Below are 72,089 nucleotides of genomic sequence, written 5' to 3'. Positions count from 1 at the left end.
CTGATAAAGAAACAAAGAAATAAAAATTAGGAAAAAAACAAATGGAAAAGGTACTTAATTATAGATTTATAATTTTAACAGTCATAATTTTATTCCAATAAACTTAAAGCATAGAAGAAATTTGTAGTTATGTAGAAAAATAGAAAATACATTGTCTCCAGAGAGAATGGAAATGCTAAAAATTGAAAATATAATCAAATCTCTCATCATAAAAACACTAAATTTGGAATTTATATGAAATTTTACCAAAATTTATGAAACTGAAAAATCCCTAATTTAATCTATTTCAGAGAATAGAAAAAGATAAATGTTACCCAATTCATCTTAATAAATCTGTCAAGACGAAAGCAAGAAAAGAAATTTAGAAACCAACCTAATTTATGAACCTAAATGCAAGCATCCTAAACAAACAAACGAAAAGCTAGCAAATCAAATTTAGCAGTATATAAAACATAAAAGTACATATTAACAAAGAAGAGTTAATTTAAGGAGTGCAAAAATGTTTCAAACTCAGAAATTGAGTGATATAAGTTTATTAGTCCATTTGTGTTGCTATAACAGAAATTTATAAAGAACAGAGGTTTATTTTGCTTATGATTCTGGGACAGCTGCATCTGGCATGGGCCTCAAGCTGCTTCTACTCATGGTGGAAAATGGCAGGCAGCTGGCAGGTACAAGCGGATCACATGGCGAGAGGAAGCAAGAGAGAAAGAGGAGGTGCCAGGGTCTTTTAAACAACCAGCTCTTGTGGGAACTAACAGAGCGAGAACTCACTGATTAATCTCCCTCTCCCAGGGAGAGCATTAATCCATTCCAGAGGGATCCACCCCATGATTCAATCAGTTTCCAACACTGCCACATTGGGGATCCATGAGTTCTGGGAGGACAATACATCCAAACTCCATCAATAAGCTACCGCATTAACAAGTGAAAGGAATAACACCATATGCTCATCTCAACCAATAGAGAAAAATCATTACATTAGGTAAATTTTTATTTAATATAAAAATTCTTAGCAACTGAGACAAAAGATTGCTTAAACCAGTAGATGATGTCTACCAAAAATATACAGCAAATTTCATACTTACAGCATTCTATTAGAGTCATTTTCTTTTGGTAGAGAAAATTAAGACAATGATATTGGTGATTATTGTGACATAAATATGTAATAGCTGCGAAGTTTCAGGAAGTGAGTAGGGAAGAGTAATGAAATAAGTTATGCCTAATGGATTATCAAAACAGACTTAGAGGCAACAATAATTGAAGCAATTTGGTATTGCTAAAGTAGACAGGTGGATGGAATGAAGATAGAACCCAGAAACAGAACTAAACATGAAATAAAGATAGTATATCAAGTCAGTAAAGGAGAGATGGATGATTTAATGAGTAGTGTACAGCACCTGGCTAAACATTTGGGAAAAAATAAAGTGACATCAATAAGTCCAAATAAATTTCAGATAGATCAAAAACTTTAAAGTAACAAAAGCGTAAGAGTTACAGGAGAGGACACAGATAAACTAAGTATACTGAAGTGGGCACACTTTCTAAAGTGAAGATAAACACTGGAAGCCACAAAGAAATAGACATAAATTCGAGTATATACAAACCAACAGAGAAAGACTGAACAACCCAGTAGAAAAATCAATGTAAAACATCGCTGTGATATCAAAAGTTAACTATCAAATTAGCAAAACTGCAAAAGTTTGAGAATACAAATTCCTGGCAAGGGATCAGACCACCATTTTTTGTAGGAATACAAATTTGTGTGACTTTTTATAGGACAACTTAGCAATAACTATAAAAAATTTAAATATATATATTTTTTATCCAGCATTCCACTTCTAGGAATTTGCAGATAAGCCTCAAAAGTACACCAAAATATATATACAAAGACCCTCGTGAAAGCATTATTTTTAAGTAGATCAAAAAAATATTAAGTATCTGGCAAATGAGGGACCAGTTTAAAAACCAGTATGGTGTGATACATACTCTGGTGGAATACTGCTTGCATGTGGTCTCCTAAAAAAACAAGATGGATATGAACGAACTGATACAGAAACACCCCCAAGGATGTCGAGCAAAAAACACAAAGTGCAGAAGACTGTGGTTTATATGAGTCCTCTGAGTAAAAAGGAAAAGATGAATGGATTATGTCTATTGTATTATGTGTGTTTTATATATAAATTTTGATGGTATATGCATGGAAAATGTTTCTGAACAGATTCATGGAGATGGCCCACTGAGAAGAGTGAGAATTTATTTTCATTTTACGCCCCCCTGTTTTTAAGTTGAATGTTCTAACCACATGATAAAATACTTTTTCTTTTCATATCCGATGGGGGTTACTTAGATACTAGGTTTATGAACCATTCATATTCCCCCTATTTTAATAACTGTTTTTAAAATGGTCCATAGCCCTTACAGCTATGCTTTTTTGTTAGGTATCCTACTGTCTCTTGAACTACCTCCTTGTAACATGTGAACCCCAAGAATATTACCAAATGAGGGTTAGAAGCCCTTATCAATTTAGCCTCATCAGGGGCTGTGGAGTGATATACGTCAGGGACATTGTGCCCTGTCTAGTGGTATTTTCCCCCAGGCATCAAAAGACACCCATAACAAATACAGATATTGACTGAATAATTTGATAATATACTGGTAATATTGATATTTTTGTTGAAATATTGACTGTATTTCTAGCAGATGTTTCTTTTTACTTCTGCCAATACTGACTGTTGAGAATGATGTTAAGCTCATTGAGGGCAGTGATAGTGCTTTTTTTGTTTGTTGTCCTTAGACTCCAGCACAGTGGAGTCTAATTTGTAATTACTACAAATTAGATGCTCAGTGAGTATTGGTGGAAGAAATTGAATTAGAAACTGAAAGACCTTCTCTTACTTCCTTCCATTGGCAGCATGTTGGTATTAGAAGATAAAGTGTCATATTTATTGACTTAACAAATATTGATTAAGCATGATTTACACACAGCTGTTTTTCAGAGTAACAGATCTCAGACTTTTTCATTTCAAAGACGAGTAACATTTCACCAAAAAAAAAATAAAAAAACAAATTGGAAGAGACAAATATAGGCTACCCAATATTTTATTTTGTGATGTGAAGTCATTTAGAAATATCTACTGCAGTCTATGATCACCATAATCAAGGGCCATTTAACAATAAAAAAAATAGGAAGGCAATAATCTCAGAATAAAAGCAAGTCCTTTAAATAAATATGGTAGGCTCCCCCAACTTTTTTCTCATTTTTGCCTCAGATTGGTGAAGATTTTGTCAAAGAAGAATGTCATCCCAGGGCTATGTGACCTTGGCCAGTTACTCAGTCTCTCAAAGGTGCAGGTTGTTTGTCTGCAAAACACTCAAGCAACATTCAATAAATGGTAGCTGTTATTATTTTTGTGGGTGATAGTATTGTTCTCTGAGAACTGCCACTATAGAAACTAAGAAGAAGCGTAAGACCTTGCTTCTGCCCTCTGAGAGCTCCACATCTAACTGAGAAGAGTGGCAGGTGACAAGAAAGTGGCCCACAAGCAATGTGGCCAGTTGAGGCCAGAAGATGTTGTCAGAGGAGGGAGGCACAGCAGCCGAGGGCAGGAGGAGGGTGGGTGACCAGAAGACCCGCAGGTCTGAATCGGCCAGGACGGAATCCCGCCTTTGTCAGGGGCTTACCGTGCCCTGGCCTGTAGCAGGTGCTTGACAACCATCTGGTCTCATCCTCATTTGAAAGCTGTGTGGCTGTTCTATTGTCATGCCCATTGTACCAGTGAAGAAACTGAGGCATAGGGAGGTTAAGCAACATGCCCAAGGTCACCGAGCTGGTCAGTGATAGAGATGGGATTCTGATCCATTTCTCTCTGACTCAAAAGTGGGGCTGCGGTGTGGACCCAGACATCCACCCGAGCTCTTGATAGCTGCCACACTCCCCCTGCAGAGCGTGCGGGCTTTAGCCAGTAGGCGAGGAAAAGCCACTGAGGAGTTAGCAGCACGGTTACCTACCCAAGGAGTGGCATTGGAAGACTGGTATGGGACACATTGAAATAGGGAGGGCTTAAAAGCAGGAAGAACGTCTTGAGGGAAGCCAGAGGGGTCATTTTGGCTGAAGTGTTGGTGCTTAAAGTGACAAGAGGCCCCACATGCCTGGGATCGTTCCTCATACATTGTGGCTCACACCTGGTCGTTAGTGGACACTCTGTAACCATGTGGCTCAACCCTGGGACACATTCCACTCAATGCCACACTCTAAAAAATGCCAGTGCCTGGGCCACACCCCAGACAAATTAAATCACAACCTCCGGGGTGAAGCCCCAGCAGGAGCAGGTCCAGGTTTTGTGAGAACTTCTTAATGAAAAACAGAACAAAACAAAATCACCAACAGCAATTTTTTAAAAAACCCCATGCTTAGTACTTCCTTAAAACGAGGAAAGAAATCATACGAATCAGAGATTCAAGTCCCTTGCTGCTGAGATCTCTTTGAGTGTCCTGATTGCAACCTGGCTCCATCCTCCCCATCTAGAACACTCTATAACTCCCAATACCTCCCAGCACCCAATGGGCACCATGCAACTGAGGGCCTGAAGACTGAGTCTCCTTATCTTCAAGGTAAATCTGCCTCTGGTCTGGGCATTCATATTCTTTTAATCCCCCGATCTGGTTCTGATGAGCAGCCTGATAGGGGACCACTGACGTCTATTATAGCATTAATGTCCTCCACAGGGCAGAATCTCTTCCTAAGTGGTCAGTCAGCCTTCTCTGGTTTTAACATCTCCCATCACCCATGCACACACTCTAGTCATGTTCACTAGGAACATGAACACCATCTTGCTTCAGTCAATCATCAAATATTTACTGAAGCACCTGCCGTGTGCTTGACCCTGAGCTGGGTGCTGCAGGGTGCAGACTCAGTGGCTGCCCCCAGATGAGCTCAGCATGGAAGAAAAGTTAACTAGGAGCAGTTGCTGCTCTTCAGGCACGTCACTGCTCTGTGCTAGGTTTTGCCTTTCCTGGGTTGCACTTTCTTAGGCATGTAGGAGGGATTTGACAAATCCCTACTAAAATAAGTTGCATGAGAACTGTCTTCAACAAGAATTTGGCAGAGTGGATTCCAAGTGATTTTGTACATAAATTATAACATGGAAAGGATCTTGGCATCATGAGTCATTAGGAAAATGCAATCTCAAATGAGATACTTTTATATAGTTATTAGAATGACTAATATTTTTAAAACATGCAATAGCAAATGTTGGCAAGGAAGTGGAGCAACTATAACTTAACATACACTGATGATGACAATGCAAACTGGTGCATTTACTTTGGAAAATATTTGGGCAGTTTCTTATAAAGTTAAACATATGACTCAGGACCAAACCATCCCACTCCTAGGTATCTACCCGAGAAAAAAGGAAGCATGTGCCCACACAAAGACTTGTACATGAACGTGCATAGAAGCATTATTCATAACAGCTACAAAGTGGAAACAACTCAAATGTTCACCCGCTGGAGAATAAACTGTGTTACATCCTTACATGGAATACCACTTAGCAATAAAAAGGGACAAACTGCTGATACTCGGGACAACATGGATGGATCTCAAAAGCATTATGCTACATAAAAGAAGCTACTAACAACAACAAAATACTTACTAAATTATTTCATTTGTATGGCATTCTAGAAAAAGCAGAATAATAGGGACAAAAGTCAGTCAGAAGTTGCCTGGTCTGAGAGCAGGGAAGGGGGATGTTAACAAGAAAGGGCAAGAAGACATTTTTAGGGACAGTAGAACTCTTCAACGTCTTGATTGTGGGGTGGTTACATGGCTGTATACATTTGTCAAAACTCATAGAACCATACACTTTAAAAGGAATTTTCCTGAATGTAAATTACACCTTAATATGCCCGACTTAAAAAAAAAATACTAGAATAAATAAATAATAAATGCCAAATTAGGACAGAGGGTGCATTCTTAGAATAAGAACAGGTGCTGGGTTAGATGCTGAGACTAAAAGGAAACAATAATCAAAGAGCTTTTCAGCACCATCATGGAGTTGGCCCAGGCCCTTATTGCCATACGCTGTGTGCGTGAACGGTCTCAGGTGCTGCTACGAGCTGGGTTTCTGTGCATCTGTGGAGCATCCCCTGGGCCTACCTTGTTCCCAGTGGCCCCACTGTAGGTAGCTGCTTGGGTCCCCTGCTGCTTGCTGTCCTCCTCTGTGGGAAGCACGTCTTCAGGGATGGCAACTAGGCTTCTCTGGGTCTCCATAGTTATCCCCAGCCAAGGGGAGAATGCACTGTGTGGGGTTGCACCCACCCCTCGTGTTAAAACAAAAGTCTGATAAAAGGGCAGGTGTGCCAGAGCCCTCTGCGATTAGCTGTAATTCTAGCACATTGCAACATGCCTGTTCTTCTGAATGAGCACAGAGCACAAGGCCTTTAGCACGGTGCTAATTGCCATTAGATGAAAACAAGCAGTCCCAGTGTGTGGGCACAAGGCAGGACAAAACAGACGCCAACGCCATTCAGAGCTGGACCCTGTGCCAGTGGCTGAGAACGAGTTTGTCTAAATGTCACTCTCCTGTGGATAGGCGACAGGGAAGTCATTCTAGCTGGGTAACTGGGCAACCATCCACCCCTCTTCCATCCTGCAACACTCTGGGCACTTGCATTCAGTGCTTAGACAGGGAAATCATGTGCCACATCCTAAAGCATCTCCCCCAAAGCTCTGCAGTCAGTGCAGAGGATCTTGGAATGATTGCTCTCAAGCAAAGCCACTGGACTCAAGTTTAACTCAGACAACCGCACTTAAAAAATACAAGTCTAGGAAGAAGAGTATGATTTTAGTCCTTTATTGTGGGAAAAAAAGATTTATCCATATCCTACTTAATATTTCTTCTTGTCCTCCCAAACATCACCATAGACATATGGAGATGAAAATATCAAATAAATCGAATCTTCTGAAAGCTCCCAAGTATAATAATGGGAGTCAATAATACTGCTAATATCGTTGCCCATTTTTATCAACAGATACACTCAGGTGGTGATGAGGGGACTCATAAATTGAAAAAATGAATACCCTTCCTTGTGGGCCTTCATTACTTCTGCTTTAGTTAAAAATAAAACTCTGGAAAAAAAAAATAAGAGCAAAGTTTACTTAATGCAAGTTTGGCTATATTCTTAAAGTTGAGCACAAACAGCAGTGCTGAGTCTTTCAGGACCTACTGGGGTAACCCAGGTTTGCTCCTGTGGGTCTAGCTCAGCTGCCCCCAGGGCTGCCCCAGGCTGGACCAAGCCTGCGATGGACGCCTTGGCAGGCAGAAGGGTTGCAGGGATGCAAAGGCTTCATGGCAGGTGGTCAGAGCTCACGGGGAAAAGGCATCCTGTAGCAAGGAATCTGCCACCTTATGTCCTCCCGTTGTCCCCTTTGTGTAAAAATGTCCCACGATTTAGTGAATGTTCCATTTTCAAGACTGGGATGCTAGAGTCATACAGATCTGTGCCTGGTTAGTCATCACCAGGGACCACTCTGTATGCCCAAATTCCATTTCTTTCAAACCTAGCCAGAATTATTCTCCCTACTGAGACCTAGCTGCCCATTGCAGTTGGGAGTGGTCATGGTGAAGCTGTGTGTTTTCTGTTTAAGCAAGATGACCCCCAAGACACTGTGCCCGGGATCCAAGGTGGAGTTGCAAAGGGAATGTGTGTTCCACAAGACCCAGAGGGAGAGATGATAATTAAATAAAGTGTTTGATGCAGTAGAAAAATGGATCAGAACCTACTTCTCCTTCTTCTGCCCTTTCTCCTATTGCCAATACAGTTTTTGCCATAGATATGTTTTCCCTCTTCAGTGACACCATGCTCCTGAGGCTCTCACAAAATATAATCAAACTACAAATCATGTTTGTGCTTTTTCATCACCATGCTCTTGACTGCAGGGGTATCCTAGAAGTATACTGGGGATTAGAATCAAGATATACTAGGTTCGAATCTCCTTTCTGCCTCTCAATACACGAGTACTCATGGTCAAGTCCCATAAGTGCCTGGAGTCAGTCTTTGCATCTGTGAAATGGGAACATGATGAATATTACTCCACAGAAGTGTTGTGAACATTCTAGGCAATCACACTTCTCATGATGCCTGGCACCTCATAGCTGTTCTTCTGTCTCTTGAATCTCAAAGAGGAAGTGTAGCTATTACCTTGTATGTAAGTTTGCCTCAGAAAGATTAATATATAGTAATGCTTTAAAATTTGTAGCAGTTATATTCCCTGAACCCTGCAAAATGCAGAATTTATGACAGTACATGTATAAAAACTGGAATTCAGAAAAGAGCCCAGCCTGAACTGCCTACTGGGTGCAGCCGTGAGCATTGTCTTTGCCTACAGGACCTAAAGGTGACATTTGTATTTGTAATCACTACCCTGCCACATTTTGATAAATTGGAGAACAGCTAGATCTTTCTTTTGAAAAACTTCAGTCCCTTTGCTGTTAAGAGTAAGAGGCTTGTTTTCAAAATTGACTGCTTGATTGCTGTGTTTCCTCCCCTCTCTGATAGCAATCGAGAAAGTGGTCAGGTTTGGGAATTCCTGCTGCAAATGAAGGGGCTCACGTGACACCCACGCCCCGGCGGCTGTTGTCAGCCTCATTACTGTCCTCAGGAACTCCTGCTTTTCCTTCAGGACCCTTTGTGCTTTGGCCAGCAAGCCTTAGCAGCCCTGTAGGATAGAAGCTGAATGACCTTCCTCTGTCGCCAGTCAAGCACCAGTGGTGACAATCAGCTTTGTGCTCCATGAATATTCATAACCAATAAAATAAATAAATAAATAAATAAATAAATAAATTCCTTAAAAAAACCAAAATGCTGTGAGTCACAGCAGCCATTTTTATATTAATGTCCAGAAACTTCTATTAAAGTGAATGATCGCCATTTGGGACAGAAAACCCAGAAGAGAAATTCCAGAGGAGATAATGAGGTCACACACCAGAGTTTCCAGGGTGATGACACAGAGATTTTCCTCATCCCTCTGCAAAAGTACCTCTCAAAAGTACCAAATATCCAACAGGCTGATGGGAGTGGTTGAAACCACTTTCCTCCAAACCACGGTCAAAGCATCTCAACTTATTCCAAGAGTCCTGGGTCTCTACCATTCACAGAAAACCATTTTAGAGTTCAAGGGTGAGGGAATTCTGAAAACTGTGTCCAGCACCAAGTTAGGCAGCGAGAGAACCAGCCCTGGTGAGGAGCAACCAGCAGGAAAGTGACCCCTGCCAACTTCCCCTGTCAGCCTCTCTCCCCCCCATGACTGCCACTTTGTCCCAAGATTTCCAGATCCCCAACCAATTCTGCCCTTGTTTCCAAACTCTGGTTGTTCCTTTGCCCACACCTTTGGCCTCCTAACAATTAAGAGATGCCAGAACTTCCTAAGCTTCTGATTGGGAGAATCTGGGGACTTGTGCCAGGAGCCCAGCGTTTCTAGAATACCTATGTGAGGGCGGTTAGGAGAGAAGTTGCCAAAGAGGAAAATGGAAAGCTCCCTAAACCTGGAGAAAAGGAGAATGAGTGGAGGACACAGGCATAAAATTTAATGGAAACCAAGAGAACCTTCATTTAATTCTGGAAATGGATATGGGTACCTTGAGGGGACAGGGGGAAAAAACTATTAATGAAAACCAAGTAAAAGGGAAATGGGGGGGGGGAAGGCAAGGAGTGAAAACCTGGGGTCCTGTGACAAGAAAGTCACTCCCTGGCTGTCATGATTATAGGATGTTTTTCCACTATGGCCCAGAACCTTGCAGCCAGTGCCAGGAAAGTGCCACCCACCCTTTTAATCCTACAGGAACAATTAACAGCAGTGTAACTATGTAGCCAATAGCAGGGGTCTGGAGTCTGGGAAGTAAGAGGAGAGACAGGAGGTTCCTGCAGCCGCAGCTCCCTGGGCCCTGCCTCCATCTCTCCTTCTGCTACTGCAGAAGAGCTGTGGTCTGTGACTCTGGGGACATGGATCTTTCCCTCCCCTGATAGGGTCCGGGGCAGAGGCAGGTGGTGTTTCTGGGAGCAGAGGGACATGGACCAGGCAGCATATAGGTGGGGAGAGACAGTCCATCTAGGTGGAGAACTGGTTATCCAGGACTTCCTAGAGATGAATTATAAATGTGGTCTCATTGAAGAGAGGCTGTCATTGGGTTTGTTATCAGTTCGCTTTTGCTGTGTAACAAAACACTTCAAAGTTTAATGCTTTAAAACAACAAGCATTTAACATTTAGCTCGTGGTTCCATGGGATGTCACGATGGCTAGGGCAGCTCTTCTGTTCTGGTCAACTCAGTTGATTTCTGTGGGCTGCTGGTGGTTTGGTTGGGGCTGGGTGGTCGAGGGACCCTCATTCGTGAGTCTGGTCTGGGAAGGCCTCCCCTGGGCTTCTGCCTCTGCTCCTCATGGTTTCATCCTCCCAGGCTAGCCTGAGCTTTGTCACAGGGCAGCAGCATTCCAGAGGATGGAGAGCAGAAGCTGTAAGACCCCTTAAGGCCAAGACTGGGATCTCACACAACAACTTCATTTCCACCACGTTAAAGGAGTGAGGAAATAGACTTGGCCTCTGAGGGGAGGAGCTACAAAGAATTTGCATGCAATTACAGTGTCCCACAGCAAGAAATCCAGACACCTGTGTTCAAGAGTCGAATCTGTTTCTGGTTGATGATGGCATCTTGAGCAACCACTTTGTCTCCTCCTTCCCATTTTTATCTCTCTCACCATCTAAAAAATAAGAGACATGGACTATATAATCTCTGAGGACCCTTCTAGCTCTAAAAATTGATGGTGATAAGAATTTTAGTTTATATTTGTTGAATGATTACCATGTTTCAGCATAGTTCTAAGTGCTTTGCATGAAATCCTCACAACCCTAGAAGTCTCGTTTTACAGAAGACAAAACTGAGGCACAGAAGAGGTTAAAAAATTGCCCCAGGTTGTGTGGCTGGTGTGGCAGAGCCAGAGTATGAACATAAATTCTCTGACTCCAAAACCCATGGTCTCCCCTGCTACGCGGGGTGGCCTCCCTGGAGTGTCAGAATTTTTCCATAAAGGATTAAATAACAAAATACAATAAGTATGATCTGTCTACCTTACGACTACTTAAATTTATTCCTGTTCTTTTAAAAGTTTTTTTTCCTGAATCTCAAATAGTTAAACATAATTCTTCTCCCACCTTCCTTCTCTCATAACTTCATCCATCTATCTATCCATTCTTTCATACAAAAATACTTGTTAAATTTACATACATGTGAAAATGTGACATGATTAACTGTCACAATAGCCTGGCACTTCATGTTTTCAGATTTCTTCACTCATTACTCCTGCTTCAATTTCATTTTCTCTGGCTTATAGCTTAATGATATTATTATACCCATATTACAGATGGAGATGTTAAGTCATAAAAGAATCAAAAGACTATTTATATTTATACTAAGGAAGAGTGACCAAATTGCAGTTGTATTTTTAGTTAGCCAACTGTCCCAGAAAACAGATTTCCTCTTTTCATATTTGAGGTAGCAATGACTACCTGAGGTTAAGATGATATTTCATTTTATGTTTTATAGTTTTTTAAATACTTTATATGGTCCCAAATTTAAATAGTACAAGAAAGTGTATAGTAAGTCTTTTTCCCTCTATTCCTCAAGCTGCCCAAGTCTCCTCTCCACAAACAATCAAATGCTTTTGGTTTCTTGTTCATTTTTCCAGAGATATTTTATGCATTTTTCAGAAAGCACATGTACATGTATTTGTATGTATATTTTCCCCTTTCAGTACATAAATGATAACATACCAAACAGACACACAGTTGTATATTTTGATTTTTTTTAACTTAACAATGTATTTTTGAAATAATTCCCTAACCTTTCATGAATGCATAGTATTCCACTGTATGGACTGAAATTATTTAACTGCTCTCCTATTGATGAATCTTTAGGTTATGTCTGATCTTTTGCTATCTTACGTAATATTGCAATAACCTGGCACATAAATCTTTTAACAAATGTGTGAGTATATCTGTTGCAGAAATTCCTAAAAGAGAAATTGCTAGGTTAAAAGCTAGGTGCACTGATAACAAAGAACACACCTAGCACCCGGGTTTTGATTCCTAAATACTGTTCTCCTCTTAAGGGAATCAGGGCTCCTTGGAAAATGGACAATTCCAGGACAGGAGCTGGGAAGGCACAAGATGAACCTGGGATGTCTTATTGCACCAGAAAGTAATGAAATGCTCAAAGGAAAAGGAGACATGTCAAAAGCACAGAAGCTGGCTTGAAGGGACTCCCACTGGCCAAGCACAAAACAATTAGGCACCAAAATAAATAATGATAATAACACAATATAACCTGTTAAATCCATGAGTTCATATTGACATAAACAGAATATTTACAGAGTCTCAAAATATCTCTCCCAAACACACTTACTAATTACAAAAGTCCGAATAGAAAATAGAAACCTGGCAGACACTGCCATAACCAAGTGATCAAAATAGCATCACCTGTAATGGAACAACCTGACATATGATGCGCCAAGACGGTCACAACAGCATTTCTGCGGTATTTTGGCCAAAAATGCATACCCTGAACCTATTCATGAGGAAATATCAGATAAACCAAAAGTGAGGGATATTCTACAAAATAACTGACCAGTGTTCTTTAAAAATATCAAGGTCCCAAAAGACAAAAAAAAAAAAAAAAGACAGAATTATCCCATAGTAAAGGAGACTAAAGAGACATGACAACTAAGTGCAATGAATGATCTTAGATTGGATCCTGGAACAGGAAAAACATTTCTTCTACTATGAAGGACCTGAGAAAGACAGTGGATAAAATTTGGATAAGACATGTAGACTAAATAATAGTATTATATCAATGTTAATTTCCTGATTTTGACAAATTTTGTACAGTTATATCACAGAATGTGTTTGTTTTTAGAAAAACTTCAGAGGGAAAGTCATTGGAAAAACAGTGTGCGTGCACACACACATATACATGTGCATATAGTTATCTGTCTACACAGAGAGGGAAGAGAGGAAGAGACTGAGACTGATAATGCAAATGCGATAAAATGTTAACATGTACAGTCTGAGTGTGCAGGAATTTTCACAACTTTTCTGTAATTTTGAAATTACTTAAGTTTAAGGAAAATATTTGTACATTTGAAATGTTGATTGATTTTTGTCAGATCACTTTCAATAGAAACTGTATACATTTTCTCTCCCGCCACTGCAATATATAAAAGTGGCACTTCATGTATACAAAATGCATTCACACAGTACACCAGGAGAATTTATTACTACTCCAAGAAATACACAAAGGTATTTTTTCCGTTTTACATAACTGAAGCTTCAAGAAGTGTAGACAGTAAGAGTAGTGGTAAAGAACATAGGCTTTTGAAACTATAATTATATGCTATTTCACCCCAATCACACTGGCAAACATTATAAAGTTTGAAAATACCAAGCGTTGGCAGAGGTGTTGAAGAAACGAACACTCTTGGGTGTTGGAGGGAGTGCAATTTAGTAAAATCATTTTGGAGAGCAATTTGGCAATATCTGATAAAGTTGAAAATGTGCACATCCCGCACCCCAGGAATCTCACATTCAGCTGTATTTCCTAGAGAAATGCTCCCACCTGCACGCACACACACACACACACACACGCAGCCACATTCCCAGCAGTGTGACATATAACAGTGAAAAATGGAAGACAACCTAAATGCCTACCCAAAAGGGAGTGGTTGAATTTGTGGTCTATTTATTGCAATACAGCAATTAAAATAAAAGACTTCAAACAATAGTTTCAACATAGGAAAAACTCAAAAACTTAATGTTGAGTAAAGAAAGCAGATTGCAAAAGAATTTGTACCTTTCATGTACAGTTTTTAGAGTGTTTTATATCATTTGTGAGTATACTCACATACATGTAAGAAAAGCATAAAATCCTTCCCAGGGAGGATATGGTACCAGTTTTAGCAGAATGGTTATTTGGGGAAAGAAAGTGAGAGGCATAAGATTGAGAAAGTCTAAAAGGAAGATTCATCTCCACTTATAACATTTTATTGTCCAAAAAATAGATATAAAGCAAATAGGACAAAAATATTAGCATTTGTTAAATTGGGGTGCTAAGGCCATAGGTGTTCATTAGATTATTCTCTGTATTTTTCTGAATGCTTAAAATAAATTACAGCAAAAGAAAAAAGTAGAGAATAATAAACATGAGCCTTGAAGTCAAATAATTCTGGGTTCAGTTGTGTAATATCAGATTGTTTCCTCAACATCTCTGGACCTCAGTTTCACCATGTCATGTATGTAATGGAAATGATAAGGCTCACTTTGAACAGCTGCTGTCAAGACTGGATGTGATGATGTACATAAAGCCCCAGCACAATGTCCCCGAGATGTGCTCAAATATAGTAGTTATTACTATAATCCAGCAGTTCTCAGCTGGGGACAACTTTGCCCCCAAAGGACATTTGGTGATGTCAGGAGATATGTTTTTTGGTCATAACTGGAGGTGAGGCAGATGCTACTAGCATCTAGTGGGTAGAGGCCAGGGATTCTGCGGAACATGCTGCAAGAAGAGAGTGCCCTCCCACACACAACAAAGAATTATTCGGCTCCAAATTCACAATAGTGTTGAGGTTGAGAAACCCTCCTACAATCCAAGGTCACCCAGAACTTGACCCAGACCTCCTGACTCCCAGCTGAGTGCTTTTGCCTCTGCCACATGTAAGGTTATTAGACCTTGGCCTTTCCTCTAAATGACTAACATAACTGCTGATGGGTATTTACCCTCCTTCCAGTCAATCAGCTTCACGTTGGTGAAATTTAGCATCTTACTGAGCAGATCAACTACCTGGCACATAGAAAGCTTTCATAAATATTTCCTGAATGAATGAATGAGTCACTCCAACAACCAATTAATGAGCGCAGTCTCTTAAATCATGAAGATCTAGTCACTTCTTGGCAGGATAACTTCCCATTCATCTGAAATGAGGGTCCAGTTAGTTTTCACTGTCTTGTCTAAAGAGAAGAACCAAAAACATGTGAATCAAAAGTTCTCAGAGCCTTGTAACCCACATCAGCGGGGTCTTCTAACAACTCAGAGCCAAGCCTATGGTCTAATTTTTCCAAGGCTCTTGTCAAGACACATCTAGAATTTGCTGAGACACAGAACTCTTCTTCTGAAACTGACAATGGCCACACAAAGTAAAGTGAAGTATTGTCCTAAAGCTGTTGAGAATGATCTGACACTTAAATTTGGTTCGATTCTAGCAGAGCCTGGGGAAAGCACTTACTTCGTTTAATGCAGCATCAGAGATATGCACACTTTCTTGCAACTATTTACTTTTTGCTTTATCATAGGCACTGATTCGGGAAACCCAGACATTGCACATGTTCAGAGGACAACTTTGAGTCCCTGCTGTCATCTTCTTCACCCAAGATTTGGAGAAGGTGGGTACAGCTTCTTTCTGAACTCAATTTTTTAAATATTTGTTCTGATAACAATGAAGTTCTCACCAGTTGTTTCAAGGGATATAAAATTTAACCAAATTATTATAATGATATTATAATTTGGATTATAGTATAATTATAATACACTTAGATTATAATCCAAATGTGCTCTAGTTTCTACTTAAGTGCATATATGTCCAACAGGACATGAAGGAGAGGATTCCCCAAACAAAACACAAGGGCACATTGACTAGACGTTGCTAGGAATTCTAACTTTCTGCTTGTAACTGGCTGAGGGACTTTGAGAAAGTTACTTGACCCCTCAGTATCCTCAACTGTAAATTGAGAAATTTGGACTGAATTATTTTGAAGGTATTTCCCTAAACTCTTGAATATTGCACCCTTGTGAAGGCTGAAAAGCATTGATTTAAAGCCAAGATTTCCTAAGTGTGATGGATGGGGCATCTTCTTCTGTCACTGGCGTGCTTGCTACAAACGTAACTTCCCACTCCTCATCCCAGATCTACCAAGTCAGAATCTCTGAGGTTGCAGAGCAGAAATCTGCCCTTTTAACGATCTCCCCAGTGATTGGGATGTGCAGGAATATTTGAGAACCACTGTTCTAACCATTGAAAGCACCATTCTGTTCACATGTACATTCGACTCTGTGAGATGTGATGAGTTAGAGCTGCACCAAGCAGAAACTGGCTGGAATCGTCTTGCACTTGTGGAAGAATTAGCAAGGTTGGCATCTGAGGGCTGTTCTGCTCTTTGACTCTCGGCTCTGTACCGTCTCTTTGGCATAGTCCTCCCTCAAAACTTCATTTGCCAGATTTGGGCGTCGAGTGTAGGCTCCTTGGCTTTCCTCCCCTTGGCTGCAATTGAATGAGAGTAAAATTCTTTTGGAAGTGACCATTGAAGGATGGCATCTCCTCCTAGACAGTATTCAGAACATGATCTTGTCAGTCTATGTCACTCCCTGATGTGTCATAGTCACATAGTCACCACCTCCTAATTTGCAATGGGCTTGCTGTCAGCCTTTTGCTATTGAGGGTTGAGCTTTGCTCCCAAAACTATGATCCCTGGAAATGACAAAGGGGATGTGGCTGTGGGTAAGTGATGTTTCTATGTGGAACCACGATGGCCGACTCCTAGAGAGAAGGGGCCATGCCCAGATCCCAAATCAGACAGCATCAGACCATGGTGAGAGCTGTGGGCTGTGAATTAGAACCAGACGGTGCTGCAGTCCCCTTCAGTTGCCAATACAGGATTCTATGGCATTTCAGGATTTCCAGGTTGTGTGCCCAAACCCTCAAGGGATCACAGGGACCCCTAAAGAGACACGTCTTAAAGGAAAACTAAATCCTGGCTTTGAAATACAAACAGTGTCTCCCCGTACTGCCTATGGAGACTCTCCGCCAGGATCAGTTTAATTGCTCAGTGGAGTGACTGTCGCTCTTCTTCAGAGCTCCAGCAGATATTATTTTCTGGCATCAAATAAAGGGAACTGGAGCCTTAAGAATATAGTGTCGCCGTTGTCTACTGTGGATTGGAAATAAAACTCTTCTCCCAAATCGCAGGCAAGGCATTAGGTGTGATCTGTCAGGTAAAACACTAACAAGTGCCCCTTCATGAGAGAACCGCTCACCCATAAAGAGCATTCCAGACAACACCCACTGCTGGCTGGGAGGGGTGTGCGCTTTATTTGATTTGGGGTTGATTTATTTGTTTGCCTTGTTTCTAGAACAGGATAACTCGGATTTAATGTCTTGGATACTGTATCCAATACTTCTAGGTTCACTGACTTGTTATTATTTAGCATTTATGAAGTATATGTCAATGCACTTGGCACTTTACAATGACTCATAAAAAGGCATGATCCTGGCCGTTGAGCATAAGGTTGCTATCAGTTGAATTACTGCCAATGTGGAAGTGATCACAGGACAGATCTGGATATCCTTTGCCCCCAAAACAGCTATACATCCTGGTTCCTCATTGCATCTGAGCCCAAATAGGGGTGTCATTGCTACTGCTACCATTTTGATGTCAATATCCCAGTGCAATAGACTCAGTGCACAGTTCTTGACACTTAGGAAAAGCTTAGCAAACATGGATGGACGGACAGAGGGATGGATGGATAGTTGGAGAGCTTTGTCCTCAGTAGACATCTCTCATTTTCTTTTTGTTCCTCCAGCTGCAGCCTTATTTATGCATCTTAGAAACCTTGTGGCTATAGAGTTGACTGACTTGGAAAAGGAACTCCTACTTAAGTGGCTTTTTGCAATGAACATGAAATCAATATATCTATGAAGTGGACAGAAACATAATGATTGCACAAAATTATATAAACTTGTTAACAATATCATATCGATGTCAATTTTTTGGTTTTAATATTGTACTAGAATTATATAAGCTGTTACCATTGGAGGAAGCTAGGTGAAGGGTGCAGAGGAATCTGTACTATTTTTGCAACTTCCTGTGAATGTATAATTATTTCAAAAAAGAATCATATGAACTTCGGCCTTGTGTCTTTGGAGTCACACCTCACTGCGTACACCTTCCTGTCACTGGGTCCTCCATTAATTGTAATTCCAAATGTGTCAGTTTAGGACCTCCAACAAAGCAGAAGCCAAACAGAATGAGACATGCAAGAGATTTATTGGAGGAAATGCCTGTGAAGCATAAAGTGAGAGGGAGTAGGAATGGGCACTGAGTGCATTCGAGCCACCAGGCAGTTCCAGCTCCTGTGAAAGGAGCAAGGGAAGGGAGGATTGGGTAGGAAGAGCTTCAGACCACAATCAATTCAGAGAAAAATCTCAGCCTGGCCAATGAGGAGTCCCTGAGCAAATTGCCTGTTACAGGAGTCCCTGGGGGTGCAGGTGGGTGGCCAGGAGTGGCCCACTTCTCATACCCCCACCACGCCCAGTCATTGGCTGGAGCAGCCAGGAACATTGTGGTCTGGAACGAATGCTGGGTGAATCCAGAGGGGCAAAGACAGCAGGAGGCTGTCAATCAGCTGTGCTTCTAGAGCAGCTTCTCTTAAAGGCGGATCTTAGTGGACACCTCTAAGGCCACCATACAGGTCAATTTTTTTTCTCTCTCAGTCCTCTTGTCTTCCTAGCCAGCTCTTTAATGACCTTGACCCCTTGTCCCTCTGCTGACCTCACATTCTAACTCCCAAACCAGAGTGAGTTCCCCCCTCTGCTGCTCTGTCTGCTCCCTGCCCACCCAGTGCAGCATAGAGAAAGTCATAGAACCGAGCCCACCGATCCTCTGTGTACGCGTGTCGTCCACCATCAGTGGCCCTCACTACCCCCAGTACATTTCGCTTTCTGTCTCCTGTTGTTCCCATGTCACTCTCTCACTGTGCTTACTATAGTGCTGTTCTGCTTTGGTCCAGCTTCCACACTGCCCACACTCTCGCTGCTTTCTAGAAATAGTCTTCCCTCCTGAGCTCCCTAAAGGCTCCTCATCCTCCGCCTCCACATCTCTCCTCCTTTCTTTAGTGTCTGAAGGAAAGGCCTTTCTCTCCAAGCCCTCCCTGTCTCTGGACCTTCGTTTGCCCTCCGCCAGCCTGCTTGGTTTACATTGCTTGTCTCTTTCTCTCTCGTGCATTTTCTTTCTCTCTGCTCCCCTGGATTCCCCGCCTTGGTCTATAAGCATTGGCTTCTTTATTCTAAACTAAACTTTCTCCAGATCCTTCCACCCTTTGGAGGTATCCTAATGTATCTCTTTCCTCCTCATCGAGCCACTTGAGAGAAGTTTCTACACCTGCTGCTTCCTTCCGTCGCCCACCCAGTGCTCACTCCGACCCGGCTTCCCCCTCCGCTCTCCTGAAGCTGTTTCCTCACGGGGGGTCTCTTTGCTTGGGTCTCATCTCCCGTGACCTTTCCTCTTGTCTGTCACCCCTTAATTCTCCAAATGATCTCCTCCCTTGGCTTCTCGTCGGGCTGTTCTCGGCTTTCTTCCTATCTTTCTGGCCTTATCTTTTCTGACTTCTCTTCTTTTGATTCTGTCTTCATCCCTCTTGATTTGAGGCTACGCTCTCTCCCTTCACCTTCTCACCTATTTCTTGATTTTAACTCCCCAAGCTCTGCAGAGACTCCAGGTCCCAGCTCTAACTTCCTTCTTAGACTTAAATTCCCAATGTCTGTGCCTCTTGCCAGAGCTTCAGATCTCGTGCCTGCCTTCCTCTTCCCCAGATTCTCTTCTCCCAGATCTTCTATTTCTCTTCATCAGACCCCCCCACACACACACCCCCATTCTGTCAGTCATTCCGGCTGGAATCTTGCAGTCAGTTTCATTTTCTATCCATTGTCCTGCTCATCCGGCCTCTGCAGTGTCTCTCCCAGCCTCTCGGTTCCCAGGGCCACTACTCTGGCTCCAGCCCTCACTACCTGCCCTGTGGGTTCCTAGAGACATCTCTAAATTGGCCTTTCCACCTTAAGTCCTTCCCCCTTCCAGGCCATCACCCTCACTGACAGCAGGTTTATTTTCCTAAAACCGTAGCTTTCATTATGTCCCTTTTGTGCTGAAACCCGTTGATGGCTGTACACTGTATATTCAATTCCTTCCTGCCCAGCAGCTAAAAATAATCTCCTCCCAGCTAAACTGCCATATTATTTTCTAAATGCTTTTCTTTCAGCACATTGACTGGCTACTTCTCCTAACTCTCTCCCCATCCCTTACTGACCCCCCAAAAACAAAGATGTGTGTGTTGTGCGTTTTACTCTTGATCCTAACCTAGTCCTGTTCTCACCTGATCAGCCCCCCAGAAGGATTGTGAAAGTGGAGCATTCTGTTGGGTTCTACTCTGAAACAGGGGTCACAGTCTAATGACTAAGAGCAAGGCTCTGGGATTATCTTGCTTGGATTCAAATGCTGTAGCTCTGGACCCATAATTTACTTCTCTGAGCCTCAGTTTCCTCATCTACAAAACAGGCTAATAATTATGTATATGCCGTAGGATTATTATGATGAACTAAATGAAGTAAGACATTTAACAGGCTCAGAGCAATGCTTGCCACCTAACAGTGCTCGGTGCTCAGCAATTATTATCATCACCACCATTATTGTTTTATGACACATGTAGTGTGACATTATCCGCAGCTTAATCATTCACTGTTTGGCAAGAGAGACTAACTTGGGAATTATACACAACCAGTGAGTTAATATCCTGGGTACTTCCACTAAGACATTGGGCTAATAATTTTTGGTACTTTAGATTACCCGTAATAGGTCCCAGGGGGTTCTGAAACTGAGAGTCTACATTATCCCTAGTAAAAATGAATACTTTTTTTTTGGTTGAGTTTTAACTGTCCATACTTTAATACAGCAGCTTCCATCACTGGACAACTGTAAGCTGAGCTAAAGAAGAAAAGAAAGTCTCGTTGACACAGAAAACTCAGGACTCAGATTGTAAATGACAGCAAGAAGCTGGCAAAAATAGCTAACGACAAAATGTAGGAGGGAGGAGCTGTATTGGAGGGGTGTTTTAAAAAAAGAAGAAATTTGAAATATAAAAGTTGATTCTAACAAATACGTATATTGAAATGAGGGCTGAAACTGGACAGCCAGATGGTCGCACACCTTTTGAATGTAATTGATGCCACTGAATTGTACACTTAAAAGTACTTATAATGGAAATGTTTTTGTTATATAAATTTTACCACAATACGAAAACACACACACCAAAATAAAACCGGACAGCTAGAATATATAGCAATTTATCATTTTATTTCAGAAATGTTTTATTGCATGAATACATGCTTATGTCAACTTAGTGTTCATTGAGCACCTACTATATACAAGCACCGTGCTTGATACATTCTATGGTGATATGTAGCTATGTTTTTATGTATTAGCACTCAAGGGATACATTACTGTCGATGGAAGAATGATTTTTGTACTTGAAAAGGTAAATGGCTGGGCCAGCCCGGTGGTGCACTGGATAGTGTGCCGCTTGGGAAGCGCGGCGGCGCTCCCGCCCGAGGGTTCGGATCCCACATACAGACCGGTTCCCGCTCACTGGCTGAGAGAGGCGCGGGAGCAGCACTGAGGGTTGCAATCCCGTTGCCGGTCCCAGTCCGGTACGGGGGTGACACTGAGGGTTGCGATCCGTTGCCCGACACGGAAAAAGACAAAAAAAAAAAAGGTAAATGGCTGTCAATGCAATTATATCACAGACTTACAGGAAAAGGACACTTGTCTTTGCTGAAAGAAAAGAAAAATAAGGACCTGGTTTCATAATTGCTTGGAAAGTACCTTCTTCTTTAAACATAAACAACACTGAAGAATAAGCCAACCAGCTCCTGCCATGTGTGCAGTCCCTATCCTTCGGTCCCACCCATGCTAACACTTATTATGGTCAGAATTCAGTATTTGCCAAGTTGCGGGGTGTGGAAGTAGTCTCTCATTGTGGTTTTAATTTTCATTTCCTTAACTCCAGTGAATTCGGGCAATGATTGGACATTTGGATTTCTTTTCTTGTGAAGTGTCTGTTCAAGGCTTTTTCCCATTTTTCTGTGGTTTATCTTTTTCTTACTTGTATGTCAGTACTGTTTATTGAAAAGACCACAATAGAATTCCCATTAATTAATTTTTAAGACCTAAAGAAATCTTTGTATAATTGGACAAAATCTCATTTAGTAATAGCAAGAACAAAGTATGGAGAGAATTCTTTCAATAGTCTCTTTTTGCAAATGGCTTCAAAGAAAATAAGGAATTTTTCTACAAACAAGTTACTGTGGAGGCAAAACCATGTAGGGAAAGCTCAGCATTCCTCATTCATTCACCGAATATGTGTCTGCAAGTACAAGGCCATCTTTAAATAGCAATAATGCAACAGAAATAGATCATTCAAGAAAAGGAGGTGTACCATTGAGGCCAACATGGCCATTGATGCTTGTTAGCTTGTCTCCAAAGAACAAAATACTGGGCAATGAAAGCTTGAAGTGAATGAAATTGTATCCCGTTCTCAATCTAATGAAAACACTTGGGCTCTGGGTCAGATTTGGACCACGGTTTGAACTTTTTTTCAGAGCCTTAAATTTAAATGACTAGAATTATTTTTAAAGTATCATTCTACTCAGTCTTTTAGAATAAAAACATGTTTTTCAATTTAAAAAAAATGGTTTCAACACAAGGACGGATGCATCACTTTTGACCCTCACTCATGTGGTCTGGAAGAACAGACACTTCACTCTAGTGCATGCTCAGCATGTGGTAAAGATACCTGCCACAGCCTCTCTTGGCCCACAACACACACACACTCCACATAGGCACATTCTATACACAGTATGCACACACACACGCTTTACATGCAAGCACATATACATACAGACACGTTATATACACAGTATGTGTTCACACAGAGACACATTATACATACACTATATATATTCATACACACATGCACATATACAACAGACATATTATACACACGTATTATAATATAATATACATATATTATATTATATGAATGCATGCATGCACTGACAGTTTGTGTTTGAAAACTTAAGGGAAATATGCATGTACATCAAGGATATAAAGGGCTGTTTCTTCCCATCTGAAGACACTAAAATATCATGCTGTGAAATTTCTATAACCCTCAGTTTCTCAGCCAGTCCAGAATGAAGTAACCATTTTAGGATTACTAATTTGTGTAAAAACTTAATGACCTAAGAACCAAAGTCAGTTGCAAGTTTTAAGAGTAAAATAGACCACAAATTTACGAACATCATATCTAAAGAATATATAGACTTCCTTTAAAATACAAGCATTTAGAAGAAAAACATGTTGTTCAGACTCTCCTTTTTTAAAATAAATAATGTGGCATTAACAGTAAAATCTGGTGGTATTACACGTCACTGTGCCGGCCACCAAGCAGAGCCTGCTGAAGCTGGAGCTGATAAGGCCTGAGTGCCGGTGTCTGCTTCACACTGACGTGCCCACAGTTCTACTTTGCCATTGCCACCACCTGGAAGCTGCTGCATGGCTGGGGAGAATCTCTTTCCTCAACTTTTATGCCATGATCAGTTACCTTGGTCCCAAAACGCTGCTGGCCCCACGTCCCATCACTCAAAGAGGCCTTGTGTGAAGTCAGTTTTCAAGCCTTTCACTTGTCACCAGGACTCAGCCCTTTGTCCTGCAGTTTGGCCTGGAGGATGGAGGAGGAAAGAATGGTCTTGACAGTGGCATGTGTCCTGAACCTCAGATCTGCTCACCCCTTCCGTTACTATGTCATTCCTTTTGAGTCAAGCCTATGTGCCCAATACTCTCCTTGGGATGAATGGTTTTCTAGAATATTCCTTCATCTGCCACTCAAAATGCTCCACGAAGATCTTTCCACAGCTCTCCAGCTATGCCCGGGGTATGGGAATCCCTGTGGATGCTGCTATTACATTTTCGAGCTCTGTTGCTATGACAGGCAATGTTTCCTGGGATTCTTTGCATTTGTTCAGCACCTTGTCCTCCGCTTCTCAATTCAGACATTGTCCTGTAGCCTCTAAAGAAACAGCAATGGAATAAAAGGAGTCTCCAGAAACCAGGAAGAATTTCAGAGCCTGAAGCACCAACTTTAGTTGGCCCAACTTTGCCGCTTCCCGTTCACTGCAGGGGCCAACACATGCAATGTGGCCTTCACGAGTATCCCACAATAAAATAGATCTACATACCCCGCTTTCATACCCTTCCTTTCAAAGTAGGGCAGCCTTGCACGGTGCCATTTCTCCCACAAGCTCCTGGCCATCAGCAGGCCCTTCAAGCCCGGTGCTTAAAAGGGGCCTCGTGTCCAACAGATCGAACGATTGAGGTGTTCTCTGCAGTCTCTGAACTTCCATGATGTCACTTCAGTGACAACTTTTCTGGCTTCTTAGAGGGAGCTTATTATTATTATTAATTCCAGATAAGGAAGGTAGTTGCTGAATTGTTGGATTCTGGATATGAGATATTGCAAAATCCAAACTGAGCCACTAAACAGGCCGTACACGCAAGCACATTGCACTGAGCACTCCTGTGTATTTGTTGTGATATTCTTCTGTGCCCATAGGATGGTGAAAGCATGGAAGCAACACCGTGATGAAAGCTATTCACAACTGAGCATTTGCCATCATATGGAAATGTCAATTCCATCTACCGGAGAGAATATTACAGGCGCGCTCAATATAAAATGCAAATACAACCGCTTAGTGGGTTGGACGTGTCAGCTGTGTTTCACTAAAGCCTATTACCTTAGCAGATTAAGTGCAGTAACAGATCGTTCACAAGGAGGATGTCCTGATGAAGTTACACCTGATATCAGCTTTCGTGGATCATCAGTCCTACTGGACACAAGTAGAAGGAGGACGAGAAAGGGTGAGGGATGTAGAGTGATGGGACACAGCCTTGGAGAAGTACGAGGCTCTGCCTCTTGCCTCCCTGACCTTCCAATACCCACTGAGAAATTTGCTGAAGCAAGAGCAACTTGTAGCAAAGATTTCTCTCTAATGTGATGAAGTAGGCGAAGGTCCATCTAACCTCTTCTAGATCTCAACACCTGCTTGTATAACCCAACTCAGCTGAGCGGAGCAGGGCCCAGCCTGAGCTATGACACTGGCTCCAACCGTGGTGGCTCTGCAGCCATTTGGAGCACTCAGCATCCTTAACTGAAGTGGACCACAGTAGCAGACCCCTCTCTTATTTGACCACAGAGTCCAGATTCTGACTTCCGCTTCACTGTCAGGACTCACTGTGCACCTCATGACTTGTCTTGCTATTGCCTCTGTCCTGGATATAACTCCTTGTCTGAATGCCATGTGATCCATCATTCTATGGCACTGCCTAGTTCTTGCAAGAGCTCCCCCAGGAACCCCACCCCCTTCCTCTAGACTGATGGCAAAGTTGCCGGCACCATGGAACGGCCCACTTTAAGCCTGTTCTCCACTCAGTGAGACAGGCTTGGTGGGAATTAACAAGCTTCATCCAGTTTGTCCAGCACAGCTCTCCTGTCCCTTTATTGCACGATCAGTTAGTTATAAGCTTTGGAGTTTATATACCAGCGGCATTTCCCTATGGGATTTTCCAGTGGAGCGTCTTGTAAATTGCTACAGAGAACTGCAGCAATAATGGATCCCTTTTAAAAAGAGCATTCCTTCTGTAGCTTCTGTGATCCTTTCTGCTTTGCCTTACATTAATATACTGTGAATATTATCTGCTTATAGCTATTTATATGTATAGTCAAGAAACGTGAAGAAATTATGCCCAGTGGTTCTTGCTCTAAAAAATTCTATTTGGCTGATGCTATTAGCACCTAGTCTATCTGCCAAAGATAGAAATTCACAGAGCAATGGTTGCCAGGCCATTCGGGTGGGGGCATGGGGGTGGCAGACAGTTAATAGCTGTAGAAGGAGGATCTGGAAGGGAAATCTGGGCACACACGACTTTACTGTGTAGTTGTGAACTGGACTTCAGGGAGCTGTTTTCTCCTGATCATGCCCTAACTAGCTAGGTGATGTTGCACTGGTTGAATCCCATTTAGCCTATTTTCTCCTCTATACAATGAGAAAGTTGACCTAGAGTAGGTCTCTTCGACTCCGACCTTACATATTTCCATGAATATGCATGACGCAGAAGTCAGACGGGTAGTTAGAAATCTAAAAAATTCTAACAAAAGCAACAATCATCCACTGTCACTTTCATAGTTTATTGCTGGATTTAGAGCTCAGCAGTTGACATGCATGATCTCATTTAATCCTCACAGTCATTCCAAGAGGTTAGTATTATGGTCCCATTTCACAGTAGAGGGAACAGTTCTCAAAGAGGTTACCCAGCTTTGTGAGAATCGTAGTGCTAATGAATAACAGAGCAGAGATTCCAATCCTGATGGAACTGACTCTAACTCACTTCTAGTAAGACATAGCAAGAAGCTCCAGAGCCTCCTTTCGCAACTCCCAGTGTATGAATCTTGCCAGACTTCCCATCCACGTCCACTCTAAATTACCAATTTATCCCCTTTCCTGACTTCTAAAACACATGTGAATCTGTGCCTTTGGTTTGTGTAAAAAGGGTAGTGTCGTGCTTTAGAGTTCTACATCCATTCTTTGCAATGATATGGAAATCAATAAGAAAACAGCAAAAATGGATTTCTGAGCAGCTGTTTGCAACATGAAATGTAAGACAAGATATGACTCAGAGAGGGCAAGACTTAGCTCAAAAGAATAACTTTGTAAGACAATCACGTATAGTCCTCTACATATGGGCACAAATGCCTGACGTGAGTCATCTGTAATTTTGCCGAGGCCACCTTTGAATCATGAATGTTGAGAGGCGGGCAATGAGAGGTTTCTTCCAGCTTTCAGTGGAGTCTAATTGATCGACCAGCCTTTGCATCCCATCACAGCAAACCAGTTTTGTTTCTTTGAGAAAAATGCACCACCCCAACCCCCAACAAATCAGACAATTTCTAGTGAGTGGCAATTGTTTATGTGAAGGCTTCTAAGAAAGTGGAGATGATCCTTCACCAGAAAGTGAAAGTTTTATACAAATTAAAAAATGGACTTCAAAGTCAGAATCATCCTTTGAGCAAGGTCATCATATTTTCTATTTGCAAAAGCTCTACTGTTTCATCAATATATTCTGTTAGTACAGTCAATCCTTATTATTCACAGATTCTGTATTGCAAATGTGCCTATTCACTGAAATTTATTTGTAACGCCAAATGGTTATTCATGAACATGTGCAAAGAGGGGAAAACTGAGTCACTCAACTGCTCGTTCCTAGCTGAGGATGAATAACGAGCCCTCTGCCTCTAGTTTCATCTCTCAGACTATACACAAATGTCCTTTTCACGGTGCCACATTTTTCATGTTTGTGCTTTGGGTTGGTGGTTTCACTGTTGAAAATGCTTCCCAAGCATAGTGCCAAAGTACTATCTAGTATTCCTAAGTGCAAGAAGCTATGATATACCTTACAGAGAAAACACATGTATTAAATAAGCTTCATTCAGCCATGAGTTATATTATCCAGGCTGTTGGGCATGAATTCAATGGTGATGAAGGAACAATATATATTTAATAAAGTGTCTTTAAATAGAAACACACATAAAACAAGGCTATATATTGACCAGTTGAAAATGTTGTGAACAGAGGTTTGCAGGAACCTGACCCTCTATTTCCTGTAGGTGCAGTGGCTCAGTATTTGCTACTGCAATGTCTGTGGCAATTTTATAAAACATAGCTACTGCTAATGAGAATCAATGCATTTCCAAATGCAGGAATTCCTAATAATGTCCTGAGATATTTCTTGGAACTGCCAGGGAGCTATGATACTACTGATCTCATGTCATTTTCTGCTTTGTGGAAGATGGAACTTACAAAACCATGCTCATTCCTTGTTCTATGACAGGCAGATTTTCTCACTATGCAACTCAACCAGGTACATGTCGAGGGACCCAGAATCTACTGCAGCTGGAAGATGTGCAAAGGAGCAGTCTCTGACCTCGAGAGCTTTCACCTTTGTTGGAAAGACCAGGTTTAAGGTCGCGAACGTACCTAGGTCAAAAGAAAGTGGGAACATCTTAGAAATGGCAGTAAGGAGAACAAGCTTTCCGAGGCACAACATAAGGGAAACAGGCCATTTTTCTAATAGTAACCTTAAACTGTTAATTCAGTGTTTCCTCCCAGGAACTCTGCAAAGGAAGTTCAGCTTTAACCAGAGCTTCTAATTAACTCCAAAGTTTCTACCACATCAGCAAACACCTAAAGACCACCCCAGTGCTTGTCTCTCACCTGATGGAAGTCAAAAAAACTGATGTAGGTGAGAATTGCCCCATCGGAAACCCTTTTTTCTCCATGGGATATGGTTGCTGTATTTTCTTCAGCTCGATTATTTTAGAGGCCATAATCTTACAGCTGAAAAAATAGTACTTATGATATTCTGAATAAAAATAGTAATATTAATTTATTAAGCACCCACTTTATGTCAGGACCTGTGCTGGATGCTGGGAACACAGGGATTAAAGGCATGATCTCTGCCTCTAAATGTCTCACAGTCGAGCAAGAGAACCTGCTCATGGTAGAAGTGGAGCAAATGCTGTGGGAGAGGGCAGTGGGGTGGCAACACATCACCCAGGGGCTTGGTGGGGGTAGAGGGAAAGATGCTTCTTGCTGGAACGGAGTCCTGAAGCTGGAGGAGGAGCCTGCTGAATGAAGCAGAGAGAGATGAACATTCCAGGAAGCAGGAACATCGTAAGAAACCCTAGAGGCAGGAAAGAGTTACCGGGTATTCTATGACCCAGAGCACAGAGCAGCAAATGGAAGGATTACAAGAGGGAAGTTACAATGGAAAGCTAAGGAGAGGCAAGACCCAGATCATGAGCAGCCCTGAAGGCCAAGTTAGGTAGGTGGAATCCACCAAAGACTCTCACAGACGTGAGTGAAATAATCATATCTGCACTTTTTAAAGATCAATTAGAAATACAGAGGAGGTATTGCGGGCTGGGCATGTCTTAGAAGAGTTAGGCTGTTGGAAAAACCAGCAGGAAACTAAACCAAAACAGGAGTGGTAGGAAGACAGTGAAAGAAAGAGTTTGGAGAGGAATTAGGAAAGTGGAATTGAGAGATTTGAAGAGCAGCTGGAAGAGTAGAGAAGAGGGAGCATGGGGGGCAGGTTTGAGGAGGATGACTTCACTTCGGGGTGTACTGAATTAGAGGTTCCAGGGACCATCCCAAGGAGATGACAGCAGGTAGCCAGATATCTGGTGTTGAGTTCAGGAGAGCAGTTTGAGACAGAGATGATTTGATGTTCAGTTTATAAATGACCATCGAACCTAAGTACTTACATTATACAAAGCAAAGTGTGTACAGCGGAGACTAGAAGAAGGCCACAGAAGCCCTCTTCAGGAGCACTAATACTTGAGGGATTGAAAAAAGAAGATAAGTCTGAGATGAAGCCTGAGAGGAAGTAGCTGGAGATGAAAGAGGAACAGGATAGTGTCAGATGGGACAGAGGAGGAGGGAGTTCAAGGGGACCCAGTGGTGCAGGGGAGGAGCTGGAGCAGTTTTAGTGGGGAAGGAGGTGTGAAAGCAGATTGCCTTGGCTAGAGATGAAAAGAGGGTGAAGAAGTAAAAGCAACACACATGTAGACCAGCTTGTGGGTACACTTGACTTTCAAGGGATGGAGGAGATAGGAGAAATAAAGGGGAATGCAAAGCTCGGGGAGATTTCTGCCCTTGCCAGTTGGCACTTGGCAGTGGTTCTTAATAGCTGGCAGGATACAAGGAGCATTTTCAAATTGCACACGACTGCAAATTACACAGGCTATGAGATGAAAACCTCATAGTGAGGAAGTGAGAAGGGACGAGAAAGGATCAAGAAGAGAGGAGGCCTTGGGTCAGGGGTTCAGAAGAGGATCTTTTCTATGAGAAGATACGAAGAATAATAAAATGGCATCAGAAAAAGACCCAGGAGACCTGCGACTGCCTCTTACAAGCTTTCAACCTCAGGCAAACTCTGAGTATCTTCATCTGTAAAATAAGCTAAATGCTCTCTGTCTCACCACCGCACTGGCTGTAGTGAGAATGAAACAGGATCATGTGTGTGAAGAGCACCTTGGAAATTGGAGAGCCCTGTACAATTGTGAGATGTCACTGTGTGAGAAGAGGGGTCTTCTCGCTGCCCTGGGCCATTGGCTGAAGTGCCTTCTCCTGTTGAAGTGATTTCAGGCACCATGGAAAAACTTTCTTCTGAACTTCAGGCAGGATCTTTCTCTTCCGGAGATTTCTGTTTTTTTTACCCACTCAACTTGGAGAGTTCTGTGGATGGATAAAAAGAAAATTTTTTTAAAATAAAAAGGCTAAAATAGCATTAATCAATAGTAGTTTTAAAAATTGATAGAGACACACATACGAAATAAGCAAACACATTTTTTTCTAGATATTTAGTTTTCTAAAATCATAACTGGGAAAAACAGGTTATATCTTTAAAAACCCATATTTTTTTCTAGATATTTAGTTTTCCCAGTTATGATCATTTGGGAAAAAATCTTTGTTGAGATCACTAGCTTAGAGAAAGATGACATTACAACACACCTGCTAAGAAGACAGTGGCCGTAGGACAAGCAGGCCGTCCTTCTCTTTATTGTTTTAATTTAGCACTTGCCTTTTTGTCCAACAAAACACAGACTCCTACGATGTTTGCCATGCTGTTGCTCATATCTGTATTTTTAATTAATACAAAATAAAATAAAAACATAAACACCTGTGCTAGATATTTTAGAATAAAAGAAAGATTGCAAACTGGCACACCAAGACTATCTTTGCAAATATGTTTTATTTAACCCATAGATTGTTTAAAATTTTGATATATTTTATATTTAAACGTACCCATGTCTACCACCCCTTGGAATATTGGAAGATCAGGCAACGCAAGGCAAGTGTTTTACTCCCCCAAACACCAGGTGACCAGAGCTGAGGGGCTCTGCTGTCCAGTTCATCTCAAGCCCCAGTCCTTGACCACAGGTCCCTGGAGCTTTCAGAGTGTACGACAGTACAAAGCCAAACCAGTAAAGTACAATGGAAGAGAAGAAGTTTTGTTTCTGACCATAGAGTGGTTAAAATAAAGAAAAAGGAAGTGAACTCTTCCCAGCCCAAATGCTTGGGATGGCGTGCCTAATTCTCAGCTCTTAGCACTCTGTCTACTTCAGAGTGGGACTCTGCAGAAGCAGAAGTCAAATCTTTTCCTTTGTGGGCTTCTTTGTATGACAGAGATTAAAATGAAAGCAACTACTACCTTCGGGAAATGCATAATGCATAGCCCAAAAGAAAAATTTATATTACTTCAAAAACTGAGGCAATTGGCCAAAAGAGTCCAGAGGTCTCTTCCTACCCTCACAAAATCAAGAAACTTGGATAACCTGTGGCTGAATGGAAAGACATCTGGTAGACCACATTTCTCTGAGTTAGCTCAGTCTAGGTTTTATTAACACAGACATGCTGATCATGGCCGGTCTGTGCCACATAGAAGAAATATTCCCAAGCAATGCATTCTTTGGCTCTCATCAAGTGGTCTGTTGTCTGTGGAATTTCCTATTCTCCAGCTCCAGAGCAGAAAGCAACCCCCGCCTGCCTAGCTTTGGCCGTCATGAGGTTTAAAGAGGATCATTTGTTTTCATTACAGCCCCTTGAAGCCCTTCCTTCCCTCCTCATTAATGAATTTCCAGTCTTTCATCAAAAAACAAAAAACAAAAAAACAAACACAAAAAAGGACCTGACAGAGGACGTAGTTAAGTGGCTGGTGCACATGGCTGTGCTGGCTTTAGAGACCGGAGACGGCCATTTACTGATTGCGAGGAGGAGTTGACATCCTTGGTTAGTATGCTAATTTTGTCTCTGCATTTAACATTCAGATCAGGTCTGTACAGGCCCTCCAGAGCCGCAGAGTCCAGGGATGGGTGGCTGACTGCCTTGCAGCGCTGAACATCCTCTGCATGAATTACATAAACACCCAAACGTTCCGTCTGCTCTGACTTCGCTCTCTTTCCCTCCCTCTCAGAGAGACACACACACACACAAGCACACACTGCACATGATGCCATCACACATGCACACACAAACACTACAGACACAGGTCTCCATGAACGCTGAACACACGCAATGTAAGGTATCCACGACTGGCTTAATTCCTCCTCCCTTGGGTCTCCAAGGCTCGCTTCTGCAGGATATATTTCTCCTACTCAGGAAACTTGGAATGTATTGGGGAGTCCTAAATAGGAAGCAATCTGAAGATTAAAACCCCAGTGAGAAGGAGGATATCTTATCTATTGACCTTTCAGTCCCAGAAATCCTAAAAAAAAAAAAAAAAAAGCCCCAACTTCACTCATGTGAAAGAGAACCATATAGCTCAGTTAACTGAACACTCAGAAAGAAGGAAAATCCAGCTCATTTTATTACTTGGAGGTCCCCACATTGTCATGTGTGTTTGGAACACTGTATTAAAAGAGTCCTATTTATTCATGGTTGGTTTTGGACTCACCAAGCCACAGCTGGGTGACAACAGCAGAGGAATCCCAAACTAGCTCCCACTTGGCAGTCCAAATGGCAAAGACGATCACCCGGCACGTTTGCCAGAAGCCCAGCCAATGGAAAACTGAATTTCCTCAACCTTTTCCCAGCATATTTCTGTAACATTGCAGCGGCTTCCTGGAGACAAACAGAAAATCAGCAGCTCCTACTACCAGAAGGCACATTTGGGGGTTGCTTTTAATAGACTGAAGCCATTTTGAGCAAGCAGAAGCCTCCAATTAAAAGGAAAGGACAGGTTAGTTTTTATTGTTTTGTTCGGTCTGGTTTGGTTTTCAGATTTTGGGTTTTCTCTCCATGGATGACATAGCTGTGTAACCTGGCATGCCGTGGCTCCTTCCTCTGGACGCTCCGGTGGTCCCTGGTCCTATCCCCTGGTGTCCACACAAAATTCCACACTCAGCTGAGGAACACGGGCAATTCCTGTCGGAGCCTCCCACCGGAGCCACGGGTGTTGTCTCCGAGCTGCAGACTTGATTTGCCTCGATTATTATTATTATCATTTTTTTTTTTTTGGCTCTGGTCCAAGATGTGTTCCTGTCATCATTTCACTGTCTTTTCCAGTAATCCCTTTTTTAAACATTGCCAACAATTAGTCGATTTATCTGCACCCCCACCCCCATATCCATGCAAACACACACTCCACCGAGCCCCATCCCTGTCTGGTGTTGCCTTGAAGTATAAGAAATTACAGCTCTTCTCATTAGCTGGAGAGCACGTTTGGAACGGCTTTGTGTTTACTCACTTAGTAAGTGATGCTGGCCTTTTTAATTATCCTCCCTCCGCATGCCATCGGAGAGCGGCGGGCTGTTCCAGTCCGACCCCACGACTGCATGTCCTCCGCCAGGCATGGGAAGGAATCGTGTTTTCCCTCACTGCTGCCGCTTTCTTCTTGCCTGTCAGCAAGCCAAGGAATCCCCCCAAAGCTCTTACGTAGGAGACACCAAACCTGTGAGTGGCTTTTCACCCCCAGAGCGAGCAAGTCCAGTGCATCTTGCAGACCCCAGGCGGGGGGTTTCCTCCCAGCCATCCAGATCCCCGGGACCAGATGTCCAGTCATCGCTACATTTTTCTTGCTGTTGCTCCCTCTTTCTCTTCCACCCTTTGTCCATTCCTCCTTTTGGAAGCGCTTTTCTCCTTTTTTCTCTCCCTTTCTGTGTTGCCGACAGCCGCAGACCCAGCCAGAGCTGGGTCCCTCTCGCCTTCTGTGATTTTCTTTTTTCCCCTGCAGCAGCCTTTGGCTGCTACCTCTGCAAGCTGGATCACCAAAGACACACGACTCACTCACAATGAATAATCAATACGGATATTGATCTGGGGAAAATGTTTGTAAATTCCTGAAAGGGAATCAGGAGCAGGGGGCAGGGAGGCTCGTGGGGGACGACACTGCAGTTGCTCCACGGCGGTGGGAAGGAAGCAGAACCGCATTTGGATCCCAAGTGTCGCCGGCGCCGAGGTGACGGGTTCCGGAATGCGTGCGAACCCGGGCGTGCGCGCTGCGGAGCGTGTTCTGTATTCTCATTTCTCTACAGCTGCTTTCCCCGAAGAATCAAGAGCCAAATGGTGGGGAGCCCCCGCCAGCGCCATGTCTTGGCTGCGGGCCAGCACTGTTTTGTTTTCATTATCACACGCTACTTTGCAATTTGCATAAATACAGGGTTATTTTTTATCGTGTCGCCCAAAAGATAGGAAAGAAAAAAAAAAAAAATAGAAGTCTTTGTTGTGTGCAAAAGGGGCTTGCTGCCTACTCATCGGGGCTAAGGATTTCCCTCCCAGGCAGGGCTTTGGAGAGTATGTCGAGGGCTCCAGAAGAAAGACGGGCATGGAAGTGGTAATCACAGAGAGAAAAGAACACAGGAGAGACAAAAAGTGGAAATTAACGAGAACTGAAGGGCACTCAGCTTGGTGAAATCAAATATTAGAGATGCGTTTTCCTGTGTAGAGAAACGGTAGAGACTTAGGCAAGGTAGAGACAAGGACACCAGGATCCGACCACTGTCTTAGACAGTTCACACTTTCAGCTGGAATGAACTGTTTTGCCCTGGTGCGGAAGGGGTGCAGGACAGTGAGCACAGACTGGCTTTATCACGACCCCATCCAAAATGTAGAAAGAGCGGGCCCAGCTGGAGCGTCCCCTCTCCGGCCTCTACCCTGATGGTTTTCGGGCAGATGAGAGGTGTCCCACCTGCTCTTTCTCCTCGCCTTCCCAACCGCTGGAGCAGTTCAGCTAAGCCCCTGAATTGCACTTGCCCTGATACTGAATGGAACTGGCATCCTCTGCTTGGCTCTCTCATCTGCAGGAAAGAGGGCACAGGAGCGTGCGATGCTAAACAACATGCTGTGGAGATGAGGCGCCAGATTCCCAAAGTCATGTCCCACAGCCACGTCGGGCATGCACACACGTCCCAGGGAGTGGCACCTCATTTCAGGAAAACCTCCCAGCGCTCTCAGGCCAACGGATGGTGCTCTACTCCCCACCTTGGTCTCCGCTCCTTTTATCTCTGTTTCTGCAATTTAGTCACAAAATCCCTGTGGGATCAGTCTACCGTTTCTCCCATTGCCCTATATATCTCCTCCTGGCCTGGTGACAGAAGGGATGTGTCACCTCTGAGATAGCCATCTAGAGTAAGACCTCCGCATGAGGATTCAATTCCAACACCCCCTGTCCTGAGAGGAGCTGTCTGCTTTATCAGCCAGCAGCAGCAGCAGCAGGAACACTGGACTTTTATTCCCTTTCTGGCTTCTGATTAGCTCCAGCAATCCAATTAGCAGAGGAATTTATACCACACGGGCTGAGGTGCCTCCACTCAGCACAGCAGCTCAAACCCTCTCATAAATCCTGCCGATATTACATCTTCCGGTGACATGGATTAATTACAGCACCAGGCCTCCCTGAGTAGGTCTACCAGTGAAGGGATATACGAATATCAGAATTAAAGGAAAGGCGAAAGGGATGGCTTTTGTGTATCATCAAGGGTGCACAAAGGCCACCCTGCGAAGCCACTTTTATCCCCCACTCCTCCATCTGTGCGTTGTTCTAGTGTGTGTCAAAATTGAGCATTACTAAGGATTCAGAAGTGGCCCGATCATGGCACACCCATGCATTTTTTGGTATCATTGAGATATTTATTGTGAAACTTCAGGGCTCTTACAGACTAATTTCCTGTCTCCAGCCCATACACCCCCCAAATAGTAAAACTATTTAAAATAGCTCAATAAAGAGAAATGTCATTATCTTCATTGGTATTCCATTCCAGTTGGGCACAATTGTGATATCATTGTACCCTTGCATCTATCTACAATTTCATTCCAAATTTACCCTTACACCCATCAGTCTCTAGCACGTCTCTATCCGTTCATCTAGCTACGTTCATTTATATATCAACTATTTATTCTGCTTCCCAGTCATCTATTCATCCATGTGCATCTTGCTATCCATTTTCTAACCATGTATTGATCTATGAATATCTTTCTATTATCTGTCATCTACTTGTCTATCCATTTGTGTCTCTATTAATTCATTCATCTGTATTATCCATCTGTTTTTCTATCTATTCATTAATCTGTTCACGTATCTATCCATTCAATCATCTGTCACTTGCTTATCAGTTACCAATCCCTTTTTACTTTGTGCCTTTTGTTAGCTATGATCTTAACAGAATCCCAGATTCATATTCTCAATCATTTTTAAGGTAAAGAATGCCCAATTTCCAAGTGAAGTCTATAAATCCCATATACTTGGTTACCTGTTCTCTGGTTTAAAAGAGACTTAAATCCATAAAAAAGTCAGTCAGTCAAATCACATGATTTAAAATGAATTAAAAATCACAAGGAAAATATTTTATTCTGGATTCCAGGAGCATTTTTCTTGTGTTTCTACTCCCTTTTAAACCATGCCTTTCAAAGAGGGGAACTTCAAATAATGTCTACATGTAAATCTCATTCACCGATTCTATCTACCGCTGAAAGACCTTCCTGCACGTGATCCAATTCAACCAGTGCTAACTTGAGATTACTCTTATCATAAAGCCAAACAGATATTAACCCTAAAATGATAATGTGGTTATACATGCTTGGATTTCCTCTATATCCAGGTTGGGGCTTGAGTAATAATTTGGGAATTAAAAGTAGGTTTAGACTTTTTTCCCTCTTTCCCTCATTACTTTTATTCAAACTTATATTCAAGTCTAGGCCTAAACCTGAGATTCAGCATCTTCTCAGAGGGACCCCTAGTTTTTTAGCTCCAAAGAAAATGGATCAAGCAAAACAATACTAGGTTGGGGAAAGATTTTAATGAACAAATCTCATTTTTGTTGAAGATAGAAACCCCAGTTTGTTGCTGTGAGCAGTTAGGACTGGGGAGCTGGGCTGGGTTTTCTGTTTCCAGAGAATCAGTTCCTAAATGATAGCCCAGGTCAGAATTCTAATTCAGCAGCAAATCTTGCTGTCACTGATAACACTGACAATCTCTAATATTCTGTTAGTTTGTAGGCAATATTACCAGTAAAGGATCCAAGTTCAGTTTGTTTGTTTGTTTGTTTTTACTAAATAAAAATAATTGAGATAAAGCCAACAAAGACCCCATCAGTTCTGGAGTTGTCATCCTAAAAGAACAGGCAAGGACCCAAGCTGTGATGTCTTCCAAAAAAACAAGGGAGATGGAAACCACTTCGTTCTTTTTCTCATGTTATTTCAATTCATTCCATCACCATAGTTTTCTGGATTCTGTTGTAATCAGAAATGAGATTACATGATCTCATGTTCTGGTCTTGCCTTTATGTGTCACGCTAAACAGGGCTAACTTCTCCATTTGGTATAATAGCCTCTGTGCATAGGGTCCAGAGCATTTTTAGGGGCCCCACAAAGTGTTTTAATTTTTTTTTAAAAATTATTTATAAAGTAAACTTTAAGATCAAAGAAAATGTTTTAACATATTAATATTATTGTTAATAGTAATATTTATTTTTATATCAATGCAGTCATAATATATAAGTTTTAATAATTTGGGGAGGGAGGAAGAGGCAAAAAACATACAGGGGCCATGCAAGCCATATATATCATGGCTCTGGAGTTAATCAGATTACCTATAATTTAGTCGTTATGCTCATAAGGGCATGGTAGTTAAGGACCTATTCAGGAGCCAGGCTGCCTGGGTTCATATTGTGCTGCCACTACTTGCTAAAGTTATTCAACTTCTCTGAATCTCATTTTCCTTAGATATAAAACAGCTAAGGAAAATAATTTAAGGAGATAATAACAGAACCTAATACCTAAGGATGTTGTGAAGATTAAATGAGATTATACATGTAAATTTTAGTATAGAGCCTACACATAATGAGGGCTCAGAAAGTTTGTTACAATAAATTGCTGTTATTGTTATTGTTTTAGCTTTGATGTTTTTGCTTTAAATGTCTACCTGTCTGTAATCCAGCAGCTATGAGTAAATCAATTCCTTCTATTTAAAAAAATAGATTACTTCTAGTCACCATGGTAGAAAGAAAAAGGTAGTAATTGAAGGTTCCTCCCTAACCTGAAAATCAGAAAACTTTCTCTCCTAGAAGTAGTAGATTCTGTAGTCTCTACCTGGAGTTAGGTCTTTTTTTCATATTTTAAAATTCCTTTAATAAATCAGCACCATCTCTCCTGATCGGAGATTTGATTCTTTCCTAACCTAAAACAATCCTGCAAAAATCTTATTAAGAACCCCAGGTTAAAAAGAATATTGTCAAAACTTTCTCTCTCCTTTTCTCTCTTTATTATCTTCTCATTTTTTTTGTCATTTAACTCCAATTATGAGATGCTAAGTGCTTTTGGAAATTTCATTGTTAATATCTTCTTACAGTGCTATTAACGTAAATCAAGTTTAATAGTGTCCCACCAAGTGTAAAAGCAATCAAAAATTCAGTACTCACGAATCATTCTGTAATTTCAGCATAAAATGTTAATAGAAATAATATCCAATACCATAAAATATCGGTAAATTCAACTTTAAATATACATGATGAATTACTTCATAATCCTATAGCGTTTGTGGAAAATTCTAACGTGAACTACTTAATTGGCCAAGCCAAACCTCAGTCATGCTCAGGTTGCCAGGAATCCCCTCCTTTACTTCACCCTTGCTGGCCAATCCCAGAAGAATGAACAGTTCACACTGAGTTATATGGTGGTTAAAAAAAAAAATGACTTAAGATCAAGATGAGAAGTACAGTCAATTTGAAGGAATTCAAATTAATGCAAACAAAAACATTGTAGCTCAGTTCTAAGGACACTGATCAGCAGCTACAAGGAGTTATGCTCTATGCAACAAGCAAAGATGGCTGAGCTGCAGGCTCTGTGCTTGGGGAGCTAACATCTCATGCAACAGGCCAAGGCTGAGACACATACAACTAATATTTCAGGCCCAACAGTGAGAACAGTTACTATATGTGCCCATAGAAATCCTCTAATGGGCCGGTAGTTGGTCAGTTAATTTCAAAAGTTGACTAAAGCAGGGACACATTTTTAAAATATAGTAAGTACTTGAAATATTTTAACTTAAAACAACACATATATATTCGGTCACCAATCCTTTGGTGTAGGAAAAGCCGTTTCTTTGAGTCATCTGCTTAGGGCTTCACACCGACGTTTTGTATCAACCACCATGAGTTCCTTGTCTACTGTTTCCAGTTTTAGTTTCTTTGAGGCAAAGGGAGAATTTAAGATACCTGGGAGGCCATCAGAGTGCAGAATCCTTCAGTTACAGGTGTCCTATCTATGTGATAATTTTTAGTGATTCACCTGTGTTCACAGAGTTAGATTAGCTGTCATAGAAACAACTCTTTTTGCACCTACATATCCCCAGCTTATATTTTATTTAATTAAGTCATGAATTTCATTAATGAGAATAACTTCCATAAAGAGGTTTGGGGACAAACACACCTGACTCCTAGAAATGGTACAGCTGAGCGGGCAGGGCCAGGGCCGCACAGGTGCTCAAGGGTGTGGTTTATTGTTTGGAGCCACAGAGTGCAGTAGGTGTCACTCAGTAGGGTTTCCAAAGGGACTGGAGAGTGACAGTCTGTCCAGCTGGCTAGTGAAATGGGTGTTGCTTGAGGAGCCCAGAGACAAATAACACAATTTGGGGTTAAACAAATATCCACATGAGCCGATATTCAGCCCGTGCTCAGATTACACCATGTAGAGCACAGTGTTAATGGGTCCTGGCCTGAGGAGGTCAAGTTAGTATCTTGACTACCCCAAACTGAACAACTATTACGGATCCAACCTCTAGATGCTATTCAAATCTTTTTAAACTTGGCTTCATGTTAAACCTAGAAGCCTGTTCAGAAAGTTAAACCTAGAAGCCTGTTCAGAAAAGCAAGCCTCATATGTTCACTCTCTGTTGTAGACAGTCATATTTAATCAACAACAACAAAAGCTTTCCTTAAACCATTACTACCTCAAAAATTCAGTACACATGAAGCATTCTGTAATTTGAGCATAAAATGTTAATAGAAATAATATCCAATACCATAAAATATTGGCAGATTCAACTTTAAATATACATGATGAATTATTTCACTATCCTATGCATTCATGGAATATTCTAACATGAAGTCATTCTAATATGAAGTGGATGTGTAATGCATACCCGTGGTCATGTGAAGACAATGTTTGGCAGTGCACTAATATTTTTTAAATTTCAACATTTATGCATATATAAAAATATGTAATCAGGACATAATCTCATGATTTCTTGGATAATATCTATTAAGGTGAGGCTAAATCTACTTAAATAAAATTGTGAGTCCACTGAAAGAAAAAATACTAAGTCACAATAAGGGTGCCACAGGAATAGGGTAAAATGGTGAAGGTGACAGTCAATGACTGAAATTTAGGAAACCAGCTGAAGCTTTAAGAGACATCTCTAAATTAGAGCATTCTACAACTCAGCCACCTCCACCATTCAGATTTTTCAGGCAGAAGATCCTGGAAGGTAGTCTGTGTTCATGTGAAGCAACTCACCTTTTTTGCTTTGTGCCAATTTCTGCTTTGTGCTTATTATCTTCGTCCATTTGGTGAAAACATTCAGGCTTCCTCTCAATGACCTGTCTTTAAAAAAGAACTAAGAGGCCTCCTTTTTGCGAACAGTTCTAGGTGGTTGGGGTAGCCTTTCATCAATCTGGAAACAATGGAGTCCTTTTTCCTATAAATGAGACTCTTTTGGCCACATTTCTGCAAGATCTCTTTTCCTTCGCAGGCCACATAAGCTCTATCTGCTCTCCACTGATGTGTTCTTGGAAAGTTCCATGTCAAGTAAATAAATACACCCACAGGGAAATGTTCTTCACTGTGTGGCTGGTTTGAACAAGTAACATTTCTGCCTATTTTATATACATATTGTGGTGCTAAGTCCACTTTTTTTTAATACATTTCATTTTTAAAGCAGTTTTAGGTTCACAGCAAAATTGAACATGAGGTACAGAGATTTCTCATATACCCTCAGCCCCCAACATGCACAGCCTCCCCCACTAGCAACACCCCCACCACGGTGGTACATTTGTTACAACTGATAAACCAACATGGAACACCCGAAGTCCACATTTTAGGGTTCACTTTTGTTGCTGTACATTGTATGTCTTTGGACAAATATATGGTGACAGTTATCCACCATTGTATTATTATACAGAGTAGTTTCACTGCCCTAAAAGTCTTCTATCCTCTGCCTAGGTGTCCCTCCCTATACCCTAACCCTTGGCAACCACTGGTCTTCCAAAGTGGTACAGATGGTAAATGACGTGGACCATCTTCTCATATGCTTGTTTGGCTATCTGTATATCTTCTTTGGTGAGGTGTCTGTTAAGATCTTTGGCCATTTTTCAATTAGATTTCTGGGCTCTCTGTTCTGTTCCATTAATCTGTTTGTCTGTCTTTTCACCAATTCTACACTGTTTTGATTAAGTGTAGCTATATAATAAGTCTTGAAGTTGGGTGTCAGTCCTCCAAATTTGTTCTTCTCTTTTAATATTGTGCTGTCTATTCTGGGTCTTTGGCATCTTCATATAAACTTTAGAATCAGTTTGTTGATATAATAACAAAATAATTTGCTGCAATTTTGACTGGGATTGCATTGAATCTACAAATCAAGTTGGGAAGAACCAATATGTTAACAATATTGAGTCTTCCTGTCCATGAACATGGAATACCTCTCTGTTTATTTAGATCTTCTTTGATTTCTTTCATTAGTGTCATGTAGTTTTCCTCATATAGATCCTGTACATATTTAGTTAGATTTACACCTAAGTATTTCATTTGGGGAGGTGCTAGTTGTAAATAGCAGTGTGTTTTTCACTTCAAATTCCACTTGCTCATTGCTGATACATAGGCGAGTGATTGACTTTAATACATTAAGCTTATATCCTGCAACTTTGCTGTAACTGTAACCACTTAGTAGTTCCAGGAGGGTTTTGGGGGTGGGGGGTTGTGCGTGTTTGTGTGTGTGTGTCAATTCATTCAGATTTTCTACATAGACAATCATGTCATCTGTGAACAAATCTTATGATGTAAGGGAATTAATAATACTTTGAAGCCAAGTAGTTTAAACATGAAATTTTGCATTGTCAATCTTAGCATATGACACTGTGAACAGAGATTATTCACACCTAGTGCGTATCTTATTCATCTCTGGGAAATAATTATAACCAACAGTGACTACTGCAGGGTTTGTAGTGTAATAGAAGTATAAGAAAAAGATATAAGAGGCTTTTGGGAAACAGTAGAGATGTACCAAAAAAAAAAAAAAAAAGAAGTCCATTACTAAGTTATATATAATAGGGAAAAATTAAAAATAATATATACAACACATTGATAACTGATTTTTTAAAAAACAAGTTACAAAATAGTATAGATAGGAGATGCCAAATTTATTTTTAATCTATAAAAATATATACATATTTAAAAATAAAACAAATACTCTTATATAAATAACCTATAAAAAGAAAATATATACTTACATGTAAAGGTGTATAAAATATATATACACCAAAATTGTAACTATGTATAGAGATATTACAATGCTTTTCATTTTCTTCTGTGTGTTTTCTGCTTTTTCCAAATTTTCTACAATGGGCACATATATCTTTTATAAGCAGGGAAAAAAATACATGATATAAAATATAGGTGTATGTATATTTATAACAAAGCATGACACAGTAGCCTAACATTCAGAATTACTTTTATTTATGGGCCATTTGGCTTTAATGCCACCAATTTTGTCATCCTAGAAGCATATTTATCTAGGAAACTCTTTTTCCTTATGGTCATGGTGATGGATTGGATGTTGTGATTAGCCAAATCTTCTTTTTAGAGGTATCCCACATGGAATACCAGTTTTCAGAGAATTTGAATATAAATACACAAAACTAAGGCAATATCAAAATAATTTAATCAACATAAGTTGATTCAGAGAGAACTTCATAATCCCTTAGTGCTCCAATATTCTTCTCATTTTGGACATCAATGACCTCTGAGCGGAGGAAGCAAGAGTTAAGAGTTAATAGATGTGTCCAATTCAATGTCCAGCTCAAGTTCTCCCTGAAGGCTTTCTAACCTCCCGTCCCACTGACGTCTCCCTCTCTTAGTTCTTGGGCATTTGTAGTATGTACTTCATCCTTTGGCATTTGTCAGCTCTTTTTCCTGCCTCTGGTCTCCCAGACCTTCATTCTGAACTCCCCAAGGCCCCTTGCCAATCATGCCAAGGAATATTTTAAATAATTTAAAATGGTTAAAATGGTAAACTGTATGTTGTATGTATTTACTACCATTTTTTTTTAAGTCAAACTAATTTTAAGGAAGCTCTGGGCAACATAGAGATCCTTAAAAGAATTAGTTGGGTCATCCCCGCAGCCAGGTCAGAATTATTCTCCATAATCCTGTATTTCCTCATCTAAAAAGCTCCACTGGACAGATTAATCACCATATCTCTGTTGTGAGATTTTAAGATTGGAAATCCTTTTAAACATGCTGGCCAAACCATACTGAGTAGTTTCCTTTTTCTTACTTAGGCCAGTTTATGACACAGTGCAGAATTTTGGAGTGTGCTATCTCTAGCCTCCTAATCTATACAAATATGGGTAAGGCCACATCGTGTATTCTGCTCCATTCTGGGTACCTCATTCTGCAAGATGGATGGTTCCAAAACTACACAAAACATGAAACAGCTAAAGGATCGTAAGGGTTGGAGAAGGAGAATGAAGTGACATAGAAGCTTTCACTCGGAATAAATCTGGAGGAAACCATAATTTGTATTCTAGAAATGACTCCTGGACAATATAAATCACTAATCAACATTTTTTTTTTTTTTTGCAATCCTGGGATCTACAGGATAAAAGCATTAGATTATTTTAGGTTAACTACAAAATCACCAGCAGGGGGGAGTATGCAAAGGGAAGTCTGGACCTCCTTGGGGCCCCAAAATGTCCTGGGCTCCTCCGTAAACAGGGAGGCTTCTTTGTGCCTTCAGTAGAAAAAAATAGCCCTATTGTGAGGCCGTGAGAGAAACAACCTTTAATCCTTGCAAAGCCCAATAATATTATGTATATTGACTGAAACCCCGTGGAGTGGGCCTGACTGGGTTTTTTCATTACCAGGGTACATTGTAACCTAGCTACCTTTGAAAAGTAACCAACATTGAGAGGCACTTGACATTTGCAAAGTATTATGGGTGTCCTCTCTCTGTCTTCTCAAGTTCCCAAATTTACAATGGTCTTAATTTAAAAGTTAAGCCAGGGGATCAATTGCTTAGTGTAGGGCCAGGCTGCCCTTTTTAAAACAAGACAAAAAATACCAAACCCCTGTGGGCCAGTGTGACCTGACTTCCTCATTTGGCTCAGATTTTGGTGGGTCGCATGTTGTCTCATGTTTAATTTCAAAGGAAGGTGTCTGAACTGAAATCGGATGGCCACGTCCCACTCCTCCAGGTGTTGCTGAGATGTACAAGGGTGCAGCAGCTGGTAATGAGTTGGTGAAATGAAAAAGGAACGTAAGTAGCTTCTTTAGCAAATCCCCTGGAAATGACACAGAGCCTTGAAAATCGATAACATCGATCCTTCCAAGGGCTACAGCCCTGCTCTGTCTGACTCGTCTGCAACAAACACAGCCCAGGGAAAACAGCAACATTATTACGGGCAAAACTGTGACCAAATCAACTGGAAAAATCAAACTCGAGCCTGCTTTTAGCTCCCTCTATTTGGGCAATAGCCATGGGTCAACATTAGATCAAGGATCAGGCTAAAATCCCAAGGGAGAGCTTAAGTGGGCCTGGGCCTTGCTTTCGGAACATATCTTTATGACCTTCCATGATATTTGCACCACTACCTCCTACTGAAACCCAGTTCATTGTATAAACCAAGACTCCTGAACTAGGAAACTGGGGGGTCTAAGTTACTTTTTTGAAAATGTTCAGATAATATTTGACTCTGTGATCAAATGGTCTCACAATGTTTCCTATCAAAATCAGGCAGGCCGTACTCATTACTAAGTAAATTCAATTTGTTTACTATATGCTAGTGCTGCGACCACAAAATAAGTGGGCTGACTCTTGACTCTGCAGTTCACAGTCTTTCAAAGGAGATAGATATAACACTAGCAATATCCAGTATGACAAGTACTGGTGCAGCAGATCACTGGACTGTTCTAGAAACCCAGAGGAGAGAACCAACTCATTTGGGGAAGGTTTTGGAGAGAAAGTGACACTTAAGCTGGAGCTGGATTGGTGGAGGCCTTGAATAACATGGTAAAGAGTTTGCACTTGCCCTGTAAGCTGCAAGAAGCCATAAAGCAAGGGACTAACATAATCACGTGACAGTTTTGGAAAGATAACTCAGGTGGCAAGTGTATCAGTCAGCTACTGCCACAATAATGCTATGTAACAAACCTTTCCAAAACTTAGTGTCTCAAAACTATAGGCACTTATTTTTCCCTTGTGTGTCTATAGGGCTGCTTTAGCTCTGCTGTGCTTGGCTGGGATCAGCTGGGTGTGGCTCCAGGCTGGGAGATGAGTTCAGGTAAGCTTTAAGTGAATACCCATTTTTCTCAGAATAGTTGCTATCCAGGGCTTATTATTTTCATGGCAGATCAACAGAGTACAAGAGCATGAACAGAAAGATGCAGCACTTCTTGAGGTCTCAACTGAGAACTAGCACACACACACACAGACACAAACACACACACTCCATTAGCTAAATCAAGTCATGTGGTTGAGCTGCACACCAATACAATGAAGGAATGTACTCCACCTGTAATGGGAAGAACCACAAAGTCACAAGGTAAAGGGTGTAGATGTACAGCTCTCATGCACAGAGGGCGTGAAGAATTGTGAACAGTGATTCATTCTACCACACCAGGGAGAGGACAAGCTGAGGGTGGAGAAACCACAGGCAGTTTGTGATATGTTGAGTTTGGGCCCATGTAAAACAGAAGGAAACAATCCATTGAGCAACACAGAGAACTGTTCTGAAACTGCAGGGTCCAACCAAGTTGGCCTCACTGACATATTTAGAACAGGGAGAAAACTCCAGCTAGAACGTTATTAAATGGCTGGTTGAAACATTTAGGAATTCCTGGTTGAATTATAGTCTTGGCAACAGCTGCCTTCCAGACTCATCTGGTTTGAATTGGCAAAACTGCAGCTGTGCTTGTTGGTATGGGTGAGCCTTCCTTTTGAGTAATGAGCCTGCATGGAAGGGTGGAGAAAGGATGAAACTGTTGTCATGAAAAATGGGTAGAGAGAACAACAGAGCTACTACTGTTGTGCTCTGCAGCATAGAAGTGGGCCTGTGGTTCTGGGCTGGAAGACAGATTCTTGTGGGGATTACTGGGTCCTCTCTGCTTCTCTCGAGCTGTCATACCCAGTAGATGCTGTCATATCACATACTTGGGTTATGAATTGATTGTTTCGCTTTTATGGGACTGGTATAATTAGTTTCACATTTTTAATTTATAGCATCAGCTAAGCTTTTTAATCTGTTATTTATGGCAAAGAACTAAGAACTAAATTGCCTCCTGCCCCCCTCAGCAGAAAGCAGTTCAGCTCCATAGTTTGTAATCAAGTTGTTTGGCTAAGTCTTGCGGTCTTCTTAAAGGAAAACTTTTCTCACAGAGGAGTTGCTGTAGCTTCTTAGGATTTCTTCATCCCTGAATCCTGGAAACTCTACAAAAAAGAAAAAAAAAAAACACAAGCCTCAAACGTTTAAATAAAGTAATGTTTCTCTAAAGCTCTGCTTTAGGAGAAAGTGAAGCTGGTGAGGATGAGAAACTCATCACGTGCCAGAAAATTTGCATTAGAAGAAAGACTCTTGCATTTGGTTGTATTTTCTGCCGTTGGCTTCCCCTGTGCAGTACTCAGGTGTATCATTTGTTTCTTGAAACAACTAAGGAATCTTTAGCACATGAGAAGTGAACTCAAAGGGCTGGGATATGTGAGAAGCGGTCTGCACCATGAACCTGGGGTCTTGGAGACTAAGGCAAGTTGAAGGACAAAGCAGAGTGATAGACTCAGAGAGCATCCTGACGTACATCTAATGTATTTAACAGGGCTCTGGATGCATCTGGTCTGGTTTAGGAGAGCAGCTGAGAAGTCTGTGGAATCCTCCCCTTTTGCATTGAATTGTATTGACAGCCACCCCATAAGTCAATGAAAAAAATCACAGTCACACTTGCAGGTCTGGAAAGACAGGATAGCCCATAGCTCCCACTCTGCGCTGTGCTGAGATGGCACGAGGAGAACGTGGATTGCATCCAGACTGGTAGCCCCAGTGGTAGCTCGAGCTGTAAGCTACAGTGTAGGCTCCTATCCCAACTTTGATCTTTTGCCCAAGCCCATTTGAGCTGGAGTGTTGAAGGGTTAGAGATGAAGTACTAGACGACACAGGAGCAGATTCTGCAGGACAAACGGGAATGCTGGTACTGAGCGGGGGTCTGCCCCTCCGCTCCCCATCCAGACTGAGGGGTCTCAGTGTTTACTGAATGTTAAATAAATACCAATTGAATCGTATGTTTAATGAGGTGTATCAAACATGTAATAAGATACATATCTATTAAACAGTTGTGAAATCTCAGTAAATATGTTCTTAATAATAAAGAGTGCAGATGGCTTACAGATTGGACCAAAGAACAAAGACGAAAGGAGCTTATGGAAAGAATAGGAGAGACATCTTCTGAAAACTGAGAAGACAGCTGATTTTCAACGAGAATTTGATACATGTATCTGTGCTCAACTATAGTATAAATGGGACCCAGGCCCATAAAGGAGACGACCATAACCATCAAAACCTAAAGACTAGGAGAAATAGCAACTGCAATTAAAGACACAAAAATGGTTGCTCACAAAAATGTCACCAATGTTTTAAATATACCTTCAGGTTTTAGCAATACACAATTCTCAATGTAACGCATTTACCCCTTGAATGTCCTCAAGTTGCAGGGACTAGCAAAGTATTAGAAAACAAAGGAGTCACACGATATGTAGGTAAAGGATTATTGACTTGTTTTGCTTTCTCTAAACAGTGGTGATTATCATATTATATTGCAATGTTCTATTGAAGTGACCTCAGAAAACGACTCATGAAAACCGATCTCTTTCTCCTCGCACATGTAGGTCAAGCTATGAGTCTAGTTAGGCGCGATTGGTTGCCCAAATAATTGGTGTTTAGAGTTGAGAGAAGAGAAGGAGAAAGCAAAATTTAAACGTGAAATAAACATAAAGCTCATGACCGTGGTTCCTGACCTTTTTCAAGTCATTGCACACAATGGGAAGGATTCTCTGCTCAGCACCCTGGACTAACCACAGGCTGGCGCTGTCAGCCCAGGGCTTTTTCCTCAGGCCTTTTCAGGACATCCTGAGAGTGAAAGAATCCCTCTCTCATCACACCCTTTGGGAAGCAAGATCCTGCACCACCCAGAGAGACACAGAGCTTTCAGAATTCAAAGGCCATATTCTGCCTTTCAGAGCGGACACCATCCCAGCTTTGAACCAGTCAGAAAGTACAAGGGTAGTAATAATTAACATTTGTATTACTTCCTGGGTATCTGACATGTTCTAAGTATTTACATGTATTAACTTATTTAAACAACACAATAACTATAAGGCAAATATTATCATTACCTCCACTTAAGAAATGAGGAAATGGAGGGACACAAAAAGAAAGTCACTTACCAAAGATCTGCCAGCTGGTGGAGGGTGATGCTGACATTCAAAGTCAGCTGGCCTGGCTGCCAAGAGCATGCTTGCAACTCCTGCTCCATGTCAATACTCTGCAAGAATTTTAGAGTCATGGGTCACATGGAAAAGCACATTGTAGAGTGTATTGAGGTAAGCACTGGAGGCAGCTCACAGCCCCCAGCGACAGGCAAAGGGGTTGGGGGCAGAGCAACAGATCAAATGAGCTGAGTGGTTCCATCTCTGCACACACCTGTAATGCATTTGCACTGTACCACTATGCTGGGGTGGACCAGTTAGGAAGTTCTGCTCCATATAGCTATCTAGGTTGTTCACAGCAGGGTTGTTTATAATAGCAGAACTAATCCCTTACAGAAAGATGTTGGATGAGCTAGATGTGTGATAGAAATGGCTAAAGTCCATACACTAGCATACTAGGCAGCCTTCATGAAGTACGCTGAAGCAGTTATATTCATGGTCATGGAAGATGTTCATAATACAATATGTGAAAAAAAAGTCAAGTGACAAAACAGTATGTAGAGTTTTTCTAATCTTGTTTTCATTTAAAAAAGAAAGGAAATATATGTATGCATGGAAAAAAACAGGCTAATAGAATAGTCATCAAATATTTACAGCTGTGATCTCAGCTATAATGGGATTATGTGTACTTTTTTTTTCTTTTTGCATATCTGTTGTCTCTATACTTTTTCTATAATGAACATGGACAACTTGAAACTTTTTTTAAAAAGTGAGAAGTTACCCGCTGAATTTCTACAGAAGAATTATTAATGTTCAGAGTCCGTTTCAGTCTAAACATAGTTTCCCCAGATCAGTGACTTTCAACCTTTCGTTGTCGTTGTTTTTAGCAGCAGAATTCTTTTTCTAATAAAATTTTCCTCTTAGCCTCAATATATAAAAACAGAGCAAACAGAACTGCTCTGATTGAAGCCAGGTGTGAGGCCCAGAGCCCACCCCTCACTCGCCACACCCCTCCCCACCATACCATTCCGAAGGCTCCCGGTTCACAAAATACCACCCTAGACCAGTACAGGAGAATCACACTGGTCCAAAAAATGTGCTTTGAAGATATAAATCTATTTAAATAATGAAAATAATAACAACCAAGAGAAATCATAGAAAATTTGATTATTAAAAAAATAGAGTTTTGGAATTTAAATTTAAATGCATAGACTTTTGCCAGATCCTGTTCTGTGGATGCTAAAAAGAGCCACCAGGTGGTTTTCTCTATATGGCACCTCCTTGGTATCTAGCAAGATGCCTTCATCACTGATACAAGTCAGCTTCTCCCTGGTTTATATTTTTACTTCTACCATTTGATTTTCTTTTGCTCTGTATTTTGTCTTTTTTAAAAAACGGGTAAATTTCTCTTAGTTGATAAATAGGGTGTATAACTACATAATAAGCACTGTTAAGTGTCATTGGGCACTGACCTCAAGAAAAGTTCAGAAAGAAGCCCAAGGTCCAGAAACCCTACTTTCCCATACCTTGCTCAAGTTTGTTTTCATGACGTTTACCTACCACTAAGAGTCAATTGCAATTGGCAGAAAATGATTTTGAAGAAAACTGGGGGTTATTTGTTTGTTTGTTTGTTTGTTTGTTTGTTTGTTTCTAGTGCAATATGCTCCCCATCAATCAACATTTGGGTCTGGTAAATAAGAGCAGGGTTATACAGACTGGAACTGATCTGCACCACTATCCTGCTGTGGGCTTTCAATAAAGCCAGGAATACGGGGCTCATCCTCAATTTCTCTAGAATGGACCCAACAGTCACCCAAAGACATACCTTTCTGTTTATATCTATCTTTCAATCTCAGGAGGAAAGCTGAGTAGAGCCATAACATATAAGAATTTGGTGAGTCGTCATTCAACCATTGGAAGGCTGTGGTTTAGTTATCTGTGCCTCCCAACTGCTTAGTAAACCAAAATGACATTTGACAAAATCTTTTGGAGAAAAAAGCTGAGGTGTTCCTACCTCTTTTCTCTTTCCATGGTTTTGTTGTCTGACATCTCTGTTGTGCCCCCACAGGAGTAGCCTCGTGACTCTTAGAAAGGATTAATTGTGACACTCTGAGCTCAGCTCTACTGAGCTGAGTTGAAACCTTGTTCTGTATGCTACAGGTTATTAGGGTTAGCTGAAAGAATGTGCATTTATTTACTGAAGGTACTTTATAAATCAATACCTTGTTTTTGAATTCAGGTCAATAAGAATAACTCTGAAACACAACCAACAACTACAGCAACCCTAAAACAGCACTTTCAACTTATTGATTTTTAGAAAAGTATCTTTTCCTGGCATTATTCACACACCCCTGATAAGCAACTCGATGCAATCAAAAAATTTAATGGATTTTTTTACCCCCAAAATATATATTTATATTTTTTTCAGCATGCCTTTGAATTGCAGCCAGTTAGGTTCTTTAAAAAGATAAGTTTGGGGGCTGGCCCCGTGGTGCACTCAGGAGAGTGCAGTGCTTGGGAGCGCAGCAGTGCTCCCGCCACGGGTTCGGATCCTATATAAGGATGACCGGTGCACTCACTGGCTGAGCGTGGTGCAGGCAACATGAAGCCAAAGGTTGCGATCCCCTTACCGGTCACAAAAAAAAAAAAAAAAAAAAAAAAAAAAAAAAAGATAAGTTTGGGGGAGAAGTAGAAGATGGAGTTTGCATGTATTCCTTGCCATTTGTATGGGGAGGCATTTTGCTGACTCCATGTTAGAGCACCACTAACCAGATCCAACAGCTATTTACCATTTAATTACATTCCGTCTTTTGATGATTTTAGATATTTCTCTAATTTTGCTGAGAAATTTTTATTTCTTTTCATGCCATAGTATTTACCAAGCACCTTAACTGAGCATGGTCTTGGCCTGGGCACTTCAGAATGCAAACATAGCCAGAATAATTCTCACCTTCATTCCAGGCCCGGTATTCTTAATCTGGGGTGTCCATAGACTTCAGGGAGTAAGCAAACCCCTCATAAACATAATTATTTACACACTTGTGTGTGTGTGTATATATACTTGTACATGCTCATTTCTTAGAAGGGAGGACATGCATCATTCTTGGGGGACCCAAAACCCCGAAAAGGCTGTGAACCATTGCTCAAGAGCAGTGGTTCTCAAAGTGTGGTCTGGGGACCCCTGGGTTTCCTGTGGTCTCTGAAATCAAAGTGTTTTACATATTAATACAAAGATGCTAGTTGCCTTTTTTACTCTTATTCTTTCGCAAGTATACAATGGGGTTTTCCATTATATATGACATATAATATTGCAACTGATGGAAAGCAGAAGCGAATTGGAGAATCTGGCTGTCTTCTATTAAATCAGGCAGAGGTTTACAAAAATGCAAAGCAGTGCCTGCTGTGGTTTGAACGTTTATTCTCTCAAAAACTCATATTGAAACTTAATCCCCAATACAACAGTGTTAGGAGGTAGGGCCTACTGGAAGGTGTTTAGGTCATGAGGACAGATCCATCCCTGAGAATGGATTAATGCTGCTATAAAAAGGGCGTGTGGGAATGTGTTTACTCTCTTCTGTTCTTCTGCCATGTGAGGAACAACATTCCTCCCCTCCAGAAAATTCAGCATTCAAGGCACCATCTTGCAAACACAGACCAGGCCCTTACTAGACACCAAACCTGCCAGCACCTTGATCTTGGACTTCCCAACCTCCAGAACTGTGAGAAATAAATCTCTATTGCTTATAAATTATTCAGTCTTTGGTATTCTTTATAGCAACTCAAACAGACTATAATAATGCCACTTTTCTCATTAGATTATTTTGGCTTGGGAAATATAATTATTTTCACTGAAATATATTACTTATACTAAAATGTAATGGGTTAATTATTTCAGTTTTTGAATGAATTTTTTTTAATTATTTTTATTTTGTCAATATACAATGTAGTTGATTACTCATATATTGGGTTGAACCACATGAAACAGCCAATATCTCATATATTGGGTTGAACCACATGAAACAGCCAATATCTCATATATTGGGTTGAACCACATGAAACAGCCAATATCTCATATATTGGGTTGAACCACATGAAACAGCCAATATCTCATATATTGGGTTGAACCACATGAAACAGCCAATATCTCATATATTGGGTTGAACCACATGAAACAGCCAATATTCCGTTCATCCGATGATGGACATTTGGGCTGATTCCAGCTCTTGGCTATTGTGAAGAGTGCTGCAATGAACATTGGGGAACAGGTATACCTTCGACTTGATGATTTCCATTCCTTTGGATATATTCCCAGCAGTGGGATAGCTGGGTCATATGGTAGATCTATCTGCAACTGTTTGAGGAAACTCCAAACCATTTTCCCTAATTTTTAATTTCTAATGTATCAATGGATATAACCCAGACAAACAAAAGAATCTCTGGCATTCTTGACACTTTTTAAGAGTGTAAACAGATGCTGAGACCAAAACATTTTGAGAATTACCACTCTAGAAAATTTTGGGCTTTTTCTGAACAACAGTAACAGTGAAAAGTAAAAATGAAAGTAGTCAGTATGATAATTAATTTTACAAATAGACAGTTTGTGCTATTCCTCATATATTGGGTTGAACCACATGAAACAGCCAATATTTGACCATTACTTACAAAAATGGTGATTTCATTGGTAAAACCCAATACAAAGATGACATATATTATTAATCCCCGAGACGGGTTACCGTTACTTTGGCATTTCAAAGTTATTGGGGACAATATTGGTAAAAGCATTTCACTGTTTTATCTGCACACTCTTCCCCAGGTTATTTTTGTTAAAATAACACTTTTTTCCTAAGTATTTTATTCATTTATTTCTGATGATAAAAGTAACAAGACTTGAGGAAAGTATAGAAAAGTACTGGACTAGGCATTCATAATCCCACCAACCAGAGATAGATACCTCTTAATAATATATTACTTTCATTTAGTTTTCTAGGTACATTTTACCTAGTTAAGAGCAAATTGTAATTTTCAATCGTGAATGCTACTTTTGTCACTTAACACTATTATATAAACATTTCTCATTTTAAAAAAATCTTATTAAAAGTATGTAAATTTTTTCTGATTATAAACATTAACATTTAAAAAAAACCTTTGAAAACATAGAAAACTGTGAAAACTCAAATCACTTAAAATGTCACCATCTCAAATAATCATGCCTATGATTTTGGTGTTTTTTTCTCTGTCTACACATACTATTTGGCACCCTTGAAATATTTTTTACATGGTTTTATATTCTGTTTTTCATATGGTAAATGTGTGTGTCAGTGGAAAACTTGTCACATACATCAGTTTATTTATGGAATAATATCTTATCATATGGACATAACACTGTTTATTAACCATCCCACTTTTTGTATATTATTTGCATTTCTTCACAAACATGAATAAATCTGCTATGAACATCTTTGGGCAGACATAAATCTTTTGATGTCAAAGGATGTCTGTACTGGAGGTTTTTTGGAGTTTTGTTTTTTGCCTTTTTTCTCAAAAATGAAATCATAAGGTTTGCACTCAGAGGATTCTATCACGCAAACATGCTTCTGATAATGTTAGAAGCACAAGAGACAGTGGAGAGAATGTTCTAGAGGAAAGTGGCAGCTGCCACAATTCTGTAGGATAGATTCCTGGAAGTAGAACTACTAGCACAAAGGGCATGGACATATGTTTGGCTCTTTTATTGCCAAGTTGTTTTCCAAAAATTTGTTCCAACTCACATTCGCACCTGCCATGTGAGACGGCTATTCCAATTCTGCTTGACAGTTTTGGGTTTTCTCTCTGTCTCCTCTCTTTACCTCTGCTCTCCTCTCTTCTGTTTTCCAGACTAACTTAATAGATGAAATGTCACCTTATTTTAATTTGCACAACCTTGGTTTTTACTGACGTTGAAATTGTTTTCCCAGATATTACTTGCCGGCCACCGACTTCACCTCTCTAGTGACTCACTTTTATTTTCAAGATGGCTGACTCGCGCTAGAGTCAAGCCTTGGTATCCAGTCTGTAGTGATGAAACAAGTGAGGCCAGCTGGCCCACAGGGTACTGAACTCAATCTTTTGGCTTCATTATTACCTATTTGCTCACCAAATGAACTACCCGACCACTGTTTGAAATATTTCTGGCAAAAAATACAAAATGTTGAAACCACAAGTAACCTTCTCATTATACCCTACACTGGTAAACACTCTGCTACAGTTTAATTTTGTGCTCTATAATTTAAGAGGAAAGTGAATAACGTACTTCACAAAAAAGCAATAATAGAAGAGTAAACTTTAAACTGGTCTTATTCAGCTGGCTAGGAAGCCCTGGACCTGTGTATCATCTAGTACCTTGCTGGCTCTGTCCGTTGGGTTGGAGTTTCTTGAATGTTCTCGACAACCATTCTCTGGTTGCATCAGCATATTTGAGATAGTAAATCTGGGAAGCCAGGGGTCATATCTAATTCTCTTTCCACAATTCCACACACATAGATACTTTCTAAGCATTCTGTTTGGTTGTATATCGAGATAGCGGCCTTGTGTACAGGGGAAAAAGAAAGGTGGGAAGGAGATTTGTTATGCATATATTTAATAGAAAAAATACTGAATGCATGAAAATAAAGGAGAGGACTACAGATGCCAGTAGAATCTTTGAATAAGGAAACCTTGAGAAATCCTGCTATGATGTAACCAAGGTCTGGCCTAGATAGGAGAGGCAGTAGTGAACTCTGAGCATCCCCAGGGATATAAAGAGATTGAAATTGAAAGGAAAACACCCTGACATAAATGTCTAAAAACATCAGACTCCCTGTTTTCCTGTGTTCTGTTGACCAGATCTCTTCATTAACTATCTCCCATGCCTCACCAGTATCAATAGTGGTTTATAATGATGACCTGGAGGCACAGCAAGATCTTGAAGTGCCCTCTGACTCATCAAAGAAATATTAAATTAAATGTACTTTGTTGTGGCCTAATTCTTTTAAAATTGGTAATCCATGTGTGGTATATAATTATTCTCTATTAATCCAATATTTGATTCAACCAGAGCAATATTTGAGTAATCCATTTCCCAACCACACTGAAGAGTTGATGCTAGTTTTAAACAACGTAGCTGCGCATGCGTCCATCGCATCTCCATTATATGTTGCTCAAGGAATGAACATAAACACCACTGAATATCGGTGGGTTATTTTCCTGCCCTGTGGTAAAAGTTCATTTTTAAAACCTCAGATTGTGATTTATCAAAGTCCATTTTCCAGTTCTTTAACAATTTCAGCCAAATTGTAAATTGTATAACTGCGTCATTTGCATACATAATCATGTTAGAGTGATGCTATAATCTAGGCACATCATTTATGAGAAGGAACAATAGCAACCAGCTTCCAATTCTTGGGATACTCAGAATAATTTATTATATGGCTGATGTTTTCTTTCTAATTTCCACCAAATGATCTCTTTCAGAATGATGGGCACTGAGGACTGCTGTCCCTTGTGTATTATCTTTACTGCTTTCCTAATCTTGCACTGAGAGCCAAGATGAGCACTATGTTACATACCTGCTACACACACACACACACACACAGAGTAATTTCAGCCCAAATAATATCACAAGAGTTCAATGAAACATCCTCCTCAAATGGTGTCCCTGTGTTAAATTAATTTAATCTCTGGATCTGGTTATTGAGTATTCTTTTCTGTGCATTGACAATTTGCCAATTGCCTGCTTCCTATTTTTAATCAATCTTGCAGATAATTTACCAGCCAACTAAATCGTTTTACTGGCCTATCATAGTCCTCTACCCGACAGAGAGCAAAAGTAAATACAATCAGTCTTGTGTTGCGCCATCAGAAATTTATGATGACCCCGGGCAAGTAGCTTTCTGCAAGACTAATTTATGTATAGTCACATCTGTCACTGTGGCACTTGGACACGTCCTAGGCTTTTTTATTAGTTATTCCTGGTAACAACCCTGTGAGATCACAAGGTGGGTCAAATGCACCCTTTCTCAAGGGAACTCTGAAATTGCATTATATGCCTACATTTTGGAGCTGAGCCCTCAAGTCAAGAGTATGATCCAGAGCATAGATCAGGGTCACCTCAAGTTCTAAAATTCAGAACCTCAAATAGAACCAAATTTTTCATTCCATGTATTAATGTCTTCCCCCACAATAAACATGCAGCCCAGAGAGGAAATCACTTTCCTGGGGTCATAAAACAATTTAGTAGTAGTGAGATTAGGCTCCCTTGTAAGTTAATGGTTAACACAGACTCAGACAAGTCTGGATTCAAATCCTGCTCAGCTACTTACTAATGGTGTGACTTTGAGCATGGTGCCTGACTTTTTTTGCAGCACTGTCAACCTCTTTAAAATGAGGGAGACAATGGCCCTCTGTTGGGGTCATTGTGAGGACTGAAGTAACAACAGCTCCCATCTGAGCATTTTCTGGGCTGGGCTGTTTACACCCTTTTCTGTGTTTAATCTGTACCATAGTCTTGTAAAGTGGGGGTGACGTGAAGGTCCCTGATATGAGGGGTACAGGATCCACATCCATCCTTCGGGAAATGGTAGTCATTGTTATCAGGATACTGTACAGTGGAGAATACCACCTCAGATGTCTTTCTTTCCTGTCTAAAAGCCTGCTGTTTACTTACTGAAAACATCTTGAAATTCAGAGAGGAATCTTTTCAATTCAAGTTGCAAAATCACAGGTTAATGGAATTTAAAATAATTTTGGTTTAAAATACTCAAGTGTGGGCAGAGAGCAATTGACGAAGCTCTCTGTTAACTCTCAGAACAAATCCATGTAATCTCAGCTTTCATATTCAAGCCTGAAACTCACCAGCTCCAACTCCCTCCCCTGAGTTCTAGCTGTAAAATTGCCACTGACTCAAATGGGAGTCATGCTCATGTACCACTGCACACTGGTAAGTGGTGGTTTGATACACATAAGGCTCTTAGAACAGGCTGTGTCCCATAGTAAGTGCTCACTGGGTGTTAGCTAGTATTACTACTATGAGCATTCCTTTACCCCCATCCCAACGTACTGGTTAGCGTTGAAGGATCAGCTTTTTAATACCCAAACCTAGAAAGGGTCTCCCGTCTAGTTCAGGATGTGTTTGTAAGGCTTTCACATTTTTCTGACCTAATGGTACCATATAACTTTCCATAAATGTTTCTGGAACAGAAACGAATGTGTACCCACTATGGACAAGGCATCTTTAGAGATATAAAAATGAAGACTTGAATTCTGACCTCAAAGAGCTTACACGTTGTTGAAAGAGAAGAGTAGGACCTATCCATACAATGCAAGTCAAACCGTAGACATTTTTTTTTTCCTTTTTGTCTTTTTTCGTGTCCGGCAACAGGATCGCAACCTTCGGTGTCGTGCCCGCACCTCGCTCAGCCAGTGAGCGGGAACCGGTCTGTATGTGGGATCCGAACCCTGGGCGGGAGTGCCGCCGTGCTCTCAAGCGGCGCACTGTAGCAGTGCGCCACCGGGCCGGCCCCCAAACTGTAGACATTTTTTTATAATGTATATATGTAAAGTGCAAGAGGACTGGCTGGGTCACGGAACTTTCCAGAGGAAGTGACGTGAGAGCAGGGCCTTGAGGAATTAGGTCATCCTCCTTCCAGCCATCTGTCTCTCCACCCACCTTTCCTACCGAGCGCCAGGCACTAAGCAATACTAATACAAAGTCAGTTGATGCGTGGTCTTGACCCTCAACGCCATTCCAGGCATATGGGAGAGATGCATATGTAGATCTGTGACTACTGGACAGAGAGGTGGCACTGACAAATAGACACCGAGAGTCTGTAGGAGCATGGAGGAGGGTCTTCTAAATTGAAATGCGAGATCAGGGAAGCCTTCCAGGAGGAGGTGATACTTGAGCTAGATCTAGAAGAGTAGATTGAGAAGATCAAGAAGAGGATAGAAGACAAGAAAGAAAGAATAAAACAAGCCATGGCAAGGCATGTAGTTCAGAGCATGCAGGAGGGCTGGGGATAAAAGCACAGTAAGGTGGGGGGGGATGGTTAGGACTTTGACCAGGTGGGGAAGTGCAAAGGAGGTGGTCATTCCTGACAGAAGGACCCACATAATGAAAAGCACAGAGATGCAAAAAGCACATTACATGAAAGAAGGCCAGCAAGCAGTGGAGCGCACCTGGAGCAGAGGGTACAGAGAGATGAGTCTGGAAAGGTAAAAATGAGGCTGAAGTCCGTCTTCCTGCTGTGGAATTCCTGTCTGGTTCCCTCTGCTCCATCTGGCTGGCCCTGTTCTCAGTGTTACAGTATAGTCATTCTGATTCCAGCACCCCTACCATCTTCTCCTGCCATAGCGATGGTTTTATGACTTTGATTTTGATCCTGGGCCAAACTGGCCATATGGCTGGGCTGCCTTAGTACAGAAACTCTTTGAGCCGTTTGCCCTGGGTAATGTTCATATTTTTTCTTGGGCTTCAGATTTCTCTTCCATGTGGCTTTTGATTGCCGTCATATTTTGGCCAGTAGTTCATGTCAGAAAAAGATGGTTAGGAAATGAATACCTAAGAGATAGTTGGATCAAAATGAACGCATTCTTTTAGTGGTGTTCATTTCAAGGGCAGAAATATTGGGTCTAGCCCAGATTTTGGCCACATCTATGAATTCTAACAAGGTTGGTATTCTTACTCATCGTCCTGAGGGAAGGTGTGGGTGGTTGGCCACAGCAGCCTTATAGTAAATAATAGCGAGCATAGATTTTTGCATTTAATGCCTTTTCTTAAGAAGATGATCATGTGAGTCACAGAAAAAGAAGGCTCTTCCCTCTGATTTATGTTCTTGGTGTTTGCTGGGAATTTTGTCAATCTTCGGAGAACAGTCTGATTATTTTTACATTGTGTTAAATTCCTCAAAAACACTACCATGCCATAGATGCCTTTTTGATTGTAATGTATAATAAACATTAATAACTGACAGCAATTTGGTCTAAGTTTAGTCAGATAAACACCTACTGTGCACCCAGATCTTTGTTTGCTATTGCAAATGCCAATGAAATGCAATGGCTGTCCATAAGGGGATTTCACGTAAGTTGATATTACCTGAAACAAAGCAAAACAAAAATAGTAAACCCTCCTCTTTATAATTATTGAGGATTTTTCAACATCTCTTTTCTTGCTTTAAGAGAGGTTTTCTCATACCAAGGCAGTTGCAGGGTCAAGTCTAAGATGCATTAACAGCATTTTCTTCTCTGGTAGACAAAAAAATTGTTAAATCCCTTTCAATTCAGTAAACCTGACTAAACATTCCAGATTTATTTCAGAACCAAAGAAAATTCATTTGAATGTGCAGAGTGTTTACAGACAAAATTGTCCTAATTAATCAGGGCTCTTCTGTTTGAAACTAACTAGAACCAAACTCACATTAGCTTAAGGAAAAATGGGAACATATTAATTCACATGCTGAAATACCTGGGGTAGGTGGCTTCAGGCTCAGCTGGATTCTACAGCTCAAACAATAATATCTGATTCACTCTCCCATTCCCCCCACACTCACTTTCGTTCTGTTTTTCTCTATGCTTGCCCCCTTTCCAGGTGGGCTATTTGCATGTAGTAGCCCCTGACATCTCCAAGCTCACATTCTACTAATATAACCTCCCCATGAGGAGAGAACTCCCATTGCCAATGGTTCCAGCAAAAGTCCTGGTGTGGGGTCTCATTGTCTCAGCTTGGGTCTCTCGCTGTGGACAGGGTGGTGTGGTGTCCAGCTGGCCAGGCTCGGGTCAACCTAGAGCCAGGGGGTAGGGTCTGCCCTACTCAACCCGAATGAATTGACAGCAAGAGAAGACGCCTCCCCAGAAAAGAAATAATTTAGAGTGTGTGTTCCAAATGAAAGGGAAGAAATACAAAGCAAGCAACAACCACTGTTCGTTACAATTGCCTCAATAAATCCTCATGTATTGGAAAATTGGGTGGTACAAGTCAAGTGAAGGACATATAGCAAATAACGGTAATAAATGTAATGGTTAATAGACAAAGAGCAAACTATGTCATCAAAACTTTGAAGCATTTTTTTTTCTAATCTTCAAATGCCAAATCGCTCCTTTGATTGGATTATTTTCATTGATTTCAACAAATTAAACTACATTGGCCCATATGCTTCCTAAACTCACTTTAAGCTAAGAAAAAAATCTGTAATTCTGGGAATTGGTTAGGTTCATTGTTTTGGAACCATGTAGAAATGGTTTTCAGGTCATGGAGTTAGGTAAGCTGCATGATACTGTGTAAACAGTCTGACGTGGGTTTTACAGACTGTGACCTCCCCACAAGGCCAACTAAGATATACTCTTTCAAGGGATACTTTATTTAATATTATTTTGTAGAAGCAGCAAAGAGAGAATTCAACCCTATCTTTAAATAAAAATATATCTTTTTATATCATTATTTAATAATATGAAATTTTTTTCTTCAAATTTATAATTCACGTTCTCACCATAACTCTAAATATATAAAATTATAAAATAAAAATTCATGAAGGGATTTTATAGATAAAACAAAAAGTATTAGAAATATATAATAAAATAGCTAAATAAATATTTTTAATTATAAACTTTTAAAAGCAAAATAATAATGTCCAGATATAAGACTTTAGAAATTCTACCAATTTAATTTGATTTCTATCTTTCTGAAAAAAAAATATAATTCTTCTTAGTTTACTTTCCTCTTTATAACACTGGTGTGTTTCACCCTAACAAGAACTCTCCAAAAGATATATCATTTTATTCTATTTTTTGCTCTCATGCCAATAATTTCCTTTACTTCCATTTTTTTTCTATGTGGAACCTTGGTTACAACAAAGGCAATCACATATTTCACCAGTTGACGAGAGTGGTGATTAATTTTTTAAAAGATCGTAATAAATCCAGCTTTACCAGCTTTAGGGTTATTTCATAGGCTTTCTCTCTCTCTTTTTTTTTTTCAAACTAAGTACTGCCAATCTACAAAACACTCTTTACTTCATTTCTGAAATAAAAGTTGCATGAAATCCAGCAACACGCCAAGAACACGACAGCCTGCCTTGTGGCGTTAGCCTGGTCGCTTCTCTCATCGTCTCATCGGAACTATTGTGATGCTACTTGTCATCCGCCATGGCCTCCCAAAGGTACTTGTTTGAGTGATGAGATTCACCAATTTTTCATCATTCCAGAAAAGATAGTAGCCGACTCTCTCCAGTGGGCTCCGTGATCTTACCTTGAGGTGTTAAGAATCGCTAAGGGCTGTAAGGACTTGTGTAAATTACAGCCATGCAGAGAGGCCTTGAAAAATCAATAAGTAATGAAATAGTACTGCAGTGAAGTAGCCAAGAGAGCAATGGGTGGGAAACTCCCAAGGATGCAGTTTCATTTTGTCAAAAGGTAAAAGAAGATGTTCTGATGTGTTTCTATACAACGAGCTTCCTTGGCAACAAGAAGCTTTTGGCATAGATGGCAGTAGAGTCACTCCAACGTGCTGCAGGAACGCAGTGGCCTATGGACTTCTCTGTACTACAGTTTTATTTTAGACGACCACGTATTTTATCCTAGTAAAGTGATAAATATGGCATTTTCTTCATCACTGTGGCTGTCTACCCCTCAGCTACTTTCCTGTACCCAGTATGCTCAAGTGCACTGAACTTCCTTCATTCTACAAGGTACCATCAATATTGCCTACACACACCATCTTCATCCTTTCTGATCAGACATCAGCAATGCTCCCCAAGAATGTGATGGTGCAGTTGATCTCGTATGTCAGCTCCCAAGGGCTCCCACCTATTCACCATGACTCTAGGTATGAACTCCCTGAAGGCTGAAACTCTCTAGACTAAGCCTAATAGCCAGAGAGCTTTGGCTGGAATGGAACATCCGTAAGGTTGAGAGTCCCTGAGCTGATATTTAAATCTGCTAATTTATTTTTCTTGTTGAATTTGAAATTACATCCTATCCACACTTTTGATATTCATGACTTGTTTTGAGATGATAGGTAGTTTTGAGATAGTAGATTTTTATAAAAAGGAGATTGTATAGTATTTGAATGTATCAAAGAATTAAGAGGAGGAGAGGGATCCAGTTCAGTAGACTTTGGGAGAATCTGCTTCCCTCCTGCTTTTGGGTGAAGATCTCCATTCGCCTCTGCCCTTTTCAGTGGTGACAGATGGCCTTTGCTTCCAACATGTCTATCTGTCATACAAAGGAAGCTTCTGTAGGGAAGGATGAACCACCCTAAGAATCAAGGGGTCTGCACCACAGAAAAGGAGCCCTAAAGATGGCACCCTAGAACTGATCGAAATGATGGTATTACATTTGCTTTCATGTCAATTTTTTTTTTCTTTTTATATGTAGCTTCTGGCCTTCTCTTCTCAATAGACCAATGAAAACTGGAGAATGCCCCAAGCTCTCTTTTGGGTCAATTGGTGTCACTCCAGGTATTGGGGTTGAAACTTAAAACAAAACAAAACAGAAAAAAAAAAAAACCCAGCATGGAAAAGAAGAAAATAACCATGGCTGTTTGTGCAATTAAAAGACTTAGCAGTCTTCATGATATTATGACTTGAGTCTTAAAGCACCAAATAAGACACTTATCTCCTTTCCCTTTACTGACACCCAAGTACATCTGGAACACTGACAAGAAAATCTTTCATACCTGATAAAACAGGGTAATAACCATAAACTGAAAAGCACTGGGATTTGAACCAACTGCCAGCCCATTCCCAGACCATTTATCCTACGTCAAGTATGCTTCCTGAGAATTAATGAATTAAATTAATGAATTTTGATTATTCTTTTAACTCTCAAACTGTCTGCCTATATTATATATCATCAGAAATGAAGCATATATCACGTTTAACAGAAATATGTATGATTCAAATTCCAAAAAGCACTTTTCTCGGCAGTAGCCAGATAAGTAATGAGGAAGTGGTTTCGGTGGCTTGAATTACCTGGCAAATTTGACATTCCTCGTCTCCTTGCATGAATGTATGTAATCTGATTGCTTTCTTTATACCCATCATATGCTACAATGTCTGGATGAGGTACCAAGATAAAAAATCCAACCGACAACAGACATGGTTCTCACCATAGCCAGTGTGCCAGCTTATCCTGTACTTTGTGTTCTCATAGTAAATCCCTGCTAGTCACATTCCCACACCGTGGATATAGAATACCCACCTCCTCCAACATTTCATCCCTTGATGCCATTACCCATTGTTTATGACATTGCAACCACAGTAATGAATTGATATGTCTTGATCTTTGAAATGCTTAGACAGGAGGCCACACATTATAAGAAAAGACAATGTCAAGACTCAATTCTATTCGGCAGGGGTTGGAAATGGATATTGTGCAGGAAAATGCATTAAAGTTGAAGAGGGTTTTGTTTAACATGATGGTTTTAAAGACATAAACAATTATGATGGGCAATAACTCCTTCAATCAGGAGATTGGGGAGAGGCCCTACCTAGGCCAGGGTGCTGGTGTGATTCCAAGTCGTGCTACCACCACGAAACACTAGGGGTCACCATATTTATACCAGTGTCCCAGCTCCTTGCCCTCCACAAAGCCTACCATCACAGAGTTCTTGACTCCACTTATTTGAGGAATGTTGCTGAGTTTCTGTCATTCATGACATGTGCCCATTTGCAGTTATTTCAAGCACCATTGAAAGAATGGGGCGGAGCCCTCTCTAAACTTTTTTCTGGTGAATGATATTTTTTAATGATCATCTACACATATTGATCCATTATTTGGGGCTAGAAGTAATTATAAGGGTTGTACAGACCCATTATCCAAATATGGAACATTTTTCACTCCAAAGCTATATGGTATTTCAATTCAGATGTTCTGCTAAAGCTTGATTCTCTCAAACCAGGATAACACTTGTATTCTTACCAGGATTGACACTTCTGTTGAGTGTTGGTTAAAAAATTAATGTCTCTCTTTTCCTTTGTTTCTCAACTCTTTATGTTTTCAATCCCCAATTCAGAAATTATTTTCCAAAGAAGAAATTTAAGCAGTTATCTATAATCTACAGACATGTTTGCACTAGGCTCTATGACAGTCCTTAGCATCAGGATGGGAAATTACTGACCCAGGTCCCCAGGGGGGCCCCAACTTCACAGTGATACGTGTCTGCTGACTCCCTTTGCAATCTTGAGGATAATTCTACCCACCCCACCACCCCAAGCAGGAAGCTCTAGTTACCTCATGTGGGGCGGAACTTCTGAAAGCCTAGGATTAAAGCAACTGAAGATCAGCAAGCAGCATTTAAACAACAAAAACAAACAAACAAACAAACAAAATAGTATTTCAATGGAAATGGATGGCAATTAATAATAATGGTAAGATCACAGCCTAGATCAAGTGCATTCCTAAGTCAGAATTAATTTCAGAGTTCTGGTTTTTCACACATTCTCCTGGCTTCTGTTTCATTGATTGATTGAGTACCTGATATGTACAAGGCATGTGTGTTAGGCAGTGAGGGAAACGCAATGATACACACGTACAGAGAAGGTAACTAGCCGTGGCCACCTTCTCTCCCCTCTCCTCGCCATGTGTGCTGAAGTCTTACCCAGAACATCTCCTCTTCACCCACCGCTTCTCTCCCAGCCTGTTCGGCCATGGTTTCTTACTTTCTGCACTTGCTACTGTTCCAGACTCCCTTCCCTTGATCCATCCTCTTTTCCCCCTTCTATCCCCTCTAACTGGATGTAATCGTAGAGAAACTCAACTATATTTTGTAGTGTTTACCTTCTCTGTACTTAAATATTAAGACAGGCATTTCTTTCTCTAAGAAAAGAAAATACTGATATTACTTTGATTTTTGTATGTAGCTTCAGCCGGGTTTTTTCTGTGGGTTATCAGCCCTTGATAGAAAAAGCAAGCTCCCCCTACCCCCTTCCTCTTCCAAATCATATCCACGGTTTTGTGGAAAAGTGATTTAAGGTATTTCTTTGTAGCAAATTAATTTTGCAAAGCCAATGGTATAGAAGTAGAGAAATAAATCAAGAACATGTAAAAGGTGATGTTTGTTAAGTAGGTATTTTGGGGGACGTGAAATATGCTTCTGTCTAACCTGAAAATTAAACTCTTGTGGATCCAACCTTTAATTCCTACCAAATTACAATGAAGTCATCCAGGTATAATCATATTGAAGAGTATATTTGTGATTATTTGTTTTTTCATTTAAGTTCTTCCAAACCCTAGCCTATAAACACCGTACTTAAGAGAGTTCTTCATATGACTTGAAATAAGAAAACTTTCACTGTTAACTGAGAGGTTCACAACTTTGATCTTTCCCTTTCTCCAGAACTGGGAATTCTTAACTAAGTGACCTTTGGCTATTTGCAGCTGCCATGGGAATAGAGGCAGAGAGAAAATTTCTCCCAGGTTCTGTCAAAGCAGTGTGCATTGGGTGAAGACAAAAGTTGTAATAGTATGTATCAAAGACGTACTACTCAAGAAGGAGATTATATAAAGTCTAGTTTGGGTTCAGTCATATCATCCATTTTCTTTCCTCTTGGGACCTATGGTTGATGGTAACCATAATGACATTTTTTTTTTTTTTTGTCTTTTTGTCTTTTTTCCGTGTCCGGCAACGGATCGCAACCCTCAGTGTTGCCCCCGTACCGGACCGGGGACCGGCGACGGGATCGCAAGCCTCGGCGTTGCTCCCGCGCCTCACTCAGCCAGTGAGCGGGAGCCGGTCCATATGTGGGATCCGAACCCTCGGACGGGAGCGCCGCCGCGCTTCCCAAGCGGCGCACTATCCAGTGCGCCACCGGGCCGGCCCCATAATGACATTTTTTGGTCAGATACTTGATTGATAATTGGATGTACCAAAGCTGTACTTGGATGGTCCTGATGACCTAATAAATAAGAAGGCAATAAAACGAAAGCTCCTAACCAAAAGTCTATGGACCCTAGTAATTCCACGGATGGGCTGAAACCCCCTGAAAATATATATAAAATTTGGGACATATGTTAATTTTTCTGCATAGAGAATCCATACATTTATCATTTCCTCAAATAAGCCACAGCCCCCAGAAACTTAAGAACCCACTAGACTAGAGGGTCTTCACCTAGAGAGATCTTTCAGAACTGAATCAGGAATCTCTTCAATCAGAAAAATTTGACTGGGCTGGCCCGGTGGCGCACTGCTACAGTGCGCCGCTTGGGAGCGCGGTGGCGCTCCCGCCGAGGGTTCGGATTCCACATGCAGACCGGTTCCCGCTCACTGGCTGAGCGAGGTGTGGGAGTGACACCGGGGGTTGCGATCCCGTTGCCGGTCCCGGTCCAGTACGGGCGCGACACTGAGGGTTGCGATCCGTTGCCGGACATGAAAAAAGACAAAAAGGAAAAAAAAAAAAGAAAAAAGAAAAATTTGACTAATAATAATTTTCTTAATATTTACTGAGTATTTACCATGTGCAGGGCACTGTTCTAAGAAAATTATGTGTATTCATTTAATCCTCATCAAGGGGGAGCTCTTATCCCCATCGTACAGCTGAAGATGCTAAAACACCAAGAGGTAGGCAGCTTGCCCACGGACACAGGTGAGAAAGTGGCAGAGTTAGAAAATGACCAGGGTCTGGCTCCAACTACTTAGCCATTATGCTATTTTGCCTTTTGACTGAAGGGCACTCCCAGCCAGGGGTTGTCCCTGCCTGCCCCAGTCCTCACTCCCAGGATGTTGGCAACTCAGGGCAATGCCAGCAAAATAACAAGGTGGTCCTTGGTGCTAGGAAAGACCCCAGGGCAGCAGGCAGGATCTTTGGTCCCACGGGGCTTGGTTGGTCGTCAGCCTCCAGGACTCTTCCCACCTGACATTTGACTACTACTTCCCAGTTGGCAGTTCACAGCCCCATGTCTCCTTTCATTGGATGTTTCCCCCACTCCCCTGCAGGGAAGACAGGGTGGAGATTATTTTACAGACTAGAAAACTGAGACCCAGAGAGGTTGTGCCTTCCCTAGTGAGGGTCATGGGATTAGGTTATAACAGAGCCGTGTCTAGGACCCAGGTCTCCAGGTACCCGGTCCAGTTCTCTTTCTACTGCTCTCTGCTACCTCGTCCATCAGTATCACTTGGCACTGAAGAACAGAACCCCCAGACAGGCAAGAATTCCATGTGCATCCAACTCTCCTACAGTGGGCACCTTTTTATTAATGGGCCTATCGCGATGCAGCCTGATCAAATGCAGAGTCCTTTCCTTCCCTTATCTCATTTAATCCTCCCAACGACCCAGTAAGGTGACTATTATTTCTCCAATTTCACAGACAGGGAGACTGAGGCTTACTAGTGTAGGAGGTAAGTTACCAAGTACAAACACCAGGCCCAGACATGTCCGACTCCTCAACGTTTGCTCTTCATCCCTGGGCCCTACTACCGTCTGAGGAGACAGGAAAAAGCAGAGGAGGAGGAAATGAATGGGCCTGTTTGTGTATGAGCAATGCTTTCTACCTTCTCTGAGGACGGCGCAAACGGAAATCTGTTTAAAGCACTAGTGCATGAGGTTAAAATTAAAGAGGACAATTACGAGCGATTAGTCACTGGAGTGGGGCTCCTTGGGCGTCTTCAAAAATAGGATCGGCTCTCACTCACTTGAACTTGGCACAGAGGAGCCGTCAAAGAGGTTTTTTTCTAGGCCTGTGATTCTGTGATTAACTCTTTTAAAGAAGCCAGACTGCCCAAGCTCATTAGAAACAATGACCCCATTTCTCAGGAGCTGTCGAGTCAAGCGGGTCCTGAGGAAATATCTTTGGCACTGGGCAATAGTGAAATTAACACCAGTGCCACTGGCACAGGAGCCCTCTCTGTTGAGTCCTTGGGAAAGGAGCAGTCACCCCACCTTTTTGTTCTAAAATCCCAGGAAGCTTGGGCGGCAGGTGGTTTGGATTTCAGCACCTCTGAATGCCTCATTTCAAACAGTCATTCTTCCTAAATTTTAATTCATTCTGAGGTCCTCAAAGAAGCATCCTGAGTACACACAGAGGGGCGGGGAGGACTTTGAAAGAGCAGTGGAATAAGGGGTTTGGAGAGATCCATGGAGATCTGAGCCAGGGAGCCCGACTCCCAGAGCTGGGGGGAACAGAACAAGCTGCTCACGTGCCAGCTGTGAGCAGAAGGGCCCTCTGTCTCCAAATCCCCTCGGAATAAGAAGGAAAACAACTTGAACAGGGGCCTTCAGGAGTTTTGTGTGGATCCCTATCACTGGCAGTCAACCAACAACACTTCCAGAGGAGGGAGGCCCAGGATGCCACATCTTTGATGTGCTCAGTGGGTAAGATTTCTCTCTGTGGAACCTTCCCTCCGCTCTCAATGTTATGTCTTCTAAAGAGTGTTTTCACAGCACGAGAAAGCCTGGTCCCACCATGGCTCCAAGCCAGAGAGGTGATACAGCTTCTCTCCTCCCTGCCTTTCATGGGCTGCTGGGATCCCCAGGGCAGCCCAGTGCAGGTACCTGACTCCAGGCCCCAGGGAATTTGGGCTTCTCCTCCAGCAGCAAAAAATATATAGCTCCAGTGTTCTCTCTGAAAGAGCCATGGGTAGGAGGGAGTCAGACTTATTATGGCCACTGTAAAAGAAAAGGTGAGAAGCTGGGAAAAAAAATAAAAATCAAGTGAGATGGAGGGGATTTAAGGGGAGGTTTTGGTTTTTGCAGGGTTTTTTTTGGTTTTTGTTTTCTGTTTTCTGCAGCAGTTTCTCTTTTGGAGATCTAAACTCTGCAAGTGTTACGTCAAAGCATTCTCCAAATGACTTGATGAGGGTTTTTTGTTGTTGGGTTGCTGCACTCCCGGGACTCATTGGGATGGCAGGATAAAAATTAATTAGAGGCTGTTTGGAGGGGGCTTTGCAAGACAGCCTGAGGCTACGCTTCAGTCTGGTTGTTAGAAGCAATATCATCACCGCCTCTTCGCCTGGTGAACAGACCTGCGCTGGGGCGGCCGGGGGGAGCCACGGAGCGCTCAACACAGACATCAGAGCCAAGACTTCCTCCCAGAGAGATTACTTACCACAAACCATGGATCTACCTGCTGACAACCTCAGAAATATGTCTTGTTTCATTTTCAGATTTTTAAGAGGGGTTACATATGAAGCTTGCAGAATCCTGATGAAATGGCTCTAGCAGAAGGGGTCTTGCCTCTCCCGTGCCTCTGAATGTGACATTCAGGCTGGGCAGAGCCACCAAGGAGCCACAAGGAAGGCAAGACCCCTTTCACCCATGAATTTGGCTCTTTTTTTAGGTGGTAGTAAATTGACAGGGCTCTAGTAAGTTGGCATTTTTCACTGACCAATGATTATTTCAAATTCAGACAATTATAAAGAATAATCCAGCCTCTCTTCACTACGGTCTTTACCTTTCTCCTTTTTTTCCTGTGCCCTGTGGTCCCTCACGTCCCCTCTCCTCCCTCATCCACACATAATCCTCCTCCACCTGAAGTACTGGTTCAGTGAGTGACCTTGGAGTTTGATTAATTGCAAACTGGCTCCTTAAATCCGGATAAAACAGTTGAAAGCCTGATATCAGTCCTGGCATTTCATCAGCCACAAGTAGCTTTTCCGGCTGTATATTTCACCTGGAAATGGAGAATGCAAAGCAAACAGATGCCGGGATCCCCTTCTTAGGTGTACCTTTAACTATCCTGAAAGATCCTTTGCACTTACATAATATAGTTAGTCTCCAGTGTAAAAATATTAGCAAGTTTGTCCTTGTAACATTTTCTGTGATGCAAGCAATAATTAAGATCCCTCTTTTATGGATGGAAAAACTGAGATTGTTCTTATTTCCCATGTCCAGAAAAAAGGCAATCTATGTGTGAGCTCCAAGAAAACTTGGAAACTCCTAGGGCCCTTCCCCTCTCTCTAAACTTAGCTGTGTCTTTTTTATTGCCTGTAATTGTTTCCTTGCGTCATGGTGGGGGTGGGGGAAGCCAATGGGAACAATTACCAAAAGAAAAACAGCAAATTTTCCCCCAAACAGCCATTTCCAAAATGAATCCACCAGCTGTGGAATATGACATCGCACCGTTGCACAAAAAGTGTCAGCAACTTCCTGCTTTCAAAGGCGCATTCTTGAAGGTGAGTCTTCTCCCTTGACCTCGGATAAGGGACGGTCATGACGCTCACCACATCTTCAGAAGAAATGAGAAGACTTCTTTCTGAACACTTGGCTTATGTCAAAGTGAATGTAAGATGGTGATGAGCTTGTCCTTACACTGTACCAACTAGACAAGGAGGCGTCCCCAGTGCGTGGAGACAATGGTGCCTGGTTAGTGAGCTCAGCGGGAAAGCCCAAGACAACCCATACCCGTGTGCTCTCTGCCAAAGGGAGGTTGAAGGAGATATGTAAGGGTCACTCTCAGAAATCAGGTACCGACCTAACTGAGGGTCAAGGAATATGGCTACACAACGCCAAATCCTCTCCACTAAGTGCTTTCAAAACTAACCAGTCTGCCTAAAAATCAATCTGTTGCTTCATAAGCAGCCAGCATATTTAGAATCATGGAAATTAAAGATGGAAAAGATCTATGAAGCCTTCTAGATCATTCCCTAGAGCCCAGTATAGACTCATTCTCTGTAGTACATTTGTTATTGCTGTCAGGCCAAATTTCTTTTTCTTTCTTTCTTTCTTTTTTTTTTTTTTTTTTTGGTATTGAAGCTTTTTTAAAATTGAAATATAGTCGATTGTACATATCTGTGGACTACAGAGTTGAATATCAATGTCTGTGTGCAATATGTGATGCTCAAGTCAGTACAATGAGTATATTCAACATTATATGATGTAATTAATTGATTTTCATGGTCTGATACCAATTCCTCCCTTACTCCCTTCCACCTCCACCTTTCCCATCTCTGGTAATCTCAGTTCTGTTCTCTCCTTTTGAAAGTTCAACATGTTGTGATTGTTGTATCTTTCTTTCTTTTTTATTTATTTGTTTATTTTTTTAGCTCCCACTTATAGGTGAGGACATGTGGTATTTCTCTTTCTGTGCCTGGCTTATTTCGCTTGACATGATTTTCTCCAAGTACATCCATGCTGCTGCAAATAGTAGAATTTCATTCCTTTTTATGGCAGGGTAGTATTCCATCATGTAAATATACCACATTTTCCTTATCCACTCATCCAGTGATGGACATTTAGGTTGGTTCCAACTCTTGGCTATTGTAATTAGAACTGCAGTAAACATGGGAGTGCAGGTATCCCTTTGACATGATTTCCATTCCTTTGAGTATGTCAGGCCAAATTTTAAGTGTCTCAAGCAGTGTACATAAAGGATGCAGAGACAGTGGTGTGTGCCCACCCTGGTGAACAATGATCATGTGATTAGAATTCT

Source organism: Galeopterus variegatus, unplaced genomic scaffold (genome assembly GCF_000696425.1).
Source record: "Galeopterus variegatus unplaced genomic scaffold, G_variegatus-3.0.2 Scaffold77, whole genome shotgun sequence".
NCBI lineage: Eukaryota > Metazoa > Chordata > Mammalia > Dermoptera > Cynocephalidae > Galeopterus > Galeopterus variegatus.
Note: the sequence above shows the minus strand (reverse complement) of the source record.